Genomic DNA, 72,089 nt, shown 5'->3' with positions numbered 1-72,089 from the left:
TTCTGACCACGACCCCTCCCACAACACTGTTTTTGTTTTCTTATTTTACAGTGTTAAATAGCGCAAACTTGACCGGAAGGTATCAGAGCGCTTTACATGACCACCAGTTGTATTACAGATGGACACATTCAATTATCAGGCACAGAAGATTAAGTGATTTGTGCACAATCACAGGATGCTTGAGCTGACACCGAGACTTGAACCTGGTTCTCCAGCTTTAAGGTTGGCCACTCTGTCCATTACGCCACATCCGACTGCTGCTACCTCCTCTCCTATTCCACCCTCTCTGCTCCTCCTCATATGGTCAGTCATTCTAGGCACAACTCACTCATGATTTGCCAGTGCTTGCTGTTATTTGGCACACCGCTGACACACACAAGATTTCTGAAAAGCGGTAGTATAGTATTCAATGCAGCTACAAGCCCTAAGGCAACACGCTCAGAACATTTAAGCACCGCAATATTTTAACACTCTGAAATAACAGGAATGCTTTTGGATTTCACTGTAACATTTCAGTAAATGCAGGTATTTGATAATCCATAGGGTTAGGGGATGAACTACGGCAGACTGGAGCCGCAGTTGCAGCATGCACTTGTGTACTAGGGCCAGTGTATCCAGCCTTTTGTTGGCACTTCATCCCGAGCACATTGTTGATATTCGTAGCACATGAACACACTCTTCAATCATGAGCATGATTTCAAGTATTTACTGCAGAGGAGATTAGGCGTGGACTTCAGCACACATTCAGGTCTGGGTGACCTATCCTCTGCTATGTAGCGGCTGCACGAGGAAAGGAGAGTGCGGGGGGGAGGAAACAACCAAGTGATGGCATTTCTGAACGCAAAGTTCAACACGAGCACCACCAGCCCAGCTTATCAACAACATCATGGTCTACTCTGATGCAGGCAAGAAGTATGGCTTTCAATTCTCAATTACAAATAGTCCTACCATTTTATGCTCCCGCTGTTATCCAGCCATGAACCAAAGGCCAATACAATCTGAAAAATACATTTGTAGCATGAATCTTTTTAGATTCACATGCTTTGCACGCTTCTGCCCCTAAGTGGTTGGCTGGTAAAAGTCCAAAATAATGGATGTATGTGTAAAGAGATCCCTTTAAGACGCTCCAAAATGACTCTCTGGTAGGCACAAACGTTACATTGTTTTTTCACACCATCAAGCCTTTGCAAAAGATCTCTGGGGAGCCAATGGCTGTGGACAGGACAGAAAATTATATTTTTGGGCAAATTGGCAAGCATCAAAGTCGTATGAGAAGAGGGATTTGGGGGGCAGTCACCACACCTGACCACTGCTCCCTGATCTCCTATTCCTCCTCTTCATGTGATCACTCCTTCTAGGCACAACTCACTTATGAATTGCCAATGCTGACACACACAAGACATCTAAAAAGTGGTAATATAGTATTTTATAGGAGGGTTGCTGGGCGGGTTTCATCTCACTCCCCCACCATCATGCAGCACCGGCCATCTTGTTTTAAAGTGCCCTCCAGCGCTATAGATTCGGGTGTTTATTCGGTTTGAGCTCTTGCACTGTCTCTTCATTCACCCCTCACCTCCTGCCCCCTACTTCTCTTCCAATTTCCCTCTCGCTGCCGGTGTCTCCCTCCCTCTCTCTGGCTCCTGACATGTGTGCCTGTGAACTTCTGTATCTGTCCCAGAAGTATTTCCATTAAGTCTGTGGCCAAGAATGCAGACGACTCCCAAACAACTCCTCACTCTCTCCTCTCCCTCTGTACACCAACACCCCCAGCTCTCTCTGTCATCCCTTTTGCTCTAGTCTCTAGCTCACTAACTCACAACCGCCCTCTGTTTCCAACTCCCTCTCATATTCCTTTTCCCCTGCCCCATTCTTCTCTAACCATTCCTTTCTCCCTGTCACTGACGCACACTCCTCTCTAAACCCTCTTTCGTCTTCTCTGTCTCTCACACACATATCCTGCTCCGGTATCATACTCTCTGCAGTCATGCATTAATCCTGACCCTTTACAGCAACTCCTTCCCTATTTTTTTTATTCTGTTTGCATTTGTGTCATTTATTTTCCAACTCCCATCCCTCGTAACCTATTTCCCATTTTCTGGTTCTCCAGCGCCACAAGGTCATATGATTGGCAAATACGATCACACCACTGCAAAAAAAGAGAAAAAAAAAAAGTAAAAAACATTATCATTTACAAAGCCAAACGCTCTAACTTTTCACAAATGTGAGACCGATTGTATTGCAAATGCTTGTTTTCTGATTGTAGGAGTGGGGCAACAAAGGGAGTGGGGATGGGGCAATCAATGACTTGGGAACGAAAATGGTAGGATGGGTCATGGAACGACTTGGCAAGCAACACCAACAAGGACTATTGCAGGGTTAAGAGGATGAATAAATAAAATATTTCTTATGTCTGTTCACAGCTTTGAGAAAGAGGGCATTCTCCGAAACACGTTGGCTGTTTGTGCGCTGCTCTCTTTGGATATTGTGTCAACCGCAGGATGGAAAGATTCCTCTCTAACAATAAAGATTACTAGGTTGCCATATTACCCTGTAGTGAAGGTGCTGCTACGTTGAGCAACTGTTTCATATGTATGTTACGAACTGTGAAAATGGTAAATCAAGTTTAAACAAAAAAACAATAAATATTACTTTTCGAACAAAATCTGAGACATTGATTGGACTGATGATTTCAAATTGAATCGGACTTTTTCAAGACCTTCCTTGGGATATTACAAAAAATGGACTATGACGCGGACAGCGACACAGTCAGCGCCAGCTGTGTCATAGCATTTTCTTTCTAACATTAGCCATGCTGCACAGCACTCGCACTGCTGTACAATGTGGCTAAAAGACATTGACAAAGTAAACAGCTCTTGCATGGAAGGAGTCAATTGGCTTTGCCAATGATTTTTTTACTCCTTGCTAGTTTCTACTGCTGTTTGTTTCCCTCCCAGAAGGTGCTCTGCCAGGTAGTCCTCTGTGGGTGGATTTAACTCAGCACACTCATAGCCGATCTCACTGTGAAAAGCGTTGGCCCGTGTGAAGGTGAATGACAGCCCGATGAGAGGGCGGGTTTTGATGGGAAAGGAGCGCCTTGCAGGTGGAGGTGATGGGAGTACCTCTCTGTCCCACAATGAGACACACTGAAGAGATGGCAGTGAGGGTGTGGGGGTATGGACCGAGTGAGCGCCCCCTACTCTGGACCTCCAGTTCCTCACACATAGCAGCCTTGCTCTAAGTGAAAGAGTATGGACACACTGAGCGGCAAACATATAACAAACAGGCATTCCTACACACCCCCCAGTGCAGTTGAATACTAGGTGACATGCCCGGACAGGTATCACCAGAGGGACATAAGGGGGCATGACACGGCAAAGTGCCCTATGGGTGAAGGATAGAGTCAAATTGGGGGGAAAAGTAGGCCCAGACACTCCAAAACAAAGTGGCCTATATTTGTGGATTGCGACCTTTCACAAAGCATTGCTTGGTTAGCATCAGGGGGCTAATTTTAGGAGAACTTTGAGGGAAGTAAAGCCTTTTTTACCCTGTAGGGCCAGTGACATGGAAAGGACTGAAAACTCCATAATTTGATGCATCTAACGTTCATCTTGAGGCCCATGAATCTCCCTTTGCCTGTGCTCACCCTCAGATACCTGACTCTCCTCCCTGCTCTTAGGCCCTAAAGCCACTGCTCATTCATAGGGATCCTCATTGTCTACTGACCTACAAGTCACCGAAGGATGATGTTCACCTTTAGGTCTGGCTTCTGTTCATTCTCAAGGACCTGGGTTCCCTGCTCACCCTAAGACACTGAGATTCCTGCTCACTGCATATCTGCTTACATCTCTGTTCACCCTAAGGCCCTGTATCTTTTGCTCACTTTTACCCAAAAGCATTTGCTCACCCTCATGTCAGTGGAAGCCATGATCACCATGAGATTCACTGGGGCTTCTTTTTACTGTCAGTTCTCCTGGTACTCTGCACACACACTATGGTCCTGAGGTTCCCACTAGCTGCTGTATCTCCAGAGCTCCTCCTTACGCCTAAGTCCCACAGGCTTCTTCTCACACTAAGGCTTCCCGCAAAAGCCCTTCACAATTTAGGTCCTTGAGGCCCCTCACTCAGGTCTCCAACACTCCAGCCTCAATCTTAGTTGCCAGCGGCTTTTGCTAAACCTCAATTTCAAGAGGCTCCTGCTTACCCCCTTAACCTCAAATCCCTCAAAACCCCTTCACTCTAAGCTCTTGACTTAAATGTGTTATGGCCAACAGCAGAATGAGAGTTGATGGTTGTTGGTTGGGTTTGGGGCAGCAGATAAGGACTCACTGCTGCCGGCCCACCTCTTTCCGTCTCCTGATTGATCTCTTTCCTTGCCTTTGGAATCAATTCAAAAACATATTGGAAAATAAAGAAGAGTTTTTTTTTAATATTAAATGAGTAGAAATACATGTAATACGAGTTTATGAATTCCTGAGTAGTTAAAAAAGGTACTGACATGTACAAACAGAACAGTGCAACACAAGGCGGGCACAAACACAGATGCTGTTAATGCTTCTATTACTGTGAAACAGAGTTTGGGACACCAGAGTGACTTGCCCTTGTGCGCATACCAAGAATAGAGTAAAATTATATTTGAACATGGAAAGTGTGAATGCAGTTAAATTGAATGCTTTTAAAAAGTGGAAAAAATGGAGCTCCAATACAGAGGGTTCTAAGTTCATAAGTGCATTCCTTTCCAATTACCATAAGCAGCCTACTCACCACCAGACATCACCTAGTAGCAGCCCAACTTCTGCAGTGCAAGTGTTGATTCATTAAAACCCCCTAATAATGTCTAATAATGTGTCTTGGGGAGATCACATCATTCTCAAAATATCTGTTGTCTTTGCACGTCCCTGCTTCAAACCAAAAGCTTTTTAAGTTGACATGTGTCTGGTAGAAGAAACTCATTCACTCATGGGTTTTACTTTGTATTCTGGCACTTGTAGTTTGCTTGCCCACTATAAATGATAATAATAGCTCTTTATTGTTTGATTTAAAAAAAAACATTTACAACTGAACATGCTAATAATTGAATAATCTGGTTTAACTATAATAAAAATTTAAAAACAATTAATCAATAAAATAGAATTCAATGATCGTGAATGTCTGATAATGTTCTGATGCAATACGCCACCCTAGGTTTCATGTAGTTTTGGATAAAACATCTTTTAGTTCAGAATCTCAAATCTAACTGAGATGGAGGTTTGGCTTCAAGAAGTCTTGACGCTTTATGAACAAATTTCGCAAGCCCAATATTTAACTTGGTGTTAACAGAGTTAAGGGCAGCCAATATTGCTTGACGGCAGGAACGTACACCCAATTTAATATAAATGAAAAACTTCAAGTGCTCAAATTCAAAGGGAAAAAAGTGCTAATCACACATGACATGGGGGAAAGCAGAGAGCTGTGTGACCTTCCGTATTGAAAATCTATAACTGTGCAATTTTGCACAGTCTCAAGGTTTTGTTGTCAGTGTTTCATGTAATACCAAGATGCCACAATTTGATTTCTTTGAGAGGGCTTTGGGGTAGGAATTTATAATCATTTACAAGATGACAGTAATGGAAATAAATAAAACAACCTTGGTGTATCTATTATCCATCAAAAGTTGTGAGATGGCTGGTGAGATTTCTATCTGACATAAACAGCTGCTTCAAAATTGCCATACTCAGGGGAAGCCAGATGGCGGCCGCTTGAGGCCGTAGGAGCGGACCTGCCATATGAGCACTGTGAACTAAGTCTCTGACAGCGTGGGGAGACGAACTAAAAGGAGGTATATAACGGCACTTACCTGCCTAATATTCTTTGACGCTGGGAACTTCCGACACTGCTGCAGATACCTGTTCGGGATCCAACGGCGGCTCTGGGGAAGGGCAGCCGCAGGAATATATCGCAGCATTAAGGCTGCTGGTGGAGCGAGTTCTTGCTTCTGCTGGCTGTCGGCGCTGCCGGTGAAGAGCGATCGCTCAGATGGCCCCTAAAGTTACCAGCTCGGCAAAGGGAAGGCCGGGTGTGCCTTTGAAGGCGGACCCTGCAGGCTCCGAGGGAAAACGGGGCGGCAGGCGGACGCTGCAGACATCGAAGCTAGCATCAGAGAAAGAGAGAGAGCCGGCTCCAGTAAGGGGAAGAGGCGGGACCTTGTCTGGATGTCGTGTGCCGGGGGGCTCAGTGCTTGAATTGCTGCGTGCCTCCAGCGACAAACAGTCTGCGAGTATCGCTACGGGTGCAGTCACTGCCGAGGCTGAAGAGGAGGTTCTCCTTCACGAATCAGGACCGGGGAACGACTCAGCAGCGGCTGGAGAGGACGGCCTGGTTGAGGAGTCACCTGCTGGGAGGCAGATAGTAAGTACTGAGCCAACACAACATGCCAATGTATCTGAGGGCATAAAGGATGAACTGAGGCACAGTGGGAAATTGCCAGAACATGATGGGGAAAATGAGGGAAAACAGACGAACAGTCAAGGGGAGACAATTGAGCCTGCTACAATGGGTGCCAGGCCAGTAACAATAGAGACAGAGACAGCAGTATTGGTTGTACCAGGGAGCCCTACGAAACAGCCACATTCCCAAATCCAGGGGCAGGGGTCATTGCCTGTAAACAATGAGGTGGAAATAGACCCCAATGACTGCTTTTACTCTTTGTCTGATGGTCCTGAGTGGTCGGGTAATGACTCTGGATCCTCAATCCTATCGAGTGAAAATGAAAATGAAAGGAACCTGGAGAAAGCAGGAGACTCTCTCTTTATGACTGCCCGGTGGGTTGGGGGTAAGAAAATTGGGCTCCATACGCAAAGGACAGCTAGCTTGAAATGGGATTACTCATTAACTGACTCATTTAACATCACCCAAAGCGCAGAACCCCAGGACACCTCTGGCTTGCAAGCCCCGACATTGGAAACTGTCCTGCAGACAATAATTCAGCACCGAGATGAGACACGGGCAGACGCCCGCAAAGCTCAGAGTGCGGCACGGAAAGTCCAGGATACAGTTAGGAAGCTGACAAAATCATGTAACACTATAGGCAAATGTCGTACGGAGCTCGAAACTAGAGTCAGCAATGTTGAGACGGAGGTAACCGAAAAGCTTACCCAATCCAAGGAACAAGAGGAACGAATCACTGATATCCAATGGAAATTGGAAGGAAGTGAGAATCGCCAGCGGCGTAATAATCTGAGGCTCCTGGGAATTCTTGATGGGAAGGATGGATCAGATATTCAGACTTATGTGCTGGATCTTTTTCGACGAGCCTTCCTGGAACTTAAGGATTGGAACTGGCAACAAGAGGTCCAGCGAATACATATGACACCTTTTACTCTGAGAAATCCAGCTAGGGAAGGGTCAAAGCCAAGAGCCTTTTTTTTTTTTTTCGGCAACTTTCTCCTGAGACAGGCGGTGTTTGAAAAAGCCAGGCCAGAGGCCAGGAGAAGTGTTGATGATGTCTCTTTTTTTGTAAGACCTGATTTTTTGTCATGTCACCATCGAGATGAGGTGGCGTTTACGCCAGCTGATAAAACCCTTTCAGGACAAAGGCGCAAAAGTATTTTTGAATAATCCTGCCTCCCTGAAAGTAGTTTGGCAAGGGTCAACAAAGTTTTTTACATCTGAAATAAAGGCTCAAGAGTTTCTGGCTGAGTTGAAGCCTTAGCACCCTACTGGACTGGGGAGAAGAGTGATTTGTTGATGGGGGGATATCGGGATGGGCATCTTTGTATCTGGCAGGTTAGGTTTCTGGATTTTATCAGATAGATATCCTTCCCTAACTTCCTCTTCCTATCGGCCTCTTTTTAAGTTACATCCTCATTGATAGGGTTATCCCTTATAAGGATAGCATGGTGTGTATAAGTAATTCACGCTGCTGGCAAACCGCTCTCCATCTCCCAAACAGACCGATGTGCGGTCTGGGTACTTCCCGAAGATGGGAGAGAGGGAGGGGGGGATAGGGGCGGGTGGTAGGGTTGGGATCAGGGGTAAGGGGGGGACGGTCTGGGGGGTCAAGGGGTTTTGGGTGGTGGGGACAAAATGGAGTGAAGAAATTCAGAGAGATAATTGGTAAAAAACTCAAACAAAATTCCAAAATGTTAAGAACAATGACAGAAATGGGAGTAAATTACTTTTACCTAGGATTGTACCTTGGTCAAAAGGAGGAAAGGGCTAAAAAAAAAAAGGAGAATATATTATTCTAAATGGGTAAGGTGACTATCTGCTCGGTTAATATAGGGGGCCTAGGGGAAAGGAATAAGCAAAATCGCACCATGGAAACGCTAAAATTTAACAACTCCGACATTATCGCTCTTCAAGAAACACATATACCATGGGAAAAGAGTGGGCTAATTATGATAAAGGGCTATTCTTTAATGGCCTGTTCTACGCAAACTTCTAATATTAGAGGGGTGGCCATTCTAGCTAAAAATTGAATAGGATCAGCTAGGCGGACACTGGGTGACGCTGGAGGGAGATAGTCTTTGGTGGAGCTAGAACTTTGAATAACAATAGTAACGGTGTATGGCTCAAACCAAGATGAACCCAAGATATTCGAAGATCTGGAAATGGAGTTGGCGGCCTTGTTCCCCAATTCTTTTTGCCCTATATATTGATCCGCTTATCCAATCGATAATTGAGAACCAGGCAATTATACCAGTGACGACCCAGGGGTTCAGTACCAAAGTATTAGTTTACGTGGACGATATCGCGGTATTAACACCTAACCGTGAGGGAGCAATGAAGGAAATTGAAGCTATGGCTACTATATTTGGAAAGGAGTCGGGGTATCTATTGAATAAATCTAAGACTCAAATAATCTGTACCAAAAATGTCACCTTTCCGGATAGCCGGCGAGTAACTACAGCTACCTATCTTGGGGTAAGGATTACTCCGGATATCGGTCAGATCGCTCAAATTAATTTAAACCCCGTGATTAGTTAAATAGTCACAGACCTCAGGCGGGTGAGCTCACTTCATTTAACCATTATAGGAAGAGTTAATGTTCTTAAAATGGTAATGCACCTCAAGGTACTGTATATGTTCAGAGCACTCCCGGTTGAAATTGAAGGGTCCATAATCAAAGCTTTAGACTCCATATTCAGTAGATTTATTTGGCAATATGGTAAGGTTAGGAGATCTTTAAAGTTTCTTACTTTGTCACAAGCATGGGGAGGGTGGGCTGCTCCTAATCTAACTTTCTATTACTGGGCAGCTTTGCTACAACATATGAATATACTTTTTTTAGGTCTCGGCTGTCGAAAGCAGCGCATGCGCTGCTCTCGGCATTCGAGAGCTTCTTGGAATCGATACAGATTCCGAAGCTCACGGAGGCGGAGATGAAGCCCCGCCCATCTTTTTTATTGGCCAGCGTAATCTTTAAGGCAAAACGCTGGCTTTTGATTGTAAAGGAGGCTTCTTAGTCCCTCCTTGTTGCCGCCTTGTCTCCTTTTGGCCCCCCTACCGGGATTGGATCTTTTACCGGTGGTGTTACTCTATGGCCTTTAGTTACTGGAGAAGCACTATTTGTTTCCCCTTCTCTCTGTCTCCCCGAGCAGACCCTTCCCTCTGTCTCTCTCAGAGACACAGCTGCTTGTTTTATTTCAGTAGTAGAGGAGAGCTGCCGACTTTGGTGTTCAGGAACCAGGATCACGCCACTATGTCGGCTCAACATCCAACCGCAAAAAAAGTTTGCATTTTGTCTTTGCATTTGTACGTTGCGCAGTCTCGCTCACCTATTGCTATTTTTTCGGGCTTCTTGAAATGGCGGAGCTACTGTCCTTATTTTCTATACAAGTGATTTTGCTCCACGTCTTCCTGTGCATACACACCACGTCACTCTATAACTTCAACGAACATACATTATTGAAAAGGAAAGAAGGACAATATGTATAATCAGCTATTCTTTTGGTATGCAGAAACCAATGCGGCCACGGGGAGAAAGCGTGCGGCCACGGGGAGAAAGCGTGCGGCCACGGGAAGAAAGCGTGCTTCGAATGCACTTTAATAATAAATAGGAATATTTTGTAACTTAAAACATTGTTTTATTACCCGAAATGGGTATAGTGTCCTTTAGTTTACGGGACATTTTTATATTTAATCTCTTTCAACGTTTGCCTTTTTAAATTACAAGTACTACTTATCTTTCCTTTACGAAACATATTTATACAACAAAAATCAAGAATACACGTCAGTCTCCTTTCAAATGAATATCAACTGTTATATGTCAAAGATGGCGACCTTCTTTATGTACTTCGCAATCCTCTCCAAGCAAATTGTCACCTCCCCCTGCTGCTGCCTTCTGGTGTGCTGTACCCGTGTACTTGTGAGTGCCCTGTGGAGTTACGATCAAACATGTTGACCTCCGTGGTGTCCCACTTCCTGGATGAGTATCTGAGCACCACCCCGCAGCGATTGAAGCTGCTGGATGCTTTCCTGCTGTACATTCTGCTGACATCTGCTTACTAGCACCCTAACTCCGAACATTATTGCATATCCCTAGCCCTCCATTCTTTAGCTTGAAGCATTAATGACTGACCGTGCCTGACCAACGTAAGCACCGGGCAGAGCAGGCACATTTTGGCATTTCTGACACGGGCCCCTGCTGCCTCAGTGCATGGCGTTTGCAAAGAGCTATTGTCCTCACTATCGGCCCTTAATAAAAGACTCCGGCCTGCAGCCTTTTGATGCCCAGCGGAGAGCAATCCACTTCGAGCGGGACAAAGGTTGGTACGTTGGGTATGGGCGGAAGTGGGGAACGTTGCAGAGGCCGTTATGTTACACCCATAACCCGCTCTATTGTCGATTTTTAGGGGCTAGGACACACAGACCCCTCTTCCCACTTAAGAGCTCAGAAAAGCTGTGGGGAATACATGAAAGTGCTGTATACTAAGAAAGGAGGTGGCCATCTGCAAATGCTCCGAGAACAAACAGTGTTGCCTTTAATGTCTCATTGTGTCGAAGTTGTTAATTGCTCCGTGCACCATTTCCTGTGTCTCCCTTCTCCCCCAAGCACTCTCCCACCTGGCTCCTTTTAAGTGCAAACACACGAGAGAGAAGCAACACTTTCAATTGAAGCACACACACTGCTTTCCAGTACACACACGAACTGTATACAAACAGAGAGGAACCCACAAACAGAATACCACCATACAGCGGAAAACACCAGAGCATTAAACGCACACATGACACTCACCACTTCTACAGTCCAAAAATGCACTGACACAGAAACAGGAGAAAAACAAATAAAGAGAAAAAAAAACAGTTGTAGACAGTATGTACACAGAGAAACGCGTACGCAAATATACAAAGAATCATTAACACTAACAGAAGGGAACATACATAGAAAAGACAAACAAAATACACGCAAGAAGCACGCACTGCGCACACAAAGTGAACACACATGCTTATGCACACAAACCGGTTAGAAACGCACAGAGAGAGACACACACAATTCCTCACCCATATCAACAGTATACACAGAAACCGACAACATCCACGTAGTCTGTTTTTAGATCTCGCCTTTCATTAAGTTAAAGCCATTTGCTTTGCTACACAACACCATTAGCAAAACAAATGGCTTTAACTTAATCAAAGGCGAGATCTATTGCATTTTCTTTTTTTTTCTTTTTATTTCTTTTTTTATTTTTTATTTTGAAACAAAAAGTTACAGTACAAAATAGAGCTTCAATTCCGGACCAAGAGGAACCCCCAACCCCCCACCCTACGTCTGGAAACCATAACAATATGTATTTGCAAGCAGTGGAATCACTGATCAGATTACAAAAAATCAATAAGCAACAAATAAGTACATGAGAAATAACAATGCAACACAGGAAAACTCATAACCAAAAATAAAAGAGAAAAAAGGGATAGCAAATCCAAGCGGATGGAGGAAGGAGCAGGAGCAGAGAGAGATGGGGGGGACAAGCGACAGGCGAGTGAGAAGGCAGAAGGCAGAGAGAAAAGAAGGGATGAAAGAGAGAAAAAATCCAGATACCCCAGCGTAGCTACGCCTCCTGTATATTCAATGTGCTGAGGCAATTGGTTAGTGGTTCCCAGATCTCCAAACCCCTTTTTTTCCCGACCCTGCCTTGTCTAGCATATATATCTGTCTCAAGTTTGTAAGTAGAGAGCAGTCTAGCCTGCCATTGAGCAAAGGAGGGAGGGTTCGGGTCCTTCCAATAAGAAGCAATACAGATCCGGAGAATAGTCATAGCCAGAAACAGAAAGGCACCCCCGGATTTTATATTGAGCGTGTTGTTTAATCCTAACATTACAGTAACAGGCAGCAGTTGTATATCTTGAAGAAGCACTCTGCTAATAAATGATTGCACCCTTTCAAATAATGGGGCCAATTTTAAGCATGTGGCAAACATGTGTATAGAATCAGCACTATACTCAGCACATCTCGGGCACGTTGTTCCACTGCCAGTGCCCCATTTGGCCACCCTACTTGGTGTAATATATAAGAAGAAGCCAGTTTTAAAGAACTGAGCTTGCAACTTTGATGACAGTAGGTGTGTTTGTGCAAGGCTTAGGGCGCGGCAAAAGGTGTTCGAAGGTGTATTCAATTTCTGCTGCCACTTTTCATCAATTTTACTAATATCATCGGGCCTACGCTCGTTTAGCATTTTATAAATGCTTCCGATCCGTAGTATGCTGGGCTCCAGGATTTTATCTATGAGGGCTAGTTTAGCGAAGCCAGCTGGGCCACCGTTTTTTTTAGCTAGATATCTGGTGATTGCGTTATATTGAAATAACTGGCTATTGTCTAAATTATACTGGATTTTCAAAGTATTAAAAGGCAAAATGCCTGCTGAGGTAATCAAATCCCCCAGTTTATAAAGGCCCGCTAGGTACCACTGTGGAAGGTATGAATTTTGAAAAATAAGTGTTAAATTGCTGTTATTCCAAGTAGGGGTATAATAATTTAATTTAGACAGTCCAAATAATTTGCGTATATTAGAGAATACATTATAAGCATTCATAAGGGTCTTAAATCTGACCCGTTTGAAATAACAATGATCCAGTTGGCGCCAAAGACATCCTCTTACTCTTTCCCCTAATAATATAGTATAAGGAGACGGTAGGCCTGTGGGGTTCACTATAGGAGAGTCTTGCAATAGCTCGGGACTATAATTCAGAACAGTAGCCCAGTAATAAAGTTTTAAGTTAGGGAGAGCCCACCCTCCTCTCTCTCTGGGTAATGAAAGAAGTTTAAAGGCTCTTCTTGGCTGTGCATATGCCCAAATAAACTGGGAAAATATTCGGTTGAATGTCTGAAACATTGTATTATTAAATTCTAGCGGGATAGTCCTAAAAAAATATAGAAGTTTGGGGAAAAAGGTCATCTTTAAAACATTGCACCTCCCCAATATTGTTAAATGCATGTTGTCAATTCTTTTAAGAGCTTTTTTCATATCAGCTGCAAGCGGAGTCAGATTTTCTTTAACGATTTGATCCAAATTCACGGTTATATTGACCCCAAGATATTTAGCCTTCTCTGTGACTCTATCGTCCTTCCAAATTATATGATCATTTAACAAAATCTGAGTTTTGGTTTTATTGATGGCATAACCGGATATCTTCCCAAATTCTTGGGCCTCCTGTTCAATAGCCCTAATGGCTCTTTCGGGTTCTGGGGTTACTAAAGCTAGATCGTCAGCATAAGCCATGATCTTCGTATTAGTTCCGAACCTGCTCACCGCTACCACTTCGGGATGACATTAAATTTTTTTTATCAGAGGATCAATATATAAAGCAAATAGTAGCGGTGAGCAGGGACATCCTTGTCTTGTTCCACGGGTTATTCCTATCTGTCTTGTCAGTTGTCCGTTGATCAAGATTCTAGCAGTCGGGCCCTGATATAGAGCCTGTAGTGCCTGCAAGATCCTGGGACCGAAGCCTATCCGCCTCATAACCCCCCACAAGTATTGCCAGGAGACCCGATCGAATGCTTTTTCGGCATCTAAGAGTATTAATGCGATCGGGTCTCCTGTCACCTTGGCGGCGTCAAATAGGGTAATAGTCCGGCGAACGTGTTCGGTGGTGCCCTTTTTTGGTATAAATCCATGTTGCCAGTTTGAAACCAGAGACTCAATTTTTGAGGACAGTCTAGATGCAAGAATTTTAGAAAAAATCTTAGAATCGGTATTGATGAGAGTTATTGGTCTATATGAGGACATTTCCAATTCGGGTTTATCTTTTTTGAGAAATATTACTATTTTTGCAGAGGACCAAGACTGCGGTGGGGATGAGTCATTAAAAATGGAAAAAATTACATTCGTAAATAAATCTTTTATTTGTAACGAAAATATTTTATAAAATTCCACTGGAATATTATCATCTCCAGTGGCCTTACCATCGGGGAGGCTAGCCAAGGCGGTTGCAATTTCCTCCCAAACAGGAGAGATTTCCATTTGAATGCTACTCTCTCTATCAAGTTCAGCTACCGGAATAGAGTCTAAGTAGATATTAATCTCGGAATCTCTAAATTCACTAAGCTTGGTAATTTCTTCAGTGTATAGTTTTTCATAGAAGGCTCTGAAAGACTCCTCTATTTTTACAGGATTGTTAGTTATCCCTTCAGAGGCAGTTTGAATAGAAGAGATTAAATTAACGGTGACCTGTTGCCTGGTGGAAATGGCCAATTGATGCCCAATAAGTTCCCTGCATTCATAGAGCCTTTCACGAGCCGAGGCCCATTTTGCAGCAGTTCTTTCTGCTAATATGGTCCCCATTTCTGCTTTAGCGACCGCCACATTGATCTGTGCTTCCTCAATTCTAGAGCCCTGCTGGACGGCTCTTATTAATTTTCTTTCAGCTTCTATCATTTGGCTAAGTAGGGTATCAGCCTGTATTTTCTCCTTTTTATTCCTTCTAATGGAAAATCTGAGCGTCTCTCCCCTTATACCTGCCTTTAATGTGTCCCAGACAACCATTACCGGGGCTGATCCGGAGTTAATCTCTAAAAATTTCTGTATCCATTTTTTCATATATTCTCGGTATTCGTTTTCGTACAGGAGGGGTTTTTCAAAGGTCCAATTAGAGCTTGACCTACTATTTACCAGTCCCGCTATGTTGATAATAAGAGCTTGATGGTTTTTTGGCCCCTCGTAGTCATGCTACTCTTCCTCCAGTATCAGTTATGCGTTGTGAATGAGGTCCCAGCCCCCAGGCTGTATTTCCTTCCAAACAAACCGGCTTGAGCCCGGTTTGCTACGCTATCCACTGCTCGCTCGTTAAGGGTGAATTTGGGATTGCACTGCAAGTGCAAGTGTAAAAAAACTGAAGGTCCAACCCGTGCCGTCTTGCGGTATGAGAACGAAATTAAACGGCCAGGCGGTTTGTTTCCGCATACGGCGGTCAGCTCCGACGCGGACATCGACCTCGGGCTCCAACGAATAGTTTACAGGTCAGTGGGTGGATCGCCGAACGCGATCGCTGGACATCAGCGGCTCATGGTGCGGCTGGCTAGCTCACAGGAAGTTCACGCTAGCGCCATCTGCTGCCCCCAGACACCCAGACAGCCTCAAGAAGCCATCTATTGCATTTTCAATGCTTGTTTGAAAATGCTGGCGGAACCAGAAGGGTACAGGCAGAGGGTCTCCCAACAATTTACGAGCTGGCGCTCGGGGAAAGGTCAAAAGCACTGCTACTATGTGAGCTGGAACCCAGCTATTATAAGAAGGTTCGATTTAAGATTATTATGAATGCATGGAAAGTTTGGGGTAGAATACAAAACATATGAATATCGAGAAGCTTACAAAGTATACACCCACTTGGAGATCATCCTTATTTCCCCCATGTTTTATGATGTTATAAGCAAACAACGGGAGCAACTTTGCTTACGGACAGTGAGAGTTATCCAGCCAAATGGCCAATTATATTTATTTAGTGAGTTACAAAGAGAATATGAAATTCCGGATGGGCATTATTTTAAATACCTACAAATAAAGGGGATTCTTGGTAAAAGGAGACAGGCAATACATTTTATTGATGTTGTTGTTTACACACAATAAAAAATAATAAATACCGAGCAGAAACATAGTACCACTTGACACATTGTACCAATTTGCTGGATATTCAGAAAAAAGGAAAAAATACCAGTTAACGAATCACTATTACATTTCATGTTGACAGGTTGTGGCTGATTCCCAAATAAACAGAAAATAAATATTCTGACCTTAAATTATCTCAAATATATCGACATTTGATCACAAAACTTAACACAAATTATAGTATCTTAATCAACCCAAAACAAAAACCAAATTGTAATCATAATTCAGCGACACGTTAAACAGCAAAAAGAAAGAGGGGTTATAATATATTCACATATTTACAGCTTGACACCCAGGGGGTTTCCAGCATTTAGTATCCAAAAAATGCCTGTATTACTGAAGCCAGTTTGTTATGGGAGCCCACAATTTTTGTCCCTTTTCTCGTCGGCTTCATCCTTTCTAAATTATATACAGCTAAAAACCGTGAGCGCCAATTACAAAAAGTAGGGGGGTCAGGGCTGATCCAATTAGAAGTGATACATAATCTAACTACGGCCATTGCCATAAAGACAAACCCAGTAACAGCACACGACCAGCTTCCGTTCGACCCCACACCCATGATGACCATGTCTGGAGAAATAGATATAGGGAGCACCAAAATTTTGGCCAAGAAAAGTTCCAGATCCTGATAAATATCGTTAAACTAGGACAAGAAAAAAACATGTGCACTGTATCTGCTGATAACGCCCCACACCTGTTACAGGAGCCGCCCACACTCCCACCCCATTTGGCTACTTTAGCCAGTGTATAATACAAATCAAAAACGGACATGAAATGTTGACTCCGGAGACTCCCCGATAATAAAAACTGATTGGCTACCTCAAGTGACTCTTCAGTATTGATCCCATCCTTCCCAAATTTCCGTACCCATTTATCATTTTGATTAGCTAGATCATTAGGGATGGATTCCAGAAAAGTCTGATAGATCCCTCTTATCCGGGATTTCCTACAAACCAATTAAACTAATGATATCTTCCCAAATTCTTCACCCATACCTTGTTTTTTACTATCTAAGAAACCATGGATCTGTAAATATTTTTTTTAAAAATCCCGCTTATCAAGACCATACTTTTCTTGCAGAGAAGAAAAGGAAGCTAGTTGGTCTTCCTGGCCAAGATCTCCCACCGTGCTAATCCCAAGGTTACTCCATCTTTGAGTAATTTGATCTTGGAAAATCAATGGTAAAACCCCAGAAGCCGAGATGGGTGTATAGCAATTGATATTATGAATTTTAAACCTGTTACGCACCTTTCGCCAAACCATATAAGCCGCCTGCATAGTCTTGGATCTGTTTTTTTAATAATAACTAGGTTCTAGGATCTTGACCAGGCAGTGCTTAGCCTTCTCCCCAACCTGATTTCATAAATAGTTGGGCGGGACGCCTCTGATCACCGGCTCCTATCTCCAACCAGAAGTATCCCCATATTTTGCAGCATACATGCCCATTAATAGAGCAAAAAATTAGGGATGGCCCAACCCCCACTCATTCTAGGAAGAGTCAGCCACTTGGCCGCTCTCCTTGACCTGTGATAGCTCCACATGAATCTAGACCACATCCTTTCAATCTTTGTAAACCATGGAGCAGCAAACACCAAGGGGATAGTCCTGAAGAGGTATAATATTTTTGGCAACACCATCATTTTAATAACGTTACTTCGCCCATGCATAGACAAATGTAGATGGTCTAATCTTTCCAACGTCTGATTAGTTGTATCAATTATAGGACCAATATTTATATCTGAAATTTGATCCACCTCTACAGTAAGCTTAATCAGCAGATAAGTCGCTACTGGCACTATTGGCATATCTGGAAAAGTCTCCCTTCCTGAATACAAAATCTGAGTCTTGTCGGTATTTAACTTATACCCTGCATGGAAACCATAGTGCTCAGCCTGCTGTATAGCTGCCGGGTATGCGGACATTTTGTCAGATGTAAATATCGCGATAAGCCAATGTCTTATATTCAAAACCATTAGCCCTTATAGGCTGCATGTCGCCGCATTGTTCAAGTTTTTGCAAAAGGGGATCGATATATAGCACGAACAGATGGGGAGAGCAGGGGAAACCCTGCCCAGTGTCCCTGCTGATATTAATCACATTAGACTCCTGTCCTGAAATTCGAACCCCCGCCACTGGTAGCACATATAAAGCCTGGACTGCCTGAATAAATTCCTTAGCCATCCCCTTCCAGAGGAGGACGGACCACAGAAACCGCCAGGAGACCCTGTCAAACGCTTTTTCAGCGTCCAGCAGGATCATCCCAAGCAGAGACCCCGTGTCCCGTGCCCAATCAAGAAGGGAAATAGCGCTCCTGACATGGTCAGTCGTGTCCCTCCCCGGGATAAACCTGTGCTGTCGTAGGGAGACCAAGGGTTTGATGACACTACCTAATTTAGATGCCAGAATCTTAGAATAGACCTTGCTATCGGCATTAATGAGTGAGATAGGCCTGTATGATGTAGGTTTTAATTCTGGTTTCCCTTTCTTTTTAAATACAACGATAGTAGTTCTCCTCCAGGATTCAGGGATGCAACCTTTTTGTGCCAACTGGAATAAGGATATTAAATCTGCTCTTAAGACATTCCGAAATGTTCTATGAAATTCGAGAGGGATCCCATCCGGACCCATTGCCTTACCGGTGGCAAGAGAAGTTATAGTTGTCTCTATCTCCTCCCACGTAATTGGGGCCGCAAGAAATGTGTTTTGGTCTGATGTGACTTTAGAAATTTGAAGATCTTCGAAGAATTCATGCCTACTTCCCTCTTCCCCTGCCCTAGCTTCCTCAGTTTAAAGTTGTTGGTAAAAATCTTGAAATATTTTCAAGACCCCTATTGGGGAATCATAAATTCTACCAGACTGATCTTGTATTCTGTCGATCCTGTTTGAGACCTCTCTCTGCTGTAGTCGTTTAGCCAGAACCCTTCCCGTATTTTCCCCCAGTTCATATGCCTCAGGGCAAGTTCTTCACTAAAATGCTGATGTATCTTAGCCTTAATAATAGCGATTGACTGCTGGCATTCCTCAATATCCTGACCAGCACGAATCCTGAGCATCAGTTGCATCTCTGCCAGACTAAGATGTTCAGCCCACCCCTGCAGCTGCTCCTTAAGTGTATTGCGTCGATAGCTAGAATAATTAAGGGTCTCTCCCTGCACAGCCACCTTGAAAGCATCCCAGACCACAATTCCAGAAGCCGAATTCCTATTAAATTAAAACAATTCAACCACCCACTTAACCATGTGCTCACGGTAAGACTGATCCAGCAGCAATTTACGTTCGAAGGTCCAAGGGCGTGGAGTCATCATAAATCGACTAGACGGGAGTTTGGCCATTACAGAATAATGGTCTGAGATAATCCTTGGGGATATATTAATGCCCATTTCCTCTGTTCTCTGACAAGAAACAAAAAAATAATCCAAACGGACCATCTTATTATGTGGGGCAGAATAGAAAGTATATCCCATATCCGTTCGTTTATGTCTGTACCATAAATCGACTAACCCATGCTCTCTCACCAGCCCCCGTAAGGCCTTAAAGGTCTGAATCTGAATTCTGCGCCCATGGTATGGAGAATTACTCGTCAAATCAAAGTTGCTCTCCAAATGAATATTAAAATCCCCGCAGAGAATTAATGGATGTGGCCACAACGCGAGTTCCAAACTCAAAAAGTTTAAGATGTCAGGATCATCCATACTAGATCCGTAAATAGAACATATTGTAAAAGGGACACTGTTGATTATAAATTCGACAATCACGCAACGGCCAAATTGGTCCTCCTTGACTCTCCCACAAATTCCCACTACACGTCGTACAAGTACAGCCACACCCCTTATAGTAGTGCTTTGACCTGTATATGCCACAAGATCTAAACCCCATTCCTTCAGCCAACCACTTTTACTACATGGGATATGAGTTTCTTGAAGACAGAGAATATCTATCTGCATAAACTGAACACATTTAGCTAAAAATCCCCTTTTTCTCCTGTCATTTAATCCACAAATTTTCCATGAGCATAGTGATACTCCTCCCCTTCTACCTGTCATTTAGTAGGAAATCAGATTCTTCATCAGGCCTAGGCATTAGAAGCAGGATACAATTCCAAATTGTGCCAATAGCTACCAGTTTCATTAAACAAATATGCTCATGAGAAAATATGGACAAAAATGTGCCCGCTTAGCCTGAAAGACTGGTATTAGGTGATGCAAAAACCACCTCTTTTCCACAGTGGCCTGACAGAAGTCAGGCCTTACAAAGAAATCACAGCCTTTCGCAACTCGTTTCCGGTCCAGCCTCGCCAGATCGTACAGAGCCTCCCTAGCCAGGAAATTTTTCAGGGAAATAAGGATGGCACGCGGCCTGTCATCTGCCTGACCAGTTCTTTTGCGCTGCTTAAAAGGGAATCGATGAGCCCTCTGAATTTGCACTTTCCAATCCCATTGTTGTAACTCGGGGAATGCCTCTTCAAAAAGTTCAGTCACAAACTGCCGGGGATCTTCTGCTTCTTTGCCTTCGGGAATACCTAGGACTCGTAAATTGTTCCTTCTTGATCTATTTTCCAAGTCGGTTAGTTTCCAGACTGTATCATCTTTCACCGCTTTAATAGCTTTGGTCAGGTCTTTCTGTACAGCAAGCTCGTCCTCTAATTGCGAGATCCGTGTCTCAGCCTCACTGATTCTTATCACAAAATCAGAGCATGTCTTCGCCATCCGGAGCATCGAATTCTGTAGTTTGCGACACGCTCCTTCTGTCCGAGAGCTCTCTGCTCTGGTTTCCGCGCGATGAACCATGATGCTCTGGTATATTGTTGACAGTGTGATTTCTTCAGAACCATTAAGATTATTGTCCTTCATAGTCATCAGCGGCTCGGCTGAGACTGCTTCATTTCCATTACCATTGAACTGAGTTGAAAAAGAATAATCCCAAGTGAATGACCCGGCTGCACCTTGCTCTGGAAAGGCACCTGACTCTTTTATTTTACGAACTGTATTTATCTGAACCGTATTGCTGCCTTCCCCCTCCCACTGCAAGCTACTAGCATCACTTCCTTGTGCAGCCCAGTCTTTCCCGTTACTGTCATCACCCGACAGACTAGAATGGTCTGATAGAGAAAACAAATTATCAGCAGACTCTTCTTCCTTAGACATTAAAAGAATGGGCTCCAAAACAGCAGAGTCCCCAGGAGTCACCTCTATTACATCCTTTGGCTGATCATGGGTTGAAGAGACTCCATCTCCCAGAATACATTGTTCCTGCACTGATACCAGATTCTCAATCACCAGGGAGTCTGATAAAATCAACGGCTGAGGGGTCCCATAGCATCAACAGCAACAGAATTTCCATCCCCGACCATTCCTGAATCAAATCCGTGCTGTCTCCCCCTGTCTACTGGACCTAACGACTTACCTCGCAAAAGTTCATTTGCAGAGGGGGTGATAATTGCAGATTTATCACAAGATTCAGGAGTCGGTGGGGGAGCTGCTTCTTTTCCGCTAAGTTGATCTCCTGCTGCCGGGTCCCGCACACTCTTGTTCTTGCTGGACTGTATTTTGAATAGCGTGGGAACCGTCTGTCTCCCGCGAGTAAGAGTGCTCTTTTTTTTCAATGGGTCCGGTGATCCGCTTGCTGCCGCTGCTGCCTTTCCCGACCGGGGTCCCGTCAAATCCGGGCTAGTTCCAGCATGATCCGCCATACGAGGACTCCCGGGGATTATCGACGCCGCGCAGGCCTTTGCACCTTTGATGACTGCCTTAGGAGGCATCGCCGCATTGCCGGTAAAGTTTTTGAAAGCCGCCAAACGGAAAGGGAGTGGGGCCCCCACAGCCGAGACCAGGACAACCAGATCATTCACGCTGTGAAGACACTTTCAAGGTACTATGAGGACGGTAAGCCTGCTGTTCTTCGGTTAGCTACATGGGAGGGAGAAGTAAAGCTGTGAGAGAGTAGGAGTCCACTCACTCGGCCATAGTCATGGCCGCCATCTTGCCCCTGTCATCAGCATCCCAACTATCGAGACAGGCAATTTCTAGTGCTAAAATGTTATTGTTTGACATTATGGGGAGATCTACCTGTAAAATTAAACACTTATATGGCATGATGATGGAGCAAGTTCCAGATGATATTGAAAAAACTGAAACAAAATGGGCCAGTAGATTAGAGAATGATGATGTAGATATTGATATGTCACTACGGATAGTAAAGAAAACGCTCCTATCAGCCAATTTAAAGTCGCAACACTATAAAATGATCTACAATCTGTATTTTACCCCGGCCAAATTATTTAAATGGGGGAAAAGGAGGACGACAAATGCCCTAGATGTGGGGTAGGACCAGCAGAAGAGATTCATATGTTTTATGGGTGCTCACAGCTTGATTTGCTAAAAATAGAATTGGTAAAGTTTTGGGAGAGGATCTTTGGCAAAACTGTGGTATTAACCCCTTCGCTTATGATGATGGGATATGACAGTAGTGCTGAGCTAGATCAAGTTCAGATCAGTATCATATTTATTTCAGTTACTATAATTAGGTTACTCATTGCAACTAGATGGAAGGACCCAATGCCCCCATGCTTTCATGAATACCTGGCCCTTTTTAGAGCCGTATATAAACTTGAACAGGCTTTATATGCCTGCAAGGGTTACCAGGCTAGAAAATGGGGTATACAACTATGGGCTCCAATTGCGAAGTTGTTCAAAGGGGTAAGGCAATGTATATAGATTAAATCTATGTAAATGTAAATGCTCTAATGTATTATCTCTCCTCTCTTTTTCTTTTTTTTAATAAGTATTAATTTGGATTAATAGATAACTATTGATAATGTATAACAAATGATTTAATTTTGAATATGATTATATGTATAATGTCTCTATGAATAAAAAAATAAAAAAATGCCATATTGGCATCATCCAATTAGACCTTTGGCTGTTTGACATCATCAGCCAAATTGGCTTTAAAACTAGCATCACTTTGCATGATAGATTTTTTTCATAGTCATAATACTGACTTTATGATGTCCATGTTCCAGCATGCAACCTGCTGTTGATTAAAACTCCAAAAGTGGAAGGGTGTGTCATAATATGTGGGACCATTTAGTAGCTAGGGATGTCGTATAAATATCAATCTCATTTATTTTTTTTGGGGGGGGGGGGCGGCCGGGCTATGCACATTTGTTCTGTGTTTTTTAAAAAGAGCAATTTGGCGCTAACTGGACTTGCAGTTCCCACAGGAGTGCCTGCAAATAGTGCTGCCAACGAGAATATGAAAGTATCAAAGAATATTGTTACTAAGCAGCTCCACGTTGATGGAGTGAGGTTTGCAAAAATGCACCCTCATGAAATTAAGTACCCCCATAATATGTATTAACTGCATGGACTAACCAACCCTGATTACACACACACACACGGGGCAAACACATTTGACCTAATATACTAAACCATGATGGCATGACCATGTATTAACTGTTCGCTCTTTGAAAAATCTTACTAGTGCATGTTTATGCTATTTTGTACATTGCACATTTGCATGTTGTGCATGAATAACAGAAAAGCCGCTTTAAATTAATAGCTTTTGTTAGGTAATAAGGTAATAACTAATACAGGGTATTAGTATGGCGGGGGGTAAACATAATGGGTTTCATTTAATAAATTAATATTCTTTTTGTGTTTATTTACTTTAGTACGTGATTGGGCCTGCATGAAAATGGCCTCTTGTCTGAGCCAGCATGTGGTTGTCTTGGTCTGTACGAAAGACGCATGCGCCAAATGCTCTGCCTGCTCATGAACTGCCAAGTACCCCAGTTGACGTAATCCGTGTGAAGCCCACGTTGACCTGTGTTCTATTGTTAACGTGTCAAGATGTGACAGAGACTGTGGGAACTGTCATCGCTACATGCAATTTGAATGTGAAGCTGATGTCATAATTACATTAAATGCAAGAATGTTGCAAATTGTATAACTATTGATATTAGTAGTATATGACTGTATTTATCCTTAACACTTCCTTTGTTAAAACCGGTATGGGATGGATTTGTGATGAGAACCTGGTGATGAGACCCTAACATGACCCGTGTCAACCAATCACAGGCCGAGTTTCTACTGACACTGCAACATTGTAGAATAGTGAGCCAGGAATTAGGGTATAATTGCCGTCCCAATTTAGGGTGTGAGGGACACAACGAGATCGAGAGAGAGAGGACCAACACAGACTCAGAGATCACCGAGATCAAGATCAGACAAAAAAAGAAGTTATCGATTATCCATTTATTGGGTTAGGTACAGGAACGTTGCAGGAGTGCTGAGGGAGGAGACTGCGTCCAAGGAGAACTAGAACAAAGGTAGATAGATTGGGAGATTATCTTTGTTTGTCAGTTTATTGCATGACTTAGCTGCACCTGTCCTGTCAACTTTGTCCTCTGAGCCTATCTCTGGGGACCCCTGCCACAGCCTCGGCCAAGGAGGTGGTTTTCATGATTCTTTGGTGGGTATCACCCTGCTTAAATGTCTTAATTTCGCAATATATTCTTGCAAAGTATTTCCGCTGTCCCTTTTTTCCCCCATTCCTAGGCTCGCTTTGATGTCTGGTCAAAGGTTCATTTTGATTGCATTGCGTGATAAATTGTTCTCTTATGTGGGGTTTTGTGTGTTGCACTGACAATCTGAAATATGAGCATTTCATTATTAATGAGATAAAATTATTAACCTGATAAACGACTCTGTGGTTATTCAGTTAAAAGTGTTAAATTGTTTAGTTAGTCATATTCACCATCAACACGTCAACTAATGGTCCATCGACCCAAAGAAGAGAGTTGAAATTAAGAATAGCTAGGAATATGTAAATATGCTATTAATGTGAAGTATAGCACTGTGTACATACAAAACTGGCAAATTAAACCCCCCTAAATCCAGTGCCCATCTTCAGGGATCATTTATGGGTAATGTGTGATGGGCCCCGCTGTTTGGTAAGTGGTTTATGTGTGATGAGTTTCTTGGTCCCTGGTCCATGAATTAGGGGTCGCACTGGATCAGTTTTATCTGGTAGCAGATTGGTGGTTACTATTGATTAGTTTGGTGATTTATTGATTATTGATTTACAGCCTCATGCATCAAGCCAAAATCCAGTCGGTAAAATACCGAATCGTTATTAGCTCCCGGTAGCGAGTCCCAAATACCCAATCCCAATGCATCAACCCAAAACGTGAGCAAATAACGAATCGCAAAATAAATATCCGCTAACATACCGAATCGCTAATACCCAAAATGCTAAATTACCGAATCGCTAAATACCGAATTTGCTGTTACCGAAACACTAACAGCTCCCGGAAAGTGCCAATAGCAAATAACGAATCGCACCCCAATGCAACAAAACTCGCTAATAACGAAAATCCCAAAATTCGCTATTTTGCCAGAGCTAAATAAGGGGAATCAAAACCTGGAGGTAAAGTTAAAAAAAAAAAAAAAGGTAATGCAAAAAAAATTTCTACATGTGCAAATGATTGAGGCAATCACTAAACCCTTAAATGTGGCCCAGGAGACCCTGTTGGCTCCCACAAAATGGCTGCCCTCTACGTGCTTGCAAGGAGTATGCGGATCAATGCAGCAGGACAGCGCAGGAGAAGGGTCCAGGAGCGGGTTTTCAGACTGCGCATAACCTTGCTCGGGCAGAATGAGGACGAGGTGTACCAGAAGTATCGCCTCAATCGTGCCATGATCATGCGCCTGATTGCAGACCTGGAACCATTACTGCAGCACCAGACACACCGGACGAATGCAATCCCTGCGCACGTTCAGGTCCTATGCAGCCTGCACCTACTGGCCTCAGGGAGTTTCCAGGGGGTAATTGCGGTGGCCGGAGGGGTTTCTCAAAGCGCACTGTCACGCTTCTTCAAGAAATTCCTCGATGCCATGCTGACAATGCTCCACACACACATCAGCTTCCCCACAACCCCACAGCAGTTGGACCGCACCAAACAGGCTTTCTATCAGGTGGCACAATTCCCACATGTGATTGGATGCATCGACTGCACGCACATCCCCATATGTCCTCCCGCAGCTAATGAGTACATTTTCCGGAACCGCAAGTCATACCACTCGATCAACGTGCAGGTTGTGTGCGATGCCAATAACATCATAACGGACCTAGTGGCACAATTCCCAGGGAGCACACACGACTCCTACATCTTCCGCCACAGTGGAATGCACAGGCGACTAATCAACGGAGAATTTGGAGAGGGACTCCTGCTAGGTACGTAGAAATACGCATCCCCACACCAACACCACACATGTATGTACATCACCAATGGTAAGTCTATGCTTCTATCTTCTAGGTGACCGTGCTTACGCCCTGCGTGAATACATACTCACCCCATACTTAAATCCAGCAAACCCGCAGGAACATCGCTACAACGCTGCACACATCAGCACTAGGAATGTGATAGAGAGGACATTTGGAATTCTCAAGAGCCGCTTCAGAATCTTGCACAAGACTGGCGGCGCCATGCTATACCAACCGGAAACATGCTGCCGGATAATTGCTGTATGTGCAATGCTGCACAACATTGCCACCAGAAGGGGGATACCCATAGAGGTGGACAGGGATGCGGAGCACAGGGATGACCAACCACCCGCCCAACAACGACAGGCACACATCCCAAACACAGCAGAGGGCCATAGGAGGCGGACATACATAATGCAAAATCATTTTTGAAACATTGGAAAATGAGACATTACAAGTTAGTTTGGGGTGCAACTGTTTAATGCACAGTAGCACAGAGGATTGTGCAACAAAACTAGCATTGTAAATCATGCTCCATTTGCAATAATGTAAATTAAAGGTGCCTTAAAGTCACGCATGTGCATACACAGTATTTGGATGGCCATGGTTGCCCCACCATGGTCCTGCATGCATGTCCAACTGTCTAGTGGCGCTTCCCACGTACCCCAAGCCTCCGCTCAGGTGTATCCAATGCCTCACCACGGCCTGTCCCCGTGGAGGCACGCGAACTGCGGCGCCTGGTGCTGGCCTGTGCCAGTGACACGCTGCTGACACTGGAGGCAGCCTCACTTGTGTCATCCCCTCCCAATGCAGCAGCACTGCATGTGCTGCTCTGTAGGTGTTCCATTGCAGTGGTGATGTGGCCTAGTGACTTAGCGACATCCCCGCAGAAGTGCCCAAGGTCCACCTGCAGGGAGACTGAGCGGCGTGCCAACACTGCGGTGCTTTTGCTGTGCCGTGTTATGGCCTTGGTAGCGGCGGCGGAACGCAACAGTTGCTGCCGGTGCCTCCTCTTATGGCACTCATGGCCCTCCCTCATGGCACGGGTGAGCTCATGTACCTCCTCCCTGAGCTGCGCATTGCCCTCTGCAACCGCAGTGGTCATGTCCCTGACCGCCGTGCTCATGTCCGTGACTGCTGCAGTCATGGCGCGCATCTCCCTGGAAAGGCGCACGATATTGCAGCTAATGCTAGCCACATGTCGTCCCTGCAGGCGCTGTGTACGCAGCATCCTCTCCTCAATTGCAGAGGTTGTTGGGACATCCTGTTCGGCTGAGGAGACGGAACTGCGACGAGCCCTGTGCCGCCGTGTGTGTCTTGCGCCTCCAGGTGGTGCATCAGGTGGTGTGTATGTGCGCTGCCTGGGTGCCAATTGCGAGGAGGGTGTTTCCATCTCCTGCAAGGGCGCAACTTGGGACCTGCGCCTCTGCGCTATTGTGGCTGTAGTAGCTGCAGCCTGTTTGGCTGGTGCCGTTGCTTGTAGCGCTGGTGCTGGTGCCGTTGCTTGTGGCGCTGATGCTGGTGGCGTTGCTGGTGTTGCTGGTGGAGGTGGTACTGTTGGTGTGGCAGGTGTTGGCGATGCATGCGCGTCCTGCGCTGTCTCCTGGTCTGACTCTACGGGTGTTTCCGAGATGATCAGCTGGCCGCTGTCGTCCGAATCCCCAGGTGATGCATCTGTGTGTGAAACAGTGCATGGTTAGTGGGATAATTACAACTACATAGTGTTGTACACATAAATGTCCCTCTGTGGTCCACTAAATGAACAGTCTCCATCCATGTTCAACTGCTGTGGTGTATGGTCATTGGATTTACGCCTATACATGCACACTGGGCTGACTAGACTACAACTCCCAGGATGCACTAGTGTCATGTGTAAAGCTGTCTGTGCCAGCGCTGCAGACACACTGGGATCGGGCTGGGGGCGTGGAAATGGATTTACGCTACGCTGGGTGTGGGCACAGGCATGCATCTTACCTTGGGCACTTGTGGCTGCGCCGGACGTATCCATCTGGGTCACCCCCACGACGGCTTCCCGCTCTATCGTCCCTTCCACAAGGTCCTCCAGGGCTGTGTTGGATGGTGCTGTAGATGGTCCGCCTCCAGTCCTGCTCGACTCCCGGAGCCTCTCCGCAATCCTCTCCTTGGCACGCTTCCGCAGGTCGAACCACCTTTTTTTGAGGTCGTCGATGCTGCGGGTGGTGACGCCAACTGCATTCACCCTCTCACGGATGCGCAGCCATATGCGCCGCTTCTCCTGCTCATCAGGCACCTTGAGGGACAGCTTGCCAAAGAGGCGATCGTGTTTGCTGGTGACTCCCTCGATTAGGTACTCGAGCTCCCTGTCCGAAAACTTTCGCTTTCGCTTGCGTGCTGACTCAGCGCTGGATGGCACTTCCTGCGCCATGATGTGTGTTTCCTTGGATTTGCTGAGTCGGTGTGGCCTCACTCTGCACAGGCAGTCCTCCTTCCCAGCTCCTGTCTGCTCCTCTGTCGAGGCTATGTGGGTGGGGCTGCAGTATTTCCTGGTTGGTGATGTCATCTGCACGTTCCCGGAGCGACGCGGCAAATTGCGATTTCGCTATTACCGATTCGGTAATAGCTAACTCGGTATTACCGAACTCGGTATTAGCTAATTCGGTATTACCGAACTCGCAATTTGCTAATGGGAGTTTGCATGCCCCGCTATTACGAAATCGGTAAATTTAGCGATTTATAAGGAATCGCTAAATTTTACCGAATCTGTTGATGCATGCCATATACCGATTCCTTAATGGCGATTCCTTATTTTTCGCTATTAAGGAATCGGTATTCCTTTGGTTGATGCATATGCCCCTATATGTTTAACACTCTATGTAAAGTGAGTTAGTGTTGCATTTCTATGTAGTTTTTGGAACACAGGTACAGCAAGGTGTCTGGGAAGCCAGCAATGAAAGATAGCCTGAAATAAGGCAGAAGAAAAGTGTGAGAAGTGAAATCACACAGAAATAGGCGCATTGCCTGTCTAATCAGTGGTAACAACTATGTGTTATTTTAGGGACTATTTAGTGAGTATGTAGAAAAAGGGTGAGATAGCGAAGGGTTCACCTGTGAAAATTTGGCCTTATCCCCGGAAGAGTAGAAAGACCTCCTTTCAACACAAAGGTCCTCTTGTGAAATTTTGGCCTTATCCCTAAAGAAGTAACAGGTCCTCCCCTAGCTTGAATGAAGGGTAGGATAGCGGAATTGTTATACTTGCCCGTATTGAAAGGAAAATTCTTTAAAGTGAAACACTATCCCTTTATTTAATAAAGAGACAATGTGGTATTGTTTTATGTTGTGACTAACAAGTTATTGTAAACAAAAATAACTTAGAAAAGTGCTGATCATTTTTGTAAAGGGAGGGTCAGCAGTAAGAAGAGAGGCTGACGTCACAAAAAGCCGCACTAGCATTGGTCAGACTGCGGAGGCAAGATAAGCTCAGATTGGCTGGTTGGTGTGAGCCGCACTGGCATTGGACAGGATAGCAGAGACGCAGAGAGCTCTGATTGGAGAGTTAGAGTGTGTCGCGCTGTCATCGGTCAGGTGCCTAGAGAAGCAAAGGAATTTGATTGGTGAATTACAGTAGATTGTGTGGACAAGGATTAAGGATTTTGAGTAAAGATTGTTAGTAATTAGAAAAAAATTATTTTGAACAACCAAGAAAGGAGAAATTGACTTTGTTTGGCAAAATCAAAAGGTTCTTTAAAAAAGACAAACCCGTAATAACGAGAGAAGGAGTTCCTATCCCTCCACCAAAGTCACCAGCGTCTTATATGATGTTGAAGTATGGTTATCACACATGCATTTGGTTAGAAAATTGGGTAGAATATACGAAGAATGATGGTGTGTTAGCTTTTCCAGAGCATGGTTCTTTTTTTTCTTTTGTTTTGCGCAATTTGAGAGACAAGATGATGACATTAGATCCAAGACCCAGACCGACACAGTTTGAAGCATTAGTAGAATGGGAAGATGAAATATATGAAAGGGAAAGACATAGAGGAGGCAGAAGTAATAGATTCATGTCTGGAAGATTTCATGATGAAAGGCATGAGGACAGAATGAAGAGATTGAGAAATGGAGATATAACTGAAGGATTGTATCCAGTTTTAACTTTAGGAGAGACTGCGGGGAGCAAATGCAAGGAGAAAAGGAAGCATTTAGAGCCAGTAGGGTATGGATATAACCCAAATGAATCTGATGACGAGCTACTGGATGATATGTTAGTTAAACGACCACCCACTTATCAGGAAAATCCGTCGACGGTGACACCAAATGCAGCGTCAATGGAAACCCCAATGACACCTCAAACGACCCTAGTTCCAACCGTAAGCAATGTAGTGCAGGAAAAAGAAGCAGAATTGGCAATAAAAACCAAAGAATTAGTTGAAACATTACACCAAATGAATATGAAGATAGATGTAATAACAGTGCCAGTAACTATAGGTCCGGCAATACCTGTACTTGAAAACGGACTTATCCATGAGCCTTCCTTGACTATCCCACTAAATTCTGCCAGCAGTAAAATTAACACAGTAAGTGTTCAAAGTGAACTGCTGTGACGGAGCGGGACTCGCAGGACAGGAGGACAGGAACGATTGGTGGACCCACATACCGCTTTCACCCCCTCTTGTCCCCTCACAGCAGAACGAGTGGTGGCCATCTCCCGTAAGTACGGGACGTCTGCGGGACGGTGAGGAGCCCTTTAAGTGGAGCCCTGACGTGTCAGTAGACACACCCCCGAGTGACGCCGGAACGTCAAAAGGAGGACCCACCCGACAGTCGGAGGACGGCGTTTCCTGGAGGAGCGGAGGTGAAGAGCGGAGCATCGGAGGAGGATCGAGAGAAGGAGGAGAACGGGAGTCAAGTGTCGAGAGCGCGGAGTGCTACGGAGGAAGCGGAGCGATGAGCGACAGTCGGCCAGGAGGCCCAGGACCCCGCGAAGTGCCCCGCCATGTTCCCAGGGGAGGAGCGTGGCTAGGACAGGTACGGGACCGGGTAGCGGGCTGGATAGTGAAGGGGGAAAAGCCTCCAACTTAAATCCTGTATAAAGCGTTGTGTGTATACTCCCCTGGTTCCCCACCCTCTTGTTTGTTGAAGCACGGACCGGCACGAAGCGTAGAACGGCAGGTTGTTCACAATCACACAGTAGGGTGTCTCCTCACTTCCCGGACCCGGTCATAGGTAGACTGTGCACGGAATAGATCCCTGATACTTGTCCTGCTTTTCTTGTCTTTTGGGCCTGAACATTCCTGGGGGAAGAGGCGTGGATACTACCGACCCGACCCCTCGAGACGAGAGAACCCAGAACAAAGCACGCATAGACGACTCCATCCGAGAGGAACAACGGATCCCTCAGTGTGGCCCCGAGAAAGACTAACAGTTCGATTACGTAAAAGATACATTGCAATAAAACCACGGTTGCAACGCATTAGTGTCCCGTCTGTCCCTGACCCACCGCAACAACTGCCCACTAGAGCCACTAGGTCAACACCTCCGACTATTTTAACAGTAAATGAAACACCCAGAGGAGTAATGCAGTTACATCCAAAAAGAATAGAGCTGGAGGAAAATCCAAGAAGTGAAGTTTCAATAGGTCCAACACCTGAAGAGTTAGATGATTGGGTGAAAGGGTTACAAAGAAGAAAAACACAGCCACAACCTATAGACGCGAGTACGTTGTTAGGAGATCTGGAGGAGATGATCCTTGGGACCATAAGTCCAGAAAGATTAAAGACCTATCAGGATGATAAACTGATGTATCTGTGTAAGAGTATTACTTGGAAATCAGAAATCTGCATGAGAGCTTGGCAGAAGCTGCTGACAAATTAGGAGTAGACATAGGGGGATCAAAAGTGTTGCAGAAGACATATAGAGTGGATTTTACTGAAAAGGACATAGAAAATATGAACACGTCTGGTAGATGGTTGCAGATAAAAGAGTTAATGGTTGTTTTGAGAAAATGGGGAGATGTGGAGAGATGGCAGGCTAGATGGACGAGGAAGAAAGCAGAAACAGCTGCTAAAGAAGTACATTTACATCCAGTAAGGGAAGTAGAAAATGTGGCTTTTGAATGTCCCATGAGAGAAGTTCAAGAAGGAGATTACGTGCATGTTCCGTGGTCTAGACAGGATATATTGTCTTTTACAAATGATTTCCCCAGGTTGAGAGAAAAGCCAGTGGAATGGTACAAGCAAGTTGAGAGGTTTGTGAAAGTCTTGAAAGTGTTGTTGAAAGATTTAGATGGATTGTTTGAAATTGTTGTTCCTGCAGATTTATGGACAAAATGTAAGATTACAGTTGATTGGCCAAAAGAAGAATATCCCAGAGATCCTAAAACCGGAGCATCTTCTGATGAAGTGATGAAAAAGTATAATCAGGTGATTGCTTTCCTGAAAAGTAAAATTTCCCCTAAGGAAACTGATTGGGTAAAAATAGATAGAACTACCCAAGAGCCAAAAGAATCTGTGCATGCATATTATGAGAGATTATTACAAGTTTTCAAGCAGTATAGTGGTTTTGAGAACATTGGAGACAATGATATGGGTCACTTTGTGTATAGGTTTGTGTATAGATTGAGACCTGAGATTAGTCAGATGATTCAGCAACACATGCTGTGTTGGCAAGCTAAGACAATTGACGAGATCTTAAGGTATGCGAGGTACTGTAGAAACGATATTGAGTCCAGTCATCGCAAATTAAAAGAAAAGATGATGTGGGCGCAAGTAAAAGTAGCAGAGCAGCAGGAAGCCCAGTTGAATTCTTAGCCCATAAATGAGATGGGAGGAGTTACTCAGAATGCCCAAAGACCCAGTGGAGGTAGAGGTTGGGGACAAATGAGTAAAGAAGACGCAAAAATGAAATTTCCCTGTCAAGCGTGCGGCAAGTATGGACACTGGAAAAATGAGTGTAGATCAGTGCTGAGAACTAATGGAGGAAATCACATTTTAACTCCACAGGTGCAGAGTTAGGTAGGTGTGCAACAACCACCGCAGCAGCAGGTAGTCACTACCCAGTATCAGGTCCCGCAACCACCTTTGCCACACAATGTAAATGCTCAAAGATACAGTGCGGATACAGGATTCCATGGAGGAGACCAGGTTGGTAAAAATACTAACACAAATGTGATTCCCCAATTTTGGATGCAATGTGATGGAAGTGATGTTGAGTTGAATCAATAACGATGCCTGAGGGGGGAGTAAGAGTGCATGCTTGGTACTACCCAAGAGGTAGATCAGTCAGGTCCATTTGTTGATGGAAAAGTGGAAGGTAATGATAGCACCGTTCTTGTGGACACTGGTGCTACCCGTTCTACTGTGAGAGCAGCAGAAATTCCAAAGCTACCCCTCTCGGGAGAAACTATCCAAGTAGTAGGGTTCCCAAATAGACAGATTAGAACTCCAGTTACTAAACCAATCGAAGTGCACATTGGTCCATTTAAAGACATGCATCGGTTCGTGGTGTGTGACTTGAGCCCAGTGAATTTGTTAGGGAGAGACTTGCTATGCAAGATGAACTGCACTACTTACTGCACACCGGATGATAGTGCATTCCAGACACCTGATGAGGATGTTGCCTTTAAAATGGTGCTAGTAAAGCAAGGGACAGAAGTGAACGAGTTATTTTCGCTTCTTACAGATAAAAGTGTGCCTGAACAATTGGTGAAGGTAGTGAATTCAGATGTGTGGGATTTCACAGGACAAGAGATTGGGTTAATGAAAAAGGTAGACCCGATTAAAATTACAGTGAAAGACGGTGCTAAATATCCAAATACACCACGGTATAAAATGAAGCCAGAAGTAATTGTAGGAATAGCTCCTGTAATTGATCAAATGATTGAGAAAGAAATGTTGAAAGAAATAATGAGCAGTCCTTGTAATTCACCTGTTATGGGACTGAAAAAGCGAAACGGAACATATAGAATAGTGCAAGATTTAACAAAGGTGAACAAAATAGTTGTGCCTTGTTGCCCAGTTGTACCGAATCCAGCAGTGATTCTCTATCAAATCCCACATAATGCAGAATGGTATACAGTGATTGATCTGTGCCATGCATTCTTTTCGATTCCCTTGCATATGGATAGTCAGTATTTATTTGCTTTCGGGTTTGGAGACCGTGTTTTGGCATGGTGCCGAGTTCCTCAAGGGTACACTGAGAGTCCCTCAATCTTTAACCAGATCTTGAAAAGTGTCTGGAAGATTTGACAATGTCTGAAGAGTCAGTTCTGGTTCAGTATCTTGATGACCTACTGGTGGCATCAAAGACTCGAGAGGCCTGTATCACAGATACTATTGCCTTACTGAACCATTTGGCAGAAGGTGGACATAAAGTGTCCCCTGAAAAATTACAATTCTGTCAGCGAGAAGTCCAATACTTAGGTCACAAGATTGAGAAGGGAGTCAGAAAGGTGACATCAGAGAGTGTCCGTGTGATCAGAGACATGAAACCCCCCACAACTCAGAGAGACGTGCGAATGTTCTTGGGAGTGATTGTATATTGTAGGCAGTTTTTCACTGATTACAAAACCTCTACAGAGGCTGATCAGGAATGATGTGAAAGACCCAATTAAATTGGATGAAGAGACCATGGAAGCTTTTGTTAAATTTAAAGGTAGTCTGTGTCAAGCACCTGCATTAGGAATGCCTGATTATTCAAAAGATTTTGCATTGTATTGCAATGAAAGCGATGGGTGTGCGCTTGCAGTTTTAATTCAGAGGCATGGAATGGCGAGACGTCCTGTGGCTTATTTTTCTGCTACTTTAGACTCAGTAGCTGCCGCATTGCCTGGATGTTTAAAAGCAGTAGTTGCTACATGTGTGAATCAGGAACAAAGTGAGGGAATCATAATGGGTCTTCCTGTGAAAGTGTATGTGCCACATTCAGTTGAAATCCTTTTAACCAGAACACGGCCTCAACACCTGACCTATAGTCGGCTGACTAGGTATGAGAGAGTGGTTCTGGGTGCAGAAAATGTGACAATAGTGAGATGTACAAATGTGAATCCTTCCACTCTATTGCCAGACGCTTTGGATGAAGAAGTGAGAGATGAAGCAGAACATGATTGTTTAAATGTGACTGAATTTTGCACCACGCCCCATCCTGATATTAAGGATGTTCCCCTTGAAGAATCTCATTGTGTTTGTTGATGGGTCATGTTTACGAACTGAAACAGGTGTGTTGAGTTCTGCATATGCCGTCTGTATTGTAACGGCAATCCTGGAAGCATCCTGTATAAAAGGGGTAAAATCTGCACAAGTCGCCGAATTGGTGGCTCTAATTCGAGCCTAAAAATTGGGAATAAGTCAGAAAGTGACTATAATTACAGATAGCCAATATGGCTGCGGCATTGTGCATGACTTTGGAGAACTATGGATGCAGAGGGGATTTCTGACCTCTTCGGAGCCCCCGATCAGGAATAGTCAATTTGTAAAAGAATTACTTGAAGCATTACAATTGTCAAAACGAATTGCAGTGGTCAAATATGCCACACATAAGTCAGGAGATGATTTTGTGACCCAAGGCAACCGATTTGTTGACCAAGTAGCACAATATTGTGCAAAGAATCAGACTTCCATAAATCGGGGAAAAACAAAAGAAAATACGGTTTGTCAACTTATGTTTACGAACACCATTGAAACATGGGATGAAGTGAGACAATTGCAGGAAGAGGCAGGTGAAGAAGAGAAACAGGAATGGGAAAAAGCATGATGTAGGAGAAGAGCAGATGATGATGTATGGGTGTATACTGATGGGAGACCAGTCATGCCAGACAGTTTGCTTTCACACATGGCAAGGATGTATCACAGAATGACACACATCAGCCAAGACGCTATGGTCAGACCATTCAAACAAACGTGGTTCAATCGCAGATTTAGGACCATTGCAGAAAGTCTCTGCCAAAGATGCCTGACATGTCAACAGCAAAACCCAGGTAGAAAAACGGTAGTTAGTCTGGGAACAATAGGGAGAGCAGGAGGTCCTTTTACCAGATTACAACTTGATTTTATCGAGTTACCCCCGTGCAACAAGCTCAAATATGTGTTAGTCACTGTGTGTTTGTTTTTCCATTGGGTGGAAGCCTATCCCACAAGGAGGAATGATAGTTCGACAGTGGCAAAACTTCTGTTGAGGGAATACATTTCTAGATATGGTTTTCCAGGCACTATGGAAACAGATAGAGGAACACACTTCACTAGTGAAACAATCAAACTGATTTTTAAGGCATTGAGCATTCAACGAAAAATTCATTGTGCCTATCGTCCAGAGGCTTCTGGAATAGTAGAGCAGATAAATGGCACAATAAAGAACACATAAGTGTGTCAATCCACAGCACTGAATTGGCCTGACGCTTTACCCCTAGTTTTGATAAGTCTCAGAAGCATTCCAGACAAAAAGAGAGGATTTAGTCCTCTTGAAATATTGATGGGTAGAGCAATGAGACAAGCATTTATACTTGCCAACAAATTGATAAATATATCTGATGATCTCATCCTTGATTATTGCAAAAGGGTTGGCTGATGTGGTATGTTCTGTGTTTCATCAGGTTGGAGCAGATGCGACCACAACCCAGCAGATTCAAGCCCATGACCTGAGCCCTGGTGTATAGGCTAAAGTGAAAAGTATAGAAGAAAAACTTGCCTAGATCCCCGCTGGGAAGGACCATATCAGGTCATATTGGTGACAACTACAGCAGTAAAGTGTGCTGGCTTACCAAATTGGATCCACACCAGTCATACTCAGCGAGTCCCAAGTCCACCTGAAAGACCAGTAGAGCGGCATCTGGAGATCTCAAGTCCGAGCTTGGAATCAGAAGCCGAAGTGCTAGAGGCTGAAGAGGCTAGAGCAATAGACTCTGAAACTGATGAGTCTAAACCCAAGGACTCTGAAGAACAGTTTGAGGATGAAAGGCCTAGCACAAGTCAAGTAAAGTGGACAACAGCTACTGGGACTGAAGAAACTGCTGTTCAACAAGAAGAAAAACAAATTTTATATGAAGAGGGAAAGTTTAGAATAGAAATAGGTGAAAGAAGTACAGAAGAAGAAAAAGAAAGTGAAGAAGAAAGCAAACTCAGAGTAGGTGCAAAGAAGCGAATGTACGAATTAGACAAAGAAGATGAAGAAGTAGTTCAACCAAAGAGGGCAAAGAAGGAAGACCATTGGCCAAGCGGAGTTAAAAGACTGAAATACAGGATATTGAAAAGAAGACCCAAGAATAATCCAGAATAGATAAATTAAGTTTCAAGTCAGATAGAACAGGGAGAGTAGGATGAAGAATCAGTGCTGCGACCAAAGAGAGTGAGAAAACCAAACCAAAAATTCAAGTCACCTCAATGGACCTACATAGTGTTAGAGAAGATTGAAGAAGCAGATCTAAGCAAAGAAAGAGACAGCACTGACAACGAGCAGGTTGATAAGAGTGATTTAAATCCACCTTAAAGAGACTTGTAAACAAATTAAGGTGCAACGTTGTCAATTGAAGAACATTTCTGAAGATCCAGGAGACGTTCTGGAAAATTGGATTAGTTAAAATAAAAGAAGGGGTAAAGAAGAAAGCCTTTGAAGTGTGGAATCACACTACATTTTTTAATTTTTGTAGAATCGATTAAATAAATTGAAGTAGATTTTTAATTAGAAAATTCATTAGAATTGCATTTGGTTTAATTTTGCTATGGCAGATACGCAAATAACCAGACCTAGATGTAGTTTTATGCGTAGGTGTTATAAAGCTTGTTTGTGTCTTACCTGAATACTGATAGTGTTTTGGTTGAAACTAACAATTGTAATACCTCTACATTTGATAGAAGAAGATACACCCCGTCCTAACAATTTGACAAGTCCAAGAGTAAACACTGACATTAAGCAAACTCCTATTACCCACCTGGATCAGATAGATGCTAGCAGTCTTCATCACGATAGCTCAGTTAATAACTTTTCACTGAATGTTTTTACCAAATTACTCTATGAGTATGTTGACACCATGGATGTGAGTGACTGTTATGTGTGTATGCAGCTACCATCGTCTGTCTCAGAGGGTGTAACATATCATCACATTCCTTTGACTTATGGTGTGACTTGTAGTGTCTTATCAAGTCTGTTACGTAGAACAGGTAAACTGGATTAATATTATTCCAATGTAGATACAATCTTTTCTAAAGTCCCTGTAATACCCGAGTTAAATAAGATAGCACCTGCACATGTCATGGGTGATTTTTCCTGACAACCTGTGAGTTGAAGAAGGAGGAGAAGATCTTTTTAGAGATGATGGAAGAGAGAAGGGCTAAATTTCAAAGAAAAGCTGTTGAAGAGAAATTACAGTCACCACCTTGGGCTTTCAGAGAAGGCAATTATGACAAAGGCGAGACTTATGCTGCAATGGCCCTAGATTTATCTCAGAAGGGAAAATTATGCTTATGTAGGGAAAAGACTAACTATAACAATTACTTCATTGGCACCAGTGAATGTGAAGATACCTTCCAAATTATTGGTGGTTGGGGATTAAAGGGAGGAACGGACCCTGTTTTTCAAGGCATATATTATGTCTGTGGGAGGAAAGCATATTATCCGATACCAGATCACTGGTATGGAACTTGTTATCTTGGGATTGTCTTTCCAAATGTCTACCATGTAGACAAAAGCACAAATGGAATCCATGAAGTAAGATAAGGACAACACTTGTGAAAAGAGAAAGCTTTTTAGAAATTGTAGCTGATATATTTGGAGCATTGATACTTGGAGTTGGGGTTACCTGAATGCATATAAAATTCGACAATTGTCCACAGTGGTTGATCGTTTATCAACGGATACTGCTGGAGGATTCATGATGATTGACACTGAAATGATTGCCATGAGATCTATGGTTATGCAAAATAGACTTGCCCTTGATATATTATTGGCAAAAGAGGGTGGAGTCTGTGGAATGTTGAAGGTTCAACATTGTTGCACTTACATTCCAGATAAAAGTAAGAATCTGGAAGGATACATTCAGAATATTACAAATTTGCGTAAGGAAGTGACCCAACTAGAGGTTGACGGTGTCTGGGAGAGACTAAATAAGAGTTTCTCTGCTATTAGTAATTGTTTTTCTTCTAAAGGTAGTTCCTTAGTAGGAAAAATAATAGTGCCAATCGTTTCTATAGCTGTTATAATATTAGCAATAAGAATAACATATGTTTGCATGAAGAAAAGACGCAAAGAAAAGAAAGAAAGGAAATTAAGTAAAGAACGCAAAGAAAGAAAAAGAGAGATAGATGAAATAGAATTGGAAGATTAGAAAGAGAAATTATATGTATAATGTAAGGAGCAAGGTCCAGAAGACACAATAACAGCTATATAACTTGGCAAACCGTATGTTTAGGTATTTTTGTAGAAGTGAGATTTTTATCTGTCTCACTGGTGCAGGGACACCCTTAGTCTATGGGTTCACAAAATGAGGATCAACACTGGAGTGGAACAAAACACAAGTATATTACATCTCATGAGCGGGCTTCGTCATACAGACACTGCAAGTGTCTGAGAGGGAACTGAATAGCATGGTTTCAAACCTGATTTTTATACAAATTTGGTACAGTAAGACAAGCACTAAAACCCCATTGTTACATAATGCTTACACAACCCCTTTGTATAATGCTTACATGCTGAACTGTTGAATCCTGATAAACCTCCTCCCACGTCACTTTCATAGATAGGCGGGGGTACAGTCATTGGTGGGCTTGTAGATAGGAACATCTGCGTGTTCGAGGTCTCTCGGCAGGGCAGGGCAGGGCCTCTACTGTGTCACGTAAGTATTATCAGCACAACCAGCTTTCAGTGAACACGTAACTTCTGACTTTGCAAAAGTCCTTGCAGAAACACACAAATGGGGGCTGGTAGACAAAATGGAAGAGAAGTAGAGACTAACCAAACAAAATTAATTTTTTACAGTTTAACAGACACTCGTTTTAGACTATGCTAAACACATTTTGTCTAATTAAATAATAAAAGATATATATTCCAGATACATAAAACTTCATGAATACAAAAAACATCAAAGAGAACCAATTCACATACTTAGTGATATAATCACCATGACCACCATATTCCTCCACTTCTAAATCTGATCCTTTGCCTGTGGGTTACCATCATCATCCGGCTAACATGCCATGTTTGGCTCTTTATTAAGACCTCCTATATCAAAGCTAAAAATCTTATTAGCATGTACTGCCCACAAGACTCCAAACCAAGCCGTGCAAGAGCCATTGTGGGAGAATAGGAGTGGTATGAGAGGCGTTCCCCCTTTTTCCTGGTGTGCAGGCAACAATATACAAACCCAACAATCAGAAATATTAGCAACACTATGCGTATAATGCAACATTCAAATAAATTAATTGTTCTGGTAAGAAAACCTATGTTTCTCATCTAACAGTGAAAGAGTAAAATAATAATGTTCAGACGGTGTAGGTGTTGGGCGTACAAGTGTATGCATAGGAAATTTCACATGTAGGAACCAAGCTATTACACAAATACTCATAACAATAGATAAACTTGCTGCCAAACAAATAAATGTCCATTTAAATTTGATTTTCTTCTCCGTAGCATATTGAATATCCAAATGATCTTCCTCCATGATAGGCATTTCGCAATATCAAAGTCGACAATGTCTCTCTCTGTATAGTCTCTTATGATTTTTTACCAACTCAGTTCATAAATGTTCCTTCTCAAAAGTGTTATCCTAAATGTGATACCTAATTAATAAAGGGAACACAGTCACTTGGGCAAAATAAACACAGTTCACATCAACAGGCTCTGCTCCAGGAGCAAAACAAAAATTGTTGAGACTTTGCAGTTCAAAGATGGCTGTAGCAATGAAAAATCAGTGTAACAAGTACTTCAAGAAAGGTCATCCACAAGTTCATCTGCGACAGCCTGAAGGATCGTTAAATAGGTTGCTTTTTTCAAGAAATATTTCTGGGCCAACTGGTGGAAAGTTCAGATTCTATTTCCAATCCTGGACAGAGTAGAGTAATGTACACACGGATAGTATCAGCAGTTTTCTGCACTATAATTCCTCTTATTTTTTGCATTCAAAGATTCTTTTCCCTTCAGCTCTTGACAGTTCTCGGTTATTTATTTCAGCATTTCTTGACTCTTTGTTATCAGCTTGCCATCAGGGTAGCTCATACAGTTCAAGCCTCACATTACACAGTTAATTCAATGTGGCATTCTGTACTTTTTCCATGCAATTTGACCACTCAGGTGCTGAGAAACCTGACAGAACACCATCAATCCTTTGCACGTTTTCAATCCAAGCCTTTCACTTTTATTTTCACTTTGATCAGTTTCAGATGTTTCAGCTATGGGTGCAAATGATTTTCCTAGGGAACACTGCAGACATTTTGGATACCCTTTCAGCCAGCTTTTTTCTACCTCCACTCGTAGGCCCACAGCACTAATTTTTCCTTCAGAGGCTGCACCTGACTCATTCATCCCTTTGACACCACTTTCATCTGAGTCAGTTTTCACTTTTTGCTTTTCCATTGCAGTTTGCTTTAGTGCTGCTTCAGCCTTTGTGTGTTCCCTTACAGCTTGACTGACCCTCTTCTGTTTGCTTTTGACCACTGCTGGCATCTTTTCTTGAAAAGGAGCTGTTTTATCAGGGGGACACGGGACCATAGTGTGTGAGAGGCATACACCCAATTTAGAAGGCCACCACATTTCACAACAGTCTTTGCCAGGATCATTTGGAACAGGCCTTTCCATTTCACAGCATCTCTCAGATCAAAGTTTTGGCACCAACCATTATGCAGATCTTGTGTAGCCGCTGCAATTTGGTGAGTAACTGCACACTCCACATCAGCCAGACCTTCACAGCAATGGCTAGTCTTTTCATCAGTGTTTTTCACAAGTGCATTTGCATGTACATATTCAAACCACTTCAGTGATGCTGAAACAGTCTTTTGCAAAGTGTAACTCTGTGCTGCCTTTGTGTTGCTTTATTGTGCTTGAAAATTCAGGCAGATAGCTACAATCCAATCTTTGTCCAATCTGTGGTTTTGCACACATCATCTTTGAGACCTCATTATGATCTGATTTCAGAGAAACTGGCAATCTATACCTGGGCATCTGTTTTTGCAATAACACATTTGCTACTATACAGTTGTCATTTTTCTCAGGTTCTGTTCTGATACAACCTTGTTGTTCTACTACTAAAACATTTTCTTGTACCTCTTTTAGTTCTTTACAAGTGTCAGCATTAAATAAACAGTATCCTTTTCAGATTTACCTGTGAAAATTCCATTGAATGTATATGCTAACAGGACACAATATTGTACAACTGAATTAGCATTTGTCTCTCTCATGACAATAATGACTCCCATTTGAGCAGTTATACAGCATCTTATGGCAAGGGCAATCAATTTTGAATTTTGGGCTGAGGTAACTACTGAAACACATGAAGCTTTGACAACATAATGTATAGGGAGCACAGCATGTGCTGCTCCTAATCTGCCATTGTTACCTTTCAAACATGGGTAATTTACAAAATGGACATTGTTGGGCTCAATCAGATGTTCATCCTTAAAGTATAACCTTGGCTTTATGCATAGATTCATGACACCTAGACATTCAGGTTCAGTTTAATCACAAACCATTTCATTTGGTGGCTGTAATCTCAATACATTTGAATTCAGACATTTCTTGGTCCCAGTATTTTCCCAAAACAACTTCACAAAGGAAGGAACCTTTTCAGCAGTTGGACATGTTATCATTATTGTCTCACTCTTTTTGTGACTGACATTCACCATAGCTACTAAATTAAGGCAGCTGGGAATTTCTGTGAAGTTGGGGTCAAGGGTCATTGGGAAATACGTTATAGACCTTTGAATACATTTATGTTTTTGAACAGGCACTGAGAGAGCGCAGCCCTCCCTCTCACTGCAAATTGGTGTATTTTCTTTTGAATAAACTTGCACTCCTAGTGCCGGGGTGCAACACTTTTCCTCTTTCAACTCTAGGAATGCTTTTGTGCAATTGTTGTCCAATGGAAGCGGATCAGACACATCCTTGTGTGTCAGTCTCAGTAAAGGCTTAGCCACTAAGGAAAGGTTTGGTAACCACTCACTACAGCAGCCAACCATTCCCCAAAAAACATCCTGACTTCTTTCTGAATTTGAGGAGGATTCATCTGGTGAATTATTTCCACTCTCTCTGGTGACACCTTTCTAGCTCCATTTCCAATTATGTGTCCCAGGCATTCATCCTCTTTTTGATAGTATTCCTGACTATTCTCATGCAATAGCACTGTGACAAGAACTTGACAAAAATCAATAACAGTAAGCCATTCGTCAGCTCATGGAATGTGAAAAAAATATATATATACATTGGCTGGATTCTGTATCATAGGGCAACCTAGAAAAGTTATACTGCTACCCCCCTGCATTATTCTGTTTTTTTCATTTAGTTTCTGTGAACCTGTGATCAGAAAGTTACATAAACTTCCAATCAATTCCATCAAAAATCCTTTACTCAGTTTATCTCCAATTATTAGCAACATTTCTGCAACTGATGGTGTTCTTGAACACATGTCATCTGGTTTTAATTTGAATAAGACATGTTCTGCATGTTTTATTAATCTGACATCTTTCTCTGTGAACTCTCTTACTTCTGTGTTTATTATTTCTTTTAAATCAGAAGGTAATTTTTCAACTGTCATTTCTGCTATAGCTGTCTCTTGTTGGACCATTTTAAAATGTACATCCTCATCAGGAATCTGATTATTAAAATCATCATCATCTACTACACTTAACAATAGCCACTTGTTTAGGTAATGTTAATGCAGTCAGCAAATTTTGAACTAACTCTCCATGCTGTCTCCACAATTGTATGCAGTGTAGTAATAGCATAAGCTGCAGTCGTGGTGCCATCGGGTAGCTTAAAACAAGATCCATCTACATACAATTCACCCTGAGCATCAGGCAGGGGGATGTCAGTCAGGTCCACTCGACCCTTTGTTTGTTCTTCAGTGGTAAAAATACAATCATGTATATCACTGGACTGCTCAGAGTGCAATGGATTCAAGGTCAGGCAGCGTTTAAGTGTAATGTGTGGTGCTAACAAAGTGAGTTTGAACCCAGTAAGACGAGCACTCGCCAAATGTTGTGTCTTAGTCTGATTCAATAATACATCAACTGAATGGGGAACAATTTATGATCCAGTACAAGTCCTGCCGATTGTCTGATTGAAATGGCAGTTGCTGCCACAGCCTTCAGGCAACCAGGGAGTGCCCTGGCCACATATAATTTTTACATTTAAAGTTTAACCCTTCTCTCATCACTTTCTACACTCTCTTCTTGTGCTTGTGCTTTTAATTGTAATTCTTTAATTTTCTGTACAATAGTCTGTTCTTCAAATTTCTTCCTATCCTTTTCTTCTTTAATCTGTTTCTGTTTAATTTGTTTTCTCCATAACCCTACAGCATCAAACAGACTCTGCCTACTTTTCTTTTTTTAAAGCTGTTCTTCTACATATTGCAATTTATTCAAATCAAAGGTACTATTAAGTGGCCACTGTAATTTACTATCTGCCTTCATATATTTGTTCCACAATGTGCTAAACAGTATGGAAGAAATACCGTATTTAATGTACATTTCATAATTCAGAGTGCCTTCTAGAGGCGCTGGCTGTCTTTCTTCCAAAAGTCTATTTTTTGTGTTGCAACAACAACATAATGCACAAAGTGTGCTCAAAACAGGCATGTTTACCAAATTTCTAATTAACAATGTTGTCAAGAGACTCTCATACCAAAAACCAAAAAATTAGAACAAATTCTCACATTACCTGTCTAAAAACATTTGCAAATGCTTTTATCAAACCAAAACCAACAAAGACAGCCATTTCGATCCTAACCTGATTGCAATTCTCGAACTCCCACCTGATGATCCTTGGATCAATAGATCACCTCCAAAATGCCAACGGAAGAGCCCCAGTGAGACACACAGCCGCCACGAAGGTCAGGTCGATTAGCTGAAAGTCACCTCGGCCGCGAGAACCAAGTCTCCTCTGGGGGTGCCCCTTGGTGTTTCTGGCTCGTTGAAGCGACCTCCTTCTGGTCCAGCTGCGGTCTTCAATGGGGCCCCACATTGGGCGCCAATTGTAGAGGTGAGATTTTTATCTGTCTCACTGGTGCAGGGACACCCTTAGTCAACGGGTTCACAAAATTGGATTGGAACAAAACACACGTTTATTACATCTCATGAGCGGGCTCAGTCTTACAGACACTGCAAGTGTCTGAGAGGGAACTGACTAGCACGGTTTCAAACCTGATATTTATACAAATTTGGTACAGTAAGACAAGCACTAAAATCCCTTTGTCATTGTTACATAATGCTTACACAACCCCTTTGTATAATGCTTACATGCTGAACTGTTGAATCCTGATAAACCCCCTCCCACGTCACTTTCATTGATAGGCAGGGGTGAGTACAGGCGTTGGTGGGCTTTTAGATATGAACATCTGCGTGCTTGGGCCTCTCGGCAGGGCAGGGCTTCTACTCTGGCACGTATTTATTATCAGCACAACCAGCTTTCAGTGAACATGTAACTTCTGACTTTGCAAAAGTCCTCGCAGAAACACAAAATGGGGGCTGGTAGACAAAATGGAAGAGAAGTAGAGGTTAACTTAACAAAATACATTGTTCACCGTTTAACATTTTGTGATGGTAAACCATCAAAACGGGGATTGAAGGAGTGAGGTTTGCAAAAATGCACCCTCATGAAATTAAGTACCCCCATAATATGTATTAACTACATGGACTAACCAACCCTGAATACACACAAACACACATGGGGCAAATGCATTTGACCTAATATACTAAATTATGATGGCATGAGCACGTATTAACTGTTCGCGCTTTGAAAAATCGTACTAGTGCATGTCTATGGTATGTTGTACATTGCACATTTGCATGTTGTGCATGAATAACAGAAAAGCCGCTTTAAATTAATAGCTTTTGCTAGATAATAACTAATACAGGGTATTAGTAGGGCAGGAGGTAAACATAATGGGATTGATTTAATAAATTAATATTCTTTTTGTGTTTATTTACTTAAGTACGTGACTGGGCCTGCATGAAAATGGCCTCTTGTCTGAGCCAGCATGTGGTTGTCTTGGTCTGTACAAAAGATGCATGCGCCGAATGCTCTGCCTGCTCTTGAACTGCTGAGTGCACCAGCTGACGTAATCCGTGTGAAGGTCATGTTGACCTGTGTCCTATTGTTTATGTGTCAAGATGTCACAGCAACTGTGGGAACTGTCATCGTTACCTGCAATTTGAATGTGAAGCAGATGTCACAATTACATTAAATGCAAGAATGTTGCAAATTGTATAACTATTGATATTAGTAGTATATGACTGTATTTATCCTTAACACTTCCTTGTTAAAACCGGTATGGGATGGATTTGTGATGAGAACCTGGTGAGGAGACCCTAACATGACCCGTGTCAACCAATCACAGGCCGAGTTTCTACTGACACTGCAACATTGTAGAATAGTGAGCCAGGAATTATGGTATCATTTATGTGCCAATTTGGGGTGTGAGGGACACACAAAGATCGCGAGAGAGAGGACCAGCACAGACTCAGAGAGCACCGAGATCACGATAAGACAAAAAGAGAAGTTACCAATTATCCATTTATTGGGTTAGGTACAAGGACGTTGCAGGAGTGTTGAGGGAGGAGACTGCGTCCTAGGAGAACTAGAGCAAAGGTAGATAGATTGGGAGATTATCTTTGTTTGTCAGTTTATTGCAAGACTTAGCTGCACCTGTCCTGTCAACTTTGTCCTCTGAGCCTTTCTCTAGGGACCCCTGCCACAGCCTCGGCCAAGGAGGTGGTTTTCCTGATTCTTTGGTGGGTATCACCCTCCTTAAATGTCTTAATTTCGCAATATATTCTTGCAAAGTATTTCTTTCCCCCTATTCCTATGCTCGCTTTGATGTCGGGTCAAAGGTTAATTTTGATTGTATTGCATGATAAATTGTTCTCTTATGTGTGGTCTTGTGTGTTGCACTGACAATCTGAAATACGAGCATTTCATTATTAATGTGATAAAATGATTAACCTAATAAACAACTCTGTGGTTATTCAGTTAAAAGTGTTAAATTGTTTAGTTAGTCATAGTCACCATCAACTCTTCAACTAATGGACCATCGACCAAAAGAAGAGAGTTGAAGTTAAGAATAGCTAGGAATATGTAAATATGCTATTAATGTGAAGTATATTAGTGTGTAAATACAAAACTGACAAATTAAACCCCCCTAAATCCAGCGCCCGTCTTCAGGGATTATTTATGAGTAATGTGTGATGGGCCCCTCTGTTTGGTAAGTGGTCTGTGTGTGATGAGTTTCTTGGTCCCTGGTCCATGAATTAGGGGTTGCTCTGGATCAACGTCATACGTGACACTTCCAGTTATACCAAAAAGAGACACTACATTCAACTACATGCCTCAGAATACATACCTCTTTTTGGTTGAAAAACAAGACTGGTGGAATCAGACTAATCAGTGTCTCTTGGCAGAACTTTATGGTATGAGTGTAAATTATTAAACCAGGTTGTCTCAGAATGAGTCAGAGAACCTCAGTGTTATCAGCTTAAAGAAACTCTCTATCACACGATGCGCTTTGGCACGGGTGTTCAATCATACATTTTACCAGCTATAATCACTTTTTCTTAAGAAAAGTTGATTTATCAAAGAAAAGGGTAAAGAGATCCACACCTCCAGTATGGCACCATCGTCTGGCAGGTTACGGTGTGACACTGCCAGGTTTAGGGATTAATACACACATATTATGTACTTCCATAGTCCAACCTGGGAATCACTAGGCCTTGCACTGCAGATTTGAAGTCATGGTGGGAGGGGGGTTAGGGTTTTACTTTTCTTAAGATGTTCATTTGGAGGTTCATTCCTTCATTGGCCGCACTGATGTGCTTCTGCATGTTAAGGTTCTTATCGAGAGTTATTCCCAGTGATCTTGGTGAATCTATAACGTGTGGCAAGCAGTTGAGGGCTCCTAGTTGTTTCATCCATTCCTTAAGCCTAATGCATTGTGCTCTTTGATCCCCATTTGACTACAAATATTGAAACAGAAAGCAGCATAGAATCAAGGATTGTAATAAAATGGAAACCATCAGTTTTCAGACTGTGCCTTCCTGCCAGATCATCACACAACCCACTCCTGTAGTGCTGCTACTTGCATTACTTTGTAAACCACTTAGAAGGTTGGTTTAAGGGGGTTATACCGTGGCTACAGAAGTATGAGAAGTCGGTGCAGGGGCGGGAGCTCTTGCCTCAGACCCCTGTTCCACTACACAGGCTGCACCAATGATAGAGAGGCCCCTTGACAAATGTATAACCTTTCTCAATGGTCCCCCACCAGGAGGTAAGTGTGACTGGAGGCCAGACCTTTCTGTCATCTCAAAGAATGTGGCAAATGGAGGTGCACCCCATGCTGAGCATGCACTGGCTGGCCCATTGTTATTGTGTAGGTGAAAATGGGCCGTCTGACAGTCTGTGCAACTTTGAGCAGGGGCTGCGGAGGTCTCTCTAGTTCAGTGGAGCAGCGTGACGACCTCCAACAAAAGTAGGGGGAAAAACAGCCCATATCAGACCTCAAGCATTGGCCGAATGCCCGACTTACCAATCCGACCTTGGTGAAGGAGTACTGGTTTGGCATAGTGGGGAGGCTGCTTTGCAAAGAGTGTGTAAATACCACAGAAACTAAGTGTTTTCTTAGGCATCTTTGCATCTTAGCAGGGTTTTTTCTGGTGGGAGGTGGGGCAAGCAACAACAGGGGGAAGCAAGACAGGTAAAGCAATAACATGGGAGAGGCATGAGGGGACATGGCAAGCAATAACAGGGGGTGGGGGTGGACGGGGCAAACAATGACTAGGGTTCCCACCTTTCCAAGAGAAAAACACTGGCCATTTGTTGCTATGTTAAGAAACTACTAAGGCTCGGACATAATACTAAATATACAACACCTAAAGATCGTATATATTTATTTGTGATATGACTTTTCTGTCTTTATTTTCTTTGTTAGTCATGGATCATTAATGCAGGACTTGAACATATTTAAAAGTGATTTCTGTGTATATTTATTTAGAAAGTCTTATATAGAGTATTAGGCCACCTTACAATTATTCAGAGACACACAGAAACAATAAAATCATAGTCGAGAAAAATACAGGATACGGTAGCACCCTAGAAAAGGGAGGGTACAACACAATATCGGGACCAATAGATCAAAACCAAAAATATAACAGGGGGAGCAGTAGTCATGAGTGAGATTGATGTGTCATCAAAGGTATGAAGAGAGAGGAGATCCTAGAATCTAGAGCAGAAATGTGTTCATAAGTAGAACTTTAACTTCTTTCTTGAAAGATGCAGTTGAGGTAATCAGTCTGATTTTAGGGGCCAAGGTAGTCCAATTTCTCAGGGCGATCCTAGAGAAAGCTTGGTTGTAGGTTTTCTTCTTAAGGAATCTCTGTGGTTTCAGCTGCAAGGTGCTAGAACTTCTGAAGGAGCTGCAGTCGCCAGAAAGTTCAAGCTTCTGAGAAAGGTATCTCGCTCTGGGTTTTGAAGAGTAGGGCTTTATAGGTCATGCAAGCAATTTTAGCTGAATTCTTGCCTCGTAATGGAGCCAGTTGAGGGATTTCAAATCAGGGGTGATGAATCTTGTTTCTTCTTGAATCTGTGATGAGCCTTGCAGCAGAGTTAAAAGAAGCCCTTAGTGGAGCCGTTTTGGATCTGGGGAGGCCGCAATGGGGATGCACTTCCATAGTCCAACCTGGGAATCACTAGGGCTTGAACTGCAGATTTGAAGTCATTGAGGGAGTGGAGTATGGGTTTTACCTTTCTTAAGATGTTCATTTGAGGGTTCGCTCCTTTGGTGGCCGCACTGATGTGCTTATGCAGTTAAGGTTCTTGTTGAGAGTTATTCCAGTGATCTTGCTGAGTCTATAACATGTGGCAAGCAGTTGAGGGCTGTTGGTTGTCTCGTCCATTGCTAAAAGACAGGTGACTGGAGGGGTGGGGCGATTAGGAGGTATTCAGTTTTCAGAGTGGTTAGGTTGAGGTGGGTGAATGCCAGCTAACTTTGGGTTTTCTGTAGAGTTAAGATGAGGGATCTGATGTTTTCGGGGGGAGGAGTCTTGCCGCTAGAGGCCTCATGAACAAGTCAAAGTGAGCTGGTGAGAGCAGTGGTGACTCCAACACAATGGCGAAGGAGCATCACCCCACTGCCTGGCTCAGAGCCAGCAAACGAAAAATATTTTTTCATTTGCCAGCTTGTGCATGGAGGGGCATTGCATGGGAGGGTGGAAGATGAGTGCATGTGCACTCTCCAAGTGCTCATGTGTGTTTGGCTGGCCGTCTCAGGCCGACCAAAACATACATGCGCACTTAGGTTTCTTCAGCCCGGCTCCATCCAGCAGTCTGAGCAGGGCGTCTTTTCAGCCCGCTTAGACCAGGGACTGGCTGGGAGTCTGCCCCAGGGGCTGCTGGGACCCAGGAAGAGGCCAGCAGGAGCGACACAGGAGGCGTCCGGCGGCGTCAGGTAAGTTTTTAAAAATTATTATAAGCCTGCTTCCCCACCACCCGCGCGTTCGCTCCCCCACCTGCCTCACCACCCTTTATTAGTGTTGGTCACCACCGGGTGAGAGGGAGGAACCCTGTTGGTGTCCTAAAGTGACCGGGGTGATCTGAGATAGGAAATGATTCATTTTGAATCTTTGAGTTGTGTTTTGGAGAAATGAGGTGAACCAGTTTAGGACTGACCTCTTAACCCCATTCTATGTTCCAATAGGTCTAGAAGGTTGTCGGGCTTATCCTGTTTGAAGCATATACATATTGGGGCTAAAAATACTGGCTTTTGATGATTTGTCTTATTTTTGTACCGGCCTAGACATCAAAATACCACTGGTATCGGTATAAAACTAGCCAAGTGGCAATCCTAGCTAAACACCGGCTGGGCAGGTCAAGCAACGATGAATGAGGCAAGTGATGACTGTGGCAAGAAACAAATATGATGGGGCAAGCAACTAAATGAAACAAGCATTTGCAATAGGTCTCGCATTTGTGAGAGTTTGATCTTTTGGCATTGCAAATGACAATGCCTTTTATTTAAGTGTTTTGATAACCTGCAAGCGTAAGTAAGGAATGTAAGTACAAATTGCATGTTTTACACACCGCTTGCAGGTTATCAAAACACCTCTAATAAAAGCCATTATCATTTACAATGCCAATAAGTCAAACTATTGAAAATGCAAGCCAGAGTTATTGGCTTTGTCAATGTGTATAAGCTATGTTCTAGAGCAGGGTAAGCATTACAACTGACTAATTTGGGAGTTGAGGGGTGGTTACACTCTGATAATTTACAGTTGCAAAGAAAATAAATCACTGACGTAGTTAAAATAATTTCTAGTGATTTAGCTTACTTCAAGCATTCCATCCTTTACTTTTCGTCTTGCCTAATCATGACTTTTTTTTTATTTTTATTTACTTGAGCAGGGCAGAAACACAAAAAAAAGGAAGAAAAGAAAAATACAGTATTATAGTAATATATCCAATCAAATATTATCCATTACATATCCTATGGACACGCTATTAATGACCATCAGAAAAAACGTTAGACATATCTTATAAACTAATACTCTATTGTCAACAAAAGAATCACCTTCCGCCTCCTCACCCACGCACACAAAGCCCTACACGATCAAGGCCCCAGCTACCTCAACAACCGCATCAACTTCTACGCTCCCAAACGACATCTCCGATCAGCCAGCCACGCCCTCGCCGCCGTCCCCCGCATCCGAAGAACGACAACGGGAGGAAGATCCGTCTCCTACCTGGCCGCCAAGACCTGGAAGTCCCTACCGACCGACTTGCGCCTGACCCAAGACCACCTCTCCTTCAGGAAGAAGCTCAAGACCTGGCTATTCGAGCAGTAGCAGCACTACCCCCCCCCCCCCCCCTTGAGCGCCTTGAGACCCTCCGGGTAAGTAGTGCGCTATATAAATGCCTATGATTGATTGATTGATATTGTAGTATATACATCCTTAGTCTTCTTTTCATTTTCCATAATATGCGTTTTAGTTTCCCAGGTCTTCCTATCCTCTTTATCTCCTTTCTTTCAGCCAATTAGTCATAGGTGCCCATATCTGAGATCCTTTTTTCTTAGCTCGATGTCCCTTAGTCTCATACAATACCATTTCTTGAGTATATATATGAAGGAGCCGATAAAACCATGCTAAATAGCTAGGTGCTTCTTCCTCCTTCCAAGCTGTTGCAATCAGTAGCCTTGCTACTGCTACTGTCATAAATACAAAATCTGTCTGTGATGGTGATAGACCTAGTTTATACTCAAAATCCAAATAGCATTAATGTTGAGGTTAAGCTAAGATTTTTGTTAATAGTTCTTATCCAGAATTCTTCTATGCCAGTTTTAAGGGATGTTAGTTTACTACATGAGGAAAACATATTAATTATATCTGCAGGACCAGCCTGACATCGAGGACACATGTCATTCTCCCGTTTCCCCCATTTAAATAGTTTCTCCAGAGTGTAATACAAATTAAATATCGTTTTATAATGTTGTGATTTGAGATTTGCAGAGAGAAAATTATTTTTTGCTAACTTCAATGTCCGATCTATATCTGTTTCTTCATCTTCTAATTTCTCTACCCATTTTGCCTCGGTTTTTCCAATATCATCCGGGAGATTTCTTAGCAGAATATTATAATATTCCCCAATCTTGGCTTTCCCTCGAAAGGCTAATTCTAAAACTGGTATAGAATGCAATTTAAAAATTTCCTGCGGAAGTGTTTTCAGCCAACTACAGATTTGAATATATTTAAATTGAGATTGTTCATCTATTCCTTCAAGTCTAACCAAATCCCAAAATGTTATAGTCTCTAATTTATCATTATACAAATGCCTAATTCTATCAATCCCAACCGACGCCCAGCCTCTAGCCATAGCATCATCCATCCCAGCTGGAAACAATGATGAGCCCCATAATGGGGTATATCTATTATATTTCGTGATTTTTAATTCATTCGTAATTTTCTTCCATACCCCCCAGGCAGATTTTAGACACTTAAATCAAGTTTTTTTGTAATAGCTGGGTTCTATTTTCTTCAAAAACATACCCGAAGGCTCATTGCCAATAGCTAAATGATATATTGATGGCAAATCATTTTCGGGGGAGATCTTATCATTTAATAACGGGACCATTTGTTGTAAAAAAACTGCCCAATAGTACAGTTGTAAATTTGGTGCTGCCCACCCACCTCTATCCTGGGGAAGTGTTAAATATTTTAGTGATCGCCTAATTTTCTGAAATTGCCATACAAAATTAAAGCACATTGTCTCCATTTTCCGGCTAATAGGCCCTGGTATTTTCAATGGAATTGACCGAAATAAATATAATATTTTTGGGAAAACATTCATTTTTAAAACATGAATCCTCCCCACAATAGGTAGCTGAATTTTATCTATCCGCCTTAAATATTTCCCAATTTCATCTAATGTATTATCCAGGTTATTTGTCCATATTTTATCTAAGTCAGCTCCTATCTTTACCCCCAAATAGGTCGCGAATTCAGTTTGTCGTTGATCTAAAATATTACATTTCTTTGAGCAAATAATTTGAGTCTTACTTCTATTAAGTAGGTATCCAGATCTATTTCCGAATTGTTCCGCCATCTTTTCAATTTCTTTTATTGCTGACTCTGGATTAGATGTCGTAATGGCTATATCGTCTGCATATGCTAGTACTTTCGTTTCATATCCATTAGTTCTGATAGGTCTGATATTGACATTTCTTAATAGTTGTTCAATGAAGGGGTCTAGATAGATGGCAAAGAGAATCGGAGAACATGGACATCCTTGTCTTGTTCCTCTAGCTATTTTTATGGTTGTTGAGGTATTGCCCATGATCTGGAATTTAGCTATTGGGTTAATACATTGCTCGAATAGCTGTTAAAAGTCGTGGTCCAAACCCCCGAGCATCCCATAAATATTGCCAGGCCACACGATCGAAAGCCTTCTCGGCATCTAAAAAAATGATAGCTGTTTTTTCTTTGTTGGCCTCAACAATATCCAATAGCGATATTACCCTTCTAATGTAATCTGTAGTTCCACGGCCTGGGATAAAGCCATGTTGCCATGGTGAAACTAGCTGAGCAATCACCTTCTGTAAGCGATTTGCTAAGATTTTAGAGTAAAGCTTTGCATCCGAATTTATTAATGCAATCGGTCTATATGAGCCCGGTAACTCTGGCGGTTTATCCTTTTATGGGAAAACGACAATATCAGTCTCTCGCCATGAAATAGGTGGTATACCTCGATACTGTACATCTAGAAATAAATCCAGTATTAATGGAGCTAGTTCTGACTGAAGCAGTTTATATATTTCGATTGGGATTTTATCCGGGCCACAAGCTTTCCCATTAGATAGCGAAGCTATTGCAATCAATATTTCTTCCATTTTAAATTCCTCTTCTAATTTTAATTTGACTCCCTCCTCAACCTTCCTAGTCTCTATACCCCTTATCTCATTGTCCCGTATGGTTACCCCTATCTTATCCTCTTGATATAGCTTTTGATAAAATTGCTTAAAAACCTCAATGATTTCCTTCGTATTTGTCTCCAGTAAGCCTTCGGTATTCCGTATTTGTACTATATTATTTCTAATCGTTCTCTGCCGAGTACGAAGAGCCAATAGTTTCCCTGCCTTCTCACCATATTCATACATTTATTTTTGGTATACTTGATATGTTTGAGCTACTTGCACCTGGAAATGTTTATTTATTTCACCTTTGACAACGGCAATTTTAGTCCATAGATCATTCAATATCCTCTGTTCAGCATGTAAAATCTGTTTAGTGTGATCTGTCTCTAACTGTGCAAGTTCTGTCATTAAATCATTAATCATGTTTTGTTTCTGTTTTTTCTGATGTCCGGCATATTTTATCGTTTCCCCACGTAAACCTGCTTTGTACGCATCCCATACCACAATCCTTGAAGCACTGTATCTATTCATTTCAAAATATTCTTTCGTCCAACTTTTTATATAGCCTTTATATGTTTCATCTGCTAATAATTTACGGTCAACCGTCCATTGTCGTATTTCCTGATTTTTACATTGTTGCCAATCTATTTTTAATATCAATGGATTGTGGTCAGAGAAAATTTGTGGCTTTTTCTTAATTTCCATATTTTCCAATAATGGATTAGAAACCATAAAATAATCTAAGCGTACATATTTCTTGTGTGGGTGCAAATAGTATGTATATCCCGGATCATTAACATGCTGATATACCCAGGCATCAGTTAGCCTATATGAATCTTGACAAGCTTTTTTCGCCCGGTAAACCTGTGGCTTTCTTCCTTGATACTGATATTGAGTACAGGTTGACTGCACATTATCTTTATGTATATTAAAATCTCCACAGATTAGAAAGGGAGTCGACCAGGTTGCTAGCTCTACTTCTAAATCTGCCCAAATTTTCGGGTCATCTTGATTAGAGCCATACACCGTAGCTATTGTTAAACCAGTTTCTAATGTGACAATGGCCCTTCTACCCCCCTTATCTGCCAAAATACGTTTTACCGGTCCTATATTATATCGCAAATATATCGCCACTCCTCTTATTGTTGTCGTCTGTGTAGAACACATTGCCATTTCATATCCTCTTATCGGCAATTGTTTTTTATTAGCCCATGAAATATGTGTTTCCTGTAAACACATAACTTCTGGATTCCAGAATCGTAAAATTTCGAAGACCCTTTCTCTTTTCTTCCTACTGATCAATCCTCCCACATTTACTGAACACACCCTAACTTTACCCATAGCCTTTCCCTCTAATTATTTCTTTCATGTAATCTACCATCTCTTTTAACATATTTATTCTATCTCTCCCTCCTTTAACTGCCCTGCTTAAGTTTTTCCCCTCTTTTCACCGCCTTCCCTGTCTAACCCTTGCCTTCCCCCCCTCCCTTCCCCTTGGAAGTTTCCAGACCTAGGTCTGGCATTGGATGGATACAAAGCCATATCCCCCGATCTGACCCGCCTTTCCTTCTTAGAATACAAATATCTTACAATTTCCCTTAATCTTTTTTAAGACATAATACTCCGGTTAGCTCCTAAATTTCCAGATTATTGATGTATGATAATCAATCATGTATTTCCTCGTCTCTTATTTCTTTAATTCATCTAAAAATTCTTTAGCCTTAACTTCCGAGGTGAAAAACCGAGACCTATCCCCAATCACAATTTTTAGTTTGGCCGGATTCATAAGATAGGCCTGGGCGCCATTCTCTTGAAATATATTTATCATTTGTCGCAGGCGCCATCGCCTCTCTACAGTAACATGGCAAAAATCGGGACGCGTAAAAAACTCAAGCCCCTCAATCTGACATTTCTTGTCTGGCCTCGCTTTCTCGAATATGGCCTGTCTAAGAAGATAGTTCCCGAAATATACCAATACAGCTCTAGGCTTTTTATCATTTCGTGTGTGCTGCTTAACATTTAACGGAATTCGGTGAGCTCTCTGGATTTCTTGTGACCAGTTCCAGCCTGGAAGCTTGGGGTAGGCTTTAGCCAATATCTCGATCATAAAAAGACGTAAATCCGTCCCCCCCTCATCCTCTGGTATGCCCAAAAATCTTAAATTGTTCCTGCACTGGCGATTTTCTTGTTCCTCAATTTTCCATTGGATATCCTCCCGTCTTGCCTCGTGCTTCAACTTGTTTTTGGGCTGCCATAACATCCGTTTCCAAATTTTCTGTTCTCGTCTCCAACATTGTAAGTCTATCTGAGATTTCTCCACAAACGTTAGCAATTTTACGGACTGAGCCTTGCATCTTGTGTATGGCTGTTTGTGTCTGCTTATTTTCCTATTTACTTTCTTCCCGATGAGCCAATACAGATTGCAGTATAGTATTCATCGTTGTATTTAAGTTGTTTCTCAGCCCTGACATCTGATATCCCGTAAATTGAGTTGTGGGCGTATAATCCCACTGCAGTTCGTGTCTTTCGTGTCTTTCCTGACCAGGGAGAGTAGGCGTCTGGCTGCCCTTCCTTCTAATTGTAGCAGAGTCTTGCCCAATAGCATCTGATTTGTTTCCTAAATCGCTCTCTTCTTCAGTTGAGCTCGAAATCATAGATGATTCCTCAATTGAAGTTGTTCCATCGGAAAGAGAAAAAAAGGGCTCTGACATTTCTTTCTCAATATCTATTATATATTGTCTTTTATTAGACATTAGCTGGCCCTCGGTTGATTTATTAATCTTGGGTCCTTGTCTTTGTTGCCTAGAACTTCCTGATGGTTTCTTATTCCAATTTTTAAGGGCAGTCTTATTTCTAGATTTTTTTGCGGCCTTTCTTTCACTTTTTGATGCTATCATACTGACATTCGAATCCCTTCCCTGTTCCTTCTCTCTTACATCTGTGCCGGAGCACTCAGTTCGTAGTGCTATTGTTTCTGGGTCCACTTGTATCTCTGCTTCATAGTCTTCAGTCCCAGCAGTATCAATATTTACAATGTTATTCGTTTGAGCTGCCCGAGCTAAGATGTTATTCTGCCGGTCTGGTAAACCTGCTTGTCGAGCAGCCTCCCCAGTATCAGCTGTCATTACAGTATCCGAAGTCTCCAAACTAGAAGTTTTATTTGATAAGCCCCCCTCCTGCACCAGTCTGACCTGTTCAGCCTGCTCAGCCTGTTCTGCTTGCTCAGCCTGGACTGACGGAGTTTCAGCTGCCAGGTTGTTCAGCTCTTGGGGAGTAGCGTCTCTAGCAATATCCTTTTCGAGTTCCAATTCTAGCCCTTCGCTGTCTTGCTGAATTTGAACTACCAAACTAGTGGCAGCAGTCAGTTTCTTCTTTCCTGAAAGCAGCTCCACAATCGTCGGGCCGGTTCTAAGCTGGCAATCCACCTCGTGTTTTCCCGTTCACCTTTTTTCCTCGGTAGGATCTTTTCGATTCCCCGTCTGCCCGCGGCGTCCTTGTTGCCGCGAAGCTCCCGGTGTTGTCCCATCTATCGTCAGCGTCTCCACCGGCGGACTTTGAGCAACCGCTGCTGCCTTCCCCCGCGTCAAGACTGCCGCAGCCGTGACCGCCGCCGCTACGGAACCCTTCGGCTTCATGTCAGCCTGGGTATCTCCGATACTACAGCTCCGGCAAATTCTCGGCTGCTGCGCTCCACAGGTACGTCTCAGCTTCTTTATCTGCTGCCTTAATATCGCGGAGCAGGGAGGGGTACACTGACAGGAATTAACTTGTAATAGATCCAGTATCGCATCAGCAATTTCTTTTAACATCGTGGACACATTTCGTACACCTTTGGAGCGGGGTTCTCGATCGGGGGATTAGCTTTGTAAACGGTGCCTCAGAGCTGCCTCAGCCTCCCGCCATCTTGCTTCCCTCCGATGCTACAGGTAAAGTTTCTCTGTGTGCAACTGTATCTTGCCTAATCATGACTGACACCAAATAAAATACTTATGGTATCGACAATGACTGGAATTCACAGTCTAAAAAAAGACACTAAATCCGCCATAAAAACAGGCTCAGTTCAATTTTATCAGTGGCAAAAAAAAAACACAAACCGAAGTTGTTAAAATAATTTCTCGTGATTTATAGTTTTGGTGAGCTAGTATGCTGCAGGTGGTTGCTCTTGACATGCTGTCCCCGAACTTTTAATGCAACACAATGAGAGAAGCATATCTATTCTCAAACTGGCATTTTATCATAATTTCATGCGAGTTAAGCATTGGGTGCTGTCATGCACAGGGAATGTACGTAAGGAAAGTAACCAGCACCAACCAAAGCAAATTAACCTTCTTTCCTCTGATTTTCTACCAAATTTCTGATGGGGGATATGCCTACAAGAAAAATTGGGCAGGGACAAAGAAGAGAGAGAGAAAGAAAGTCTGTAGACCTTCAGGCAGTGATGACATCCCTCTGACCCATAATCGACTGTTCACTACACTATGCCAATAGTTCATGCTTGCTTAACCGATGTAAATAAGTATTTGTTGGGAAAGCCAGGCTCGGTCACCCAACCAAGCATAACCAAGCAAGGATTTTGTACTGTGTTTGCATAAGATGCCTGAGGGATCAGTTTTCTATGACACTTGAGGGTAAATAGGTTGGGTTGTATGGTGCTTCATTCTCTAAACAGTTTCAATCTACAGAAACTTACCACTAGGTGATGCACAGATAAAAGCCTACAAAGTTGAGCAATTAACAAACTGCACACATTCGCCGTTTCAGAGTACCTAGTCTAACTCATAATGACTGGAATAACAAGTAAAAGTCTGGAAGAACGTCATTGTCACTGAAAGTTTTTTTTTATTTGGCATATGATCATGACCTCCAAAACTCTTCTTGTCGCGCAACCGCGTGGCAGAGATACTATAGTATGCAGTCAGGCGATGTGGGTAAAGGCGACAAAGAAGTGTGGTGCAAGCCTCATTTTGAAGAATATTCGGGCGTCGTTCTACATTTTCTTGTTCAAATGGAATATTTGCTTAATAACTGATGGCCATTTTTTAATGTGTGCGCTTTGATTGAAAATAGATGGACTATAGAAGGGAAATAACCTAGTTTTTGTATAGCTCTAAATGTAAAAGTTATGATCATTTTTTCCCGTTTTGCACAGAAATGTTTGCTGTTGCAAATCTATACACATTTAGTACTAAAGCATCCATGCATTTTTAAACAGTTGGTTAGAAAATAAGTCTCGAACCAACTCTTTATTAATATATTTTTTATACCTTTGTTGTTGCCTGTGCCGACCTTTCCTTTTGTGGTCCGTAAAATATCGCTATGGCAAGATGGCCACAGGCTTTGGCTGACCAGTCTTTCTTCAGTTCGTGTGGGCTCCAAAGTGATGCCTGTTTCAGGGTGTTTTAGCTAATGCTATAATGTAAATTTACCGAGGAACAGAGAGGAGGCGAGGGGTACGTGGTTAATGCAATTATAGTTTACAAGGAGAGAGGATGTGTTGTAACGCCCAGAGCTGCTCACTTTAGCCTTAGGCAACCGAATTCTAGTCTCGGCATCAGCTTAATATCCTGTGTTTCTGATCAAATCACTTGATGCAAGAATACAACGACCGGGAATCTTGACTGATTGATTCTGACTTTTTGCCCACAGCAGCACAAACAGTATAAAAAAAAGCATGAATGGTGATGGAGCAGGTAAAACAAAATGTTGTATACCTCCTCTATTTGCATGAAATTAATTACATAATCATTCTAAGCATTAACTCGTACTAATTAGTTTGAAGTGGAACAACTAACCAACCCTTACACCTTGATAAACACAAGATACACGTGGGACTAAACGGCTAACTGCATGGCAGAACAACTAAATTAACTGTGGCACGCAAACTAACTTTAGATTGTGGTGAAATAGAGAATTGCATGATTCATGTGTCTTTTGTGATGGTTTGTGCTTTCAGAAATGCAGAATGGTGAGTATTATTGCTTTAAATGTTGCCATAAGCTAGAAAAATACTAATGTACATTGGGATTAGTGTGGGTTTAAACATTAGAATCTTAATTTCTATATTCTTATTACTGTTATATCTGTTTTTGCTTAAGTTAGCATTCGGGCCTGCTAGGCCGCAGTACTTATGATGGAGCTCCGAGGGTGCCGCCATCATGTGAGCGCAATGACTACTGCGCAGAATCGGAGGGCTCTGGAGATCTCCAATTTGACCTTAGTTCCTGTCAAGGATAGAAGCATGGAGAGTTGCCAAGTGATGAACGGTGTGAACTACCAAGGGGACAATGACTTGTTTTTCTTCTGAACTTTCGCCTGTGAACCAAAGACTACAGGACACATTTTATTCTTTGCTATGCCAAGTCTCATGGAAAACCGTGCGACATGTGAAAAATGTAAGAAGTTACAAATTGAATTGGACTGACCAATCCGAACAGTTTCAACTCCTAAAATTGTTGCATATTGATCTGAAGTATGTGGGAAAAGGGTATAAAGACCCTCGTCCGCCAAAGGGGGGTGGTTCACTGGGATGATTGTCTATGGCGTTGAGTCTACGTTGAGCTGATGAAGATTTCCATGGTTTAACTTGGGTTTCTTTAAGTTTGAAAGAGCGATTCCATCTGATGGTTTGATTATTGTCGTGGGTTGGACAGTCTATCCTGGAGATTGTCGCAGAGACTTGAATAATCCTCTGTGTGATCGGAGGGTCACCAATTTCGAGATTTTGGTAAATATAATGCAATGCGAAATCTATGCTTATGTTCTAAAGATTTGATGTCTTCTTGAAATAAATCAAATTATGTTATATTCTGAAGCGCCCAAATGCTAATGCAGAGCAAACTAATATTAGATAAACAAAATTTGGATTAATAAGAAATGAGTTTGTGATTCTTTAACTGAGTACTTGAATTTAAACAAATGATTCCTAGGCTTTAATTGTGTTTTAGCCGGTTCTAAATCACCATCAACCAGTCCAACTAATTGGTCCGTCAACCAAGTGGTGGAGTGCCTTGATGTCAAAGTCAGGATTCTATAGGTGCAGATGTATATAATGTATATAATGTAAAGGAATTACTCCCGACAGGTAACAAGGTACCCCCACATGTCCAGCGCTTATTCTCCTGTGTACAGATTCAAGTGAGACGAATGTGTGTTGATGTTATGGGCCCCACCAATGAATGAGTGTATGAATGAGTTAGTATGGTGACGAGTCTGTGACATAGGGAGGATATGTAAATTTGCCTTTTCCGCTGGAGCAGTTTTCTTGGTAGCAGATTGATGGTTATTATTGACTAGTTTGGTGATTAGTAATGGTTATTTTGACTAGTTTAGTGTATATAAAACCCCTATATTCAAAGGTTTATGTCTAATACTTTATGTTGAGTTTGTGTTGCGTTTTAGGTTGTCAATTGTTTTAAAGACTTCCGGGAAGTAGGAAGCTGGTTGCCCTGTATGCAGGCAGAGGGAAATGTGTGGCAAGTGAAGTCGCACAGCGCATTGTCTGATTTCAAAGTGGTAACATTGTTGTGTGTTATCGGTAGGGACATTTACCGTATGAATGTGTGTGAGTGAAATAGCAATAGGTTCTCTTGTGAAACTCTGGCCTTAATTCTCAGGAGCATTGTAGTCTCCACATGTGTTTTATCCCCAGAGAAACGGGTTAGCCTTTTGATTGTTAGAAGGGTAAGGTAGAGGCAAATGCTACTTTATCGGCAAAACGAAAAATTCTGTGGTAGGGTAGAGGTAAGCACTGCCTACTGGAAATACAGAATTCTTGTGTAAATGGACAAACTATCTCTTTGGTTTAGTGAAACAGGCAATGGAGATGTTTAATGTTGTTACTAACAGGTTTTAATTTAAAAAACGTAAGAAAGCGTTTGCCGATAAAATTTTGAAAAGGAGGGATCAGCAGAAGCAGGAGTAGCGAGAAAGGCTGATGTCAGAAAGGTCGTGCTGGGATTGGTCAGCTGTAGGGAGGCAAAGCTTTCACTGATTGGTGCGTTGGTGTGAATCGCGCTGGGATTGAAGAATTACCGGTGTGACATAGACGCCCAGGATTGGTGCGTTAGTGTGAGTCACGCTGGGATTGGAGAACTTCAGTAGTGACGTAAACGCCCAGGATTGGTGCGTTAGTGTGAGTCGCGCTGGGATTGGACAGAATACGGGAAAGCTTTGAAGGGAGTGATTTACAAAGCCTAGTGATTAAGAACTTTGAAATTTAAAAATAATGTACTACGATCCACCTGAGAAAGAGAAAAAATCATGGTTTGGGAAAATTAAAAACCTATTTAAGAAGGATAAGCCGATTGTGACTAAGGAAGGTCAGATACTTCCTCCACCGAAATCGCCTGCATCTTTTATGGTAGCGAAATATGGGTACCATACATGTATCTGGTTGGAGAATTGGGCAAAGTATACTAAAGACGATGGGGTACTAGCGTTTCCAGAAAGTGGTTTGTTTAGTTTGGCGGTATTACGAAATGTGAGAGAAAGAATGATGAGGTTAGAACCGAAACCTAGACCTACTCAGTTCGAGGCTTTGACTGAGTGGGCAGAAGAGATGTATGAAAGGAAAAGGCATCGGAGTGGAAGAAGGTACAATTACATGTTTGGTAGATATTGTGGTCAAGAAAGTCATGATGACAGAATGAGAAGATGGCGGAATGTAAATATGACTGATGGTATGTTTCCTCTGAGAAATACTGAAGATACAAGTGGCAGGAAATGTACAGAAAAGAAAAATAACACAGGATCAGAAGGTTATAGATATGGAGTGAGTGAATCAGAAGATGAAGTGCTGGAGGACATGTTTTATAAAAATCCGCCCCCATATCAACCGAATTCTACGTTACTGACGCCGAGTGCGCCGGTAAAAGAAGCTATGAGGAATAAAAAAATTGAGCAAACGCTACCTAATTTGAGAAACATTAATCCATTTAAAGATCCTGAAATGCCACAAACCGTTCGAACTGGAAATGAAAATTCAGCTGAGTTAGCTAGAACAACCCTGGAATTGACTGAGAAAATTAGAGAGTTATCTGAGAATATGGAAGCGGTGACCGTACCTGTAACTATAGGACCTGTAATGCATGTCTTTGATACACAGAAAGATAGTGAGCATTGTTTAACAGTTCCCTACAATTGTGGTAGACAAATAGAGACCGAAAGAAGCGGTTCTGGAGGAAATGAACGGAAAAATGTGACAAGAACATCAGGTTTGAGTACTCCCCAGCAAGTAAGAACCTTATGACAACGGAATCAGCAACAGAAACCCGGAGAGAAATACGGATAAAATAAGAAGCGAGACAACTCCTGTAGGACCCACTTCTGAAGAATTAAGTGATTGGTTAAGAAGTTTACAGAGAAAAGATACATAACTACAACCTTTAGATGTAGCAAAATTAAAGATAACGTTAGAAGAATTAATCGTAAGAACCATTCCAACTGAAAAGTTAAAAGCATATCAGGATGAGGAGCTAATGTTCCTCTGCAAAAGTATAACTTTGAGAGCGAGTGAAATGGGAATTGATTTTGAGAAAATAAGGTCATTACAAAAACCATATAGAGTAGATTTTTCTGAAAAGGATATTGAGAACTTGAATACGACAGGAAGATTGACCCAAATTAAAGAACTGATTGCCTTGCTAAGGAAATGGGGTGATGTAGATCGGTGGAAGAGTAGATGGTTCCGAAAGAGAGAGGAAACTACAGATAAGACTTTCTCAGCATTTCCATTGAGAGAAAAGGAGCCAGTGATAACAGAATGTCCTATGAGGGAAATCCCAGGAGGGGGTTATGTACATGTTCCTTGGACTAGACAGGATATTTAGTCATTTACCAATGATTTCCCAAGGTTAAGAGAAAAACCAGTTGAATGGTACCGGCAGGTAGAAAGGTTTGTCAAACTGTCAAAGGTGTTGTGGATAGATCTGAATGGTATTTTTGATATAATTGTACCTGCAGATTTATGGACAGAATGTAAAATTACAATAGATTGGCCAACGCAAGAGTATCCTAGGGATCCTAGGATGGGAGCCCCTGATCCAGAAGTAATGAAAAATTATGATCAGGTAAATACCTTTTTGAAAAATAAAGTACCTCCAGAGGAAACTGACTGGGTAAAAATTGATAGAATTCACCTAGAGGCTAAAGAATCTGTTCATGCATACTATGAAAGGTTGTTGTTAGCTTTTAAGCAATACAGTGGAGATGAGAAATTAAGCGAGAAGGATCTGAGTCATTTTGTGTATAGATATGTTTATGGTTTAAAACCTGAGGTCAGTGAAATGATCACACAACATAGAGTAGATTGGCAGAATAAAAAGATAGATGAGGTGTTACGACATGCAAAATATTTTAGTGATGAAATTGAAGCCAAACAGCGTAAACTGAAAGAAAAGGCGATTGTGTCACAGGTTAAGGTAGCGGAGTGACAAGAAGCCCAGTTGATCGAACAAGCTAATGGCATGGGCCAAGTTAAACTAAAGCCTAATATTGGTAAGGGAAAAAGGACAGGTCAGCATAGAAGAAGCTAAAAAGAACTGGCCATGTCATAATTGCGGAAAATTAGGGCATTGGAAATCCAAGGGTAAATTGTCACCGAGGGCTAATGGTGATAATGCATCATTGAATCCACAGGTGCAGAATGAGGTGAGTTGCCAACGACCGCAACAGCAGCAGGTTGTTACCCAACAGTGTCAGTTTCCAAAGCCACCTTTTCCACAGCACGTAAATCCTCAGAGATACAGTAATGAGACAGGATTCAACACCGAGGAACAGGTAACAAAGCTACCGCGCGCTAGTGCTATTTTGCCGTATTGGCTGCAACGCGATGAGAGTGAGTCAGAAGAGAGTTATTGACGCGCCTAGGAGAGGAAGAGAAGTGCGTACTTGGCGCAACTCCAGATGTAGACCAGACAGGACCTTTTGTGGATGGAAGGGTGAATGAAGAGAACATCACTTTCCTAGTAGATACTGGTGCTACTCGTTCATCTGTTAGATCAGCTGACGTTAAAAATCTTCCTCTCTCTGGTAAAACAATCCAAGTAGTTGGAGTCTCAAACAAACAGATAAAAACTCATCTTACGGATCCTGTTAAGGTTAAAATAGGGAAATTCACCAACATGCATCGATTTGTCGTGTGTGACACTAGCCCCGTAAATTTGTTGGGAAGAGACTTGTTGTGCAAGATGAATTGCACTATTTTCTGTACCCCTGATATCATTGCTTTTGAAACTCCTGACGAAGACGTATTGTATAGAATGACCATGGCAAACTAAGAACCTGAAATCACCGAGGCATTTATTGTAATTGACCCGGAAGGATTGCCTCAAGAGTTGAAGAAAACCGTAAAATCTGAAGTATGGGATTTCACAGGAGAGGATAATGGATTGATGAAAAGAGTAGATCCTGTGAAAATAATTGTAAAAGAAGGAGTAAATTACCCGAATATTACTCAGTATAAACTGACACCAGAGATAATTGCCGGAGTAACGCCTGTTATTGACAAAATGATTGAACAAGGAATTCTGAGAGAAATAATGAGTATTCCATGTAATTCTCCGATCATGGGTTTGAAAAAAACGAATGGGACTTTTAGGATAGTACAGGATTTGAGAAAAGTGAATAAAATCGTTGTTCCGTGCTGTCCCATTGTACTGAACCCTTCGGTAATCCTATATCAGATGCACCATGATGCAGAATGGTACACAGTCATTGACTTGTGTCATGCTTTCTTCTCTATCCCATTGCACCCTGACATCCAACAAATTATGGCTTTCCGGTTTGGCGAGCGTATTTTGGAATGGTGCCTTATCCCTCAGGGGTATACAGAAAGTCCATCAATATTTAATCAGATTCTAAAGAAGTCCCTGGAAGATTTAAAAATGCCCGAAAGTTCAGTGCTTGTGCAGTATATCGATGACCTATTGGTGGCATCGAAGACACGAGAAGCATGTGTGGTGGACACAGTTGCACTGTTAAATCCTTTGGCGGATGGAGGACTCAAAGTATCCCCATCGAAATTACAGTTTTGTCAAAAAGAAGTACAATACTTAGGTCATAAGATTGAAACGGGTCTGAGATAAAGGTGGCTGTGGACACAATTAGAATAATAAAAGGAATGAGAGCACCAATGACCAAAGAGAAGCCAGGATGTTTCTTGGGATGGTAGGATATTATCATCAGTGGATCAGCAACTTTTCACTGATTGCAAAATCATTGGTACGCTTAACAAAAAGTGATGTGAAAGATCCCCTTGAGCTGAATAAAGAAGAGATGAAAGCTTTTAGACAATTGAGAGACAGCTTGTGTGAAGCACCGGCTCTTGGAATGCCTGATTACGAAAAGGAATTCGAGCTCTATTGCAGTGAGAGATGGATGTGCACTTTCTGTGTTGGTACAAAGGCATGGAAGATTGAGACGACCGATTGCCTATTTTCCGCTGTGTTAGATCCCATAGCTGTAGCTTTACCTGGTTGTTTGAAAGCTGTGGCAGCCACGTGTACAAGTTTGGAACAGAGTGAAGGAATTGTGATGGGATATCCTGTGAGAGTGTTTGTGCCCCATGATGTTGCAATCCTTTTCACAAGGAGCAAGACACAATTCATGAAGCATAGTCGTCTGACCAAATATGAAAAGGTCATTTTGGGTGCTACAAATGTGAGTCTTGTAATATGCACTAATGTGAACCCATCTACCTTACTACCTGATGCCGTGAATGCGGCGGTGAAGGATGATGTTGATCACGACTGTTTGGAAGTGCTTGATTTTTGCACCAAACCGCATCCGGACATACAATATGTGCCCCTGAAAGAGAGTGACTATGTGATGATTGTGGATGGGTCGTGTCTGCGAACTGGGGAAGGGATTTTGAGTGCTGCATATGCTGTATGTACTGTAGCGGCTGTGTTGGAAGCATCCTGTTTGAGAGGAGTACGATCTGCTCAAGTTGCTGAGCTGTTTGTACTGATTAGAGCATGCAAGTTAGGAAAGAATCTGTGAGTCACTGTGGTTACTGACAGTCAGTATGGGTTTGGAGTGGGGCATGATTTTGGGCAGATTTGGTCCCAAAGAGGTTTCTTGATGTCGAGTAGAACTACAATCAGAAATGCAGAGATGGTTGGAAAATTACCTGAGGCGATACAGCTGCCTAAACAAATTGCAGTTATAAAATGCGCAGAGCATACCAAGGGAACTGACTATGTGTCAGCAGGAAATGAATTTGCAAATGACATAGCACAATATTGTGCTCGAAATCAAAACTCATTGAATCGTAATCGGGAGAGGGAAATGGAGTCATGTCCCTTGCTTTTTACTAACACTGTGAATACATGGGATGAGGTGAAGCAGTTACAGGAAGAGACTGGAGAAGAGGAAAAGAAACAGTGGATAAAATCAGGGTGTGCACCACGAGAGTTAGACAGAGTTTGGGTTTATCGCGATGGAAGACCAGTGATGCCGGATAGCATGATCTCTACCATGGCACGGATGTACCATGGGCAGGCTCATATAGGTAGGGATGCCATGATCAGACTCTTCAAACACACCTGGTAAAATGCAAAGTTTCGGCTTATAACTGAGAGTCTTTGTCAGAGATGTCTTATATGCCAGCAATATAATCCAGGAAGAAAAACGGTGGTAAGCTTGGGAACCACAGGACGGGAGGGAGGTCCTTTCACTCGAATGCAACTTGATTTCATTGAAATGCCCCCATGTAACAGGCTAAGATATGTACTGGTGATTGTGTGTCTGTTTTCATGTTGGGTGGAGGCATACCCGACTAGAAGGAATGATGGAGTTACTCCTACTGAGAGAGTTCATTCCAAGATTTGGTTTCCCAGTAACGATTGAATCAGATAGAGGAACGCATTTCCAAAACGAAATTATAAATTTTATTTGTGAGGCATTGAATGTACCACAAAAATTGCAATGTGCTTACCGCCCGAAGCTTCTGGAGTGGTTGAGCAGGTAAATGGCACCATAAAGAACAGATTGGGAAAAATGTGTTTGGCCACAGGTCTAAAATGGCCAGATGTCTTGCCTCTTGTGCTTGTGACTATTAGGTCAATTCCTGATAGGAGCACTGGTCTGAGCCCCCATGAAATTATCATGGGTAGAGCAATGAGACATGTTTTCATTCCTGTCAACAAACTGCTGCCTATATCTGATGACTTTGTCTTGGATTATTGCAAGGGGTTAGCTGATACAGTTCATTCTGTGTTTCATCAGGTCGGACCAGATGCGACCACTCGCGAAAAGAAGCCAGGTCATGACTTGAGTCCTGGAGATTGGGTACGCATCAAAGTACACAGAAGGAGAAATGGTCTGGTTCCAGGCTGGGGGAAACCATGTCAAGTGATTCTGACCACAACGACTGCTGTGAAGTGTGCAAAGGTAAAGAATTGGATTCATGCCATTCATGCGAGTCCCTGGTCCTGAGAATCGGTCTGAAGAAGAGCATCTGGAAGTGTCAGTTACCAGCTCTGAATCAGAAGAAACAAGACAAACCCCAAGAGCAGGAGAAGTGGATTTGAGCCAAATTGTGGGGCAGGAGAATATACCGCTAAGGAGACAACTTGAAATTTCTGATACCAGCTCTGAATAAGAGACAGAACAAGTGGGAATACAAGAAAGAATAAATGAGAATCCTGGAGAAACTGAACAAGAAATCTTTGGTAAAGAAGTCCCGAGTAAAAGTATAAGAGAAATTCCGCCAGAAATCATAGAAATAGAAGGTGAGGAATTAGATACAGAGAGTGAGGGTAAGATCATTATGGAGGACCCCCGAGGAGGTATAGGGACAACACACACTCAGGTAGAAGAAGGGACAGTTAGTCAGCAGGAAGATTGCGTGGAAGAAACACAAAGAGGGATAGATGTAGATAGTGAACCTGAAGTCCTGAGAATGAAATCCAAAGACAGTAAAAGCCAGACCGATACAGAATCTGAAGAGAGTGAAGAAGAAGATAAAGGAGGAAGAACTTTAAGGAAAAGAGCTTGGAAAACGGAGCGAGAAGGGAAAGGAACAAAATTAAAGAGGCCGTCAAAAGAAGAAATTTGGCCCAACAAACTCAAAAGATTGAGATACCGATTAACGAGAGTAAAATCTTCTAATGCTGAACAAGTGAATGAAGTATCTAGTCAGGAAAAATCAGAAGACACTGATCAGAAACGCTTGCAAGGAGAAAAAAGGATAGAGAAACCGAACCAGAAGTATAAGTCACCGGAATGGACTTATGTGGCACTTCCTGATATACAAGAGGAAGCAGATAGCCAAGAAAGTCTAGGAGTGACTGTGTATGGATGCAGGGAGTGGTTGAAGAGGAAGAAGATTCGGAAATCCTGAGAGTTATCTTGTCTGACATCAGAGAAGAAACGGATGATCAAGAAGTTCTGAATACAGATTGTGAACCTAAAGACAAAGACGATTCATGCATGGATTGAAATGACAAAGAAAATCGCAAGGAATTAAAACTCCGGACGAGACACACGTCCAGAAAAGAACCAAGTAGGCAGTCAGAGCCTTGGGTTTAGACAAAGGAAAATTACTGATGAAAAGAGGCTAAGTCAAAAGACACTGATCATTACCGAAATGGCAACCAGAGTAGGTAGAAAACCTACAAGTGGGTTTCTCCGAAAATGGTGTAAAATGTGTTTTTGTTGTACAGGATTACTAATGCTTGTCTGGATCATATTGGCAATAATAATTTTATTTAGAATAACATTTGAAGATATAGAAAAACACACCGAGAATGGAACTAACAAGGGAAAGATTGATGACAGTCATGTTACGAAACTGGTAGATAGAACAGAACTTCATAAAGATAAGCCCATAAGTGATTTTTTTAATAAAGTTTTTTTATAGTTACTGTATGAGTATGTAAAAACCATGGAGGTTAGGGACTGCTACGTTTGCATGCAGTTATCTGCATCTGTATACGAAGGTGTCACTTATCATCTTCCTGTGACATATGGGATAACTTGTAGTGTTTTAGTTAGTTTATAGAACTGGGAATTTAGAATACTATTACACTGATGTTGATAATGTTTTCTCACAAATACCTGTAGTTCCTGAACTAAACAAGATGATTCCTGGTAGAATCTTAGGTGAATTTTTCTTGGAAACAAGGGAATTAACATTTGAAGAAGTGTTTAAGAATAATCTTACTTGTAGTTTGAGAAAAGAAGAGAAAACCTTCTTGAACATGGTTGAGGAGAGGAGAATTAAGATGCAAAGGAAAGTGTCTGGGGAAAAGATGGAAACCACATTCTGGGATGTTGGAAAGGAAAATCAGTTGAAGGGAGAAACAAATCCAGCAATGGCTTTAGATTGGCCCCAGAAAGGGAAGTTGTGCATCAGTAGAGATAATACTGTCTATGATAATTACTTTGTAGGTGCAAGTGAATGCCATGACTTATATAAAATCATGGGAGGATGGGGATTTAAAGAAGGAAATGATTACTGGTATGGAACCTGCTACCTAGGCCTGGTCTTCCCAAAAATATTTCATGTGAAAAGGGGAGAGGATGGTTTGCACGAAATAGGGAGACAACTAACACGTAGAAAGAGAGAGAATTGGTCAGAAATTATAGGGGATATTTTTGGAGCACTGATACCAGCAGTTGGAATATCTCTGAATGCCCATAAAATTAGAAAATTGTCTACAGTTGTGGATCGTTTATCAACCAGCACAGCTGGAGGGTTCCTGATGGTAAATACTGAAATGGTTGCTATGAGAGCTATGAATATGCAAAATCGACTGGCCCTTGACATTATATTGGCCAAAGATGGAGGAGTCTGTGGAATGCTGAAAGTGCAACATTGTTGTACTTACATTCCTGACGAAAGTCAAAACTTAAAGAAATAAATTAAGAATATAACTGATTTGCATGAAGAAATTGTACCACTGGAGGTTGAAAGTGTTTGGAAGAAACTTGGTAAAAGAGTTTCTACTATTAAGAATTTATTAACGAAATTAGGTAGTTCTTTTGTGGGTAAAATACGGATACCTGTGACCTTTGTGATAATATTAGTGTTATTATTGAGACTAGGATTTGTGTGTATAAAAAGAAGAAATTTACAAAATAAGATAAAAAGAGAAATTAAGAAAAGAAAAGAGAAGGAAATAAGAGAGAGGTAGAAGATATATAACTAGAAAAATTGAAAGGAAACATATACAAGAAAA

This window comes from Triturus cristatus, chromosome 10 (assembly GCF_964204655.1).
Source record: "Triturus cristatus chromosome 10, aTriCri1.1, whole genome shotgun sequence".
NCBI classification, from domain to species: Eukaryota; Metazoa; Chordata; class Amphibia; order Caudata; family Salamandridae; genus Triturus; species Triturus cristatus.
Note: the sequence above shows the minus strand (reverse complement) of the source record.